The sequence below is a fragment of the Lithobates pipiens genome, unplaced genomic scaffold, assembly GCF_037356315.1.
Source record: "Lithobates pipiens isolate NorthernLeopardFrog02 unplaced genomic scaffold, aLitPip1_a1.2 Scaffold_27, whole genome shotgun sequence".
NCBI lineage: Eukaryota > Metazoa > Chordata > Amphibia > Anura > Ranidae > Lithobates > Lithobates pipiens.
Window position 1 is genome coordinate 20,832,827 of NW_027507788.1, and position 69,368 is coordinate 20,902,194.

At 45.0% G+C, this 69,368-nt stretch overlaps 1 protein-coding gene across 1 annotated transcript; it reads left to right on the forward strand.

Moving 5' to 3' along the window:
* Window positions 1-5,384: 5,384 nt before the first annotated feature.
* LOC143933635 (B-cell receptor CD22-like) lies at window positions 5,385-58,609 on the forward strand. Its single transcript, XM_077456587.1, has 8 exons — window positions 5,385-5,441; window positions 7,740-8,075; window positions 38,178-38,480; window positions 43,949-44,221; window positions 52,030-52,302; window positions 53,309-53,402; window positions 54,263-54,446; window positions 55,690-58,609. Exons 1-8 carry the CDS (start codon window positions 5,414-5,416, stop codon window positions 55,837-55,839), a joined length of 1,641 nt encoding a protein of 546 aa, XP_077312713.1. The 5' UTR covers window positions 5,385-5,413; the 3' UTR covers window positions 55,840-58,609.
* The last annotated feature ends 10,759 nt before the right edge of the window (window positions 58,610-69,368 follow it).

The following is a 69,368-nucleotide window of genomic DNA, read 5'->3' on the forward strand; positions in this document are numbered from 1 at the left end:
ATTAGTACAGTGACAGCGCATATTATTTAGCACTGGTCACTGTATTGATGTCACTGGTCCCCCAAAAAAATGTCAAAAGTCTCCCCTAGTGTCCGATTTGTCTGCCACAATGTCGCAGTCCTGCTATAAGTCGCTGATTGCTGCCATTACTAGTAAAAAACAAAAGAAAATTCCATAAAAATATCCCATAGTTTGTAGACGCAATAACTTTTGCGCAAGCCTAGCAATATACGCATATTGTTTTTTTTTTTTTTTACCAAAAATATGTAGCAGAATACATCTTGGCCTAAATTGATGAATAAATTAGATTTTTTACATGTTTTTATTGGATATGTTTTCCCCCAAAGAATTTCAAAAGCGCCACTTAGTGTCTGATTTGTCCGCCGCAATGTCACGGTCCCTCTATAAGTTGCTGATTGCCTCCATTACTAGTAAAAATAAATCAATAAAAATTCTATAAAAAAAATATCCTATAGTTTGCTGACACTATTAATATACGCTTATTGGAATTTTTTTTTTTTACCAAAAATATGTAGCAGAATACATCTTGGCCTAAATGATGATGAAGAAATTAGATGTTTTTAAATTTTTTGATTGGATATGTTTTACAGCAGAAACTAAAAAACATATATATATTTTTTTTTTCAAAATTTTCGGTCTTTTTTTGTTTATAGCGCAAAAAAAGAAAAAAAAATCGCAGAAGTGATTAAATACCGCCAAAAAAAAGCTCTATTTGCGGAAAAAAAAAGGACATTGATTTTATTTGTGTAGAGCGTCCAATTGTCGGACGTATCGCAAAAAATGGCCTGATCGTGAAGGGGGGGGGGGGTAAACCTTCCGGGGCTGAAGCAGTTAAACACTCTGTGTTTAGTATCACTTTACGTCTTTATATCTATTCAACAATTGGTCATAAATTCTGAAACAGAAAGCTAAAATTTTTATTTTCCATCTATGGAGTTAACCAGTAAATGGTACAATTACCCCCCTGAACATTCTGCCTTGAAATATAAAAAAGCAACAAATAGAGAACTTCTCTGCAATTGTCAGATTTTTCTTTTAGGAACCTTAGAAAAACAACGTGTGTGATACAAATATGTATGAAAGGTCATTTTATGTTCTTCAGAAAATGTAAGCCGTTAAACTGAGTTTTAATGACCTTATTAACTGTCACGTAGAAAGTTCATATGTGGTTTTCAATGTATCTGCCTACCGTATATATGACACGGCTCCTGCTCTTGAATTGGCACTATGTCTCTGGTTGGATTGTGACATCATACTTCCTTTGAAAACCGCGCTCACCCTTTGCTTTCAGAAACTTTATTGTAGCTTAACCACTTCAGCCCCGGAAAGGATTTACCCCCTTCCTGACCAGAGCACTTTTTGCGATACGGCACTGCGTCGCGTTAACCCTTTAAAGTCCACATTTTTCGATGACTTAGCGTGACTCAAAATGTGCTCTACCAAACGGTGGAGCAGAAAGTCAAAGGGTTAACTGACAATTGCGTGGTCCTGCGACGTGGCACCCAAACAAAATTGACGTCCTTTTTTCCCCACAAATAGAGATTTCTTTTGGTGGTATTTGATCACCTCTGCGTTTTTAATTTTTTTTGCGCTATAAACAAAAAAAGAACGACAATTTTGAAAAAAAAACACAATATTTTTTACTTTTTGCTATAATAAATATCCCCCAAAAATAATAAAAAAACATTTTTTTTCTCAGTTTAGGCCGATATGTAATCTTCTACATATGTTTGGTAAAAAAAAAATCGCAATAAGCGTATTTTGATTGGTTTGCGCAGAAATTATAGCGTCTACAATTAGGGGATAGTTTTATAGCATTTTTATTAATATATATATTTTTTTTACTAGTAATGGCGGCGATCAGCAATTTTTATTGTGACTGTGACATTATGGCGGAAACATCGGACATTTTAGACACATTTTTGGGACCATTGTCATTTATACAGCAATCAGTGCTATTTAAATGCACTGATTCCTGTGTAAATGACACTGGCAGTGAAGGGGTTAACCACTAGGGGGCGAGGAGGGGTTATGTGTGACGTGATGTGTTTTTTTTTATTGTAGGGGGCGTGGCCTGGCATGTGATGTCACTGATCGTCTTTCCCTATAACAGGGGACAGACGATTGGTGACAGCCACAGTAGGAAGCACGGGGAGCAGTAGCTCTCTGTCGTGTCACTAGGCAGAACGGGGAAATGCCTTGTTTACAAAGCCATCTCCGAGTTCTTCCACTCCGTGACACGATTGCGGGCCCCCGACGGATATCAAAGCCGCGGAACCCGCGGGCACGGAGCATGGGACGGGCGCGCGTGCGCCACCACAATGCAACGATTTAAAGGGGATGTACCTGTATGCCCATTTGCCCAGCCATGCCATTGTGCCAACGTATATCGTCATGCGCTGGTCGGCTAGTGGTTAAAGCAGGAGTTTCCAAACTGCGACCCGAGGGCCAGATGTGGCCCTTTGCTAGCCTTTATTAGGCCCTTGGGGCACTATTCCTCCCACTGACACCAACAATGGAGCACTATTTCTTCCATCAATACCAATGATGGGATACCATTCCTCCTACTTATAAATTACACTTCTCCTCCTCCGATTGACCACCAACCCTGAGGCCATATTTGTTCTCACTGATGTCGGGCACCGGGACATTTTCTGCCCCCCGCTGGGCACAATCTGGCCCTCCTTAAGTCTGGAGGGCAATAAACTGGCCCTTTGTTTGAAAAGTTGGAGACCCCTGGCTTCCAGCATTAGGTGTGAAAACCAATTATTCCATGCTTCTGCACTGAAAGAACATTTGTATTCATTGGTATAAACAAATATTTCAACATTTTGAAGATTTTTGATAAAAATTTGCATATTTATTATATGTTAGCAAAAGTGTGCCTGAATATGAGCGGAGGGGTGGATATTCTATTAGTATTCACAATTTAGGACCTCTTTCAAACACTTATTAATTATTATATTTGTGTTTTGAGAACAGATCTTATTAGGGCTGTGGTAATCTATCTCAATGTTAAAGAGTAACTCCACTTTTGTTGAGAAAAAAAAAAAAAACATTCCCCTCCGGGTGATCTCTGTACATTGCAGGGATTTTAACAGACTTTGTTGCAGATTCCTACTTTTTGTTATTCTAAAGAAATCCCTGCTCGTTCCTCTGTGCTAAGTGAGTCTAATGGGAGTGGTTTCATAATTATCAACTAGCTGCTGCACCTGCAAGGCTCTAATGTGAAAATAAAAGAAAAAAAGTGCAGCGCTTAACCAATAGATGTTACTAAAACTATTGAACAATTAAAGTGCAAAAGTGCCAAAAAAAAAAAAACATGTGAAAATCAATGCACAAATACTATTAGGAATAAATCGAGTGTTTAGAAAAATATGAAAAATTATATATTCAAGTGTCCGTATATATTGCAAAAACAAAAGAGTATATTTCCAATGTGTGTGTAAAAATAGCTGAAGCTTGATTGCTTAATCAAATTGTGTTTGACCGCGTGGACCCGTCACCTCTAAACACCACTTAAAGGTGGAGGTTTACCAGATCCCTAGTGACCCCCCTGCTAGGGGAGGTCAAACTGCGTGAATTGGATCTCAGATCCCACCATAGACGTCCAGACGTCCAGATGTCCAGAGATTGTCCCGATCTTTCGGATGTTTCACAATCTTCGGATTCACACGGCTACTCACAGCAAGCTTCCAAATGATGTATCACCATGAAAAAATAAAAGTGCGCCAAATCGTGTGATATGGTTTCAACAAAGGATTTATTAGAGCCTGATGCTCAAGCACAAATAAGACGACTCCAACGAGTCACAAAAAAAATACAGGTGCTGTTTAAAAAACGAACGAATTTGCTAGCAAATAAAAAACTCCTCAACGTGACTTTGTATTAGGATCGCATATGCGCAATAGGTGTGAGCGCGGCTACCCGACGATCGTTTCGTCAAAGCTCTGACGTCATCAGGGGTAACTAATATCTAATGTGGAAAACTGCTGGGCCTGGGTGTGATTTCCTATTGGGAGTATCTCATCAAAAAATGACATTTTTGTTGCAGGGGATGCCCAAAATCTGACTTGTATTTAGTACAGACTTCTGGGAAAATCAGTGAGTCAATCAAAACAAGCAGGAAATGATGTTTCTGGGGGGGGGGGGGGGGGGTGGTCAGTACACATTCTGTGTACAGAACACCTCCAGGTAGCCATATTGCATTGCATTTACAGAAAATTACAGCGGCTGCAGATTGAAAGGGAAAGGTCGTTTTTAATAACATTGAATTACTATATGACTTGTGTCGCAATTGTATATGCTCTATTATTTCTTTTTATTTGCTATTTTTTTCCAATGAAAGTGGAGTTACCCTTTAAAGCCTAATTGAACGTTTAATGTAAATCAGGTTTAGGTGTAATAATTCAAAAGACGTGCACAAAACACCCCCAATCCTCTTCTTCTCTGGTCCACCACTGGCACTCCTGGCCCCTCCCTCCTGCCAAGTGCCCCTACAGCAAGCAGCTTGCAATGGGTGGCACCTGAGCCGGCTCGCTCCCGAGCTGCAGCTATGCGTGTCTATTAACACACAGAGCCTAAGCCCCCCCCCCCCTCATTGGCTCACTTGCTGTGATTGCCATTGGCTCCCGCTGCTGTCTCGGCCAATGAAGAGGGAGAGTCTCTGGCTCTAATGCACATCTTCTTAAGATCTGGCTGAGGTAAGTATTAGGGGGGTTTGGGGGGATACTGCACACAGAAGATGTATTACCTTTATGCACAGAGCCTCTTCCCTGCCAGTATGCTGTAAAAGATGTCCCCCTGCTTTCTGTGTGGAAGCAGAGGCCTCTCTGCAGGGGTCCGGCATTACTCCTGCTGTATGCTGAGTCAAAGTAGTAAAATATATATATATATATATATATATATATATATATATATATATATATATATATATATATATATATATATATATATATATATAATATGTAGTAGGTGAGATGCACACAGGGTGATATATACAGTATATATATATATATATATATATATATATATATATATATATATATATTGTAAAGCTCTGCGTAAATTGCTGGCCCTATATAAATCCTGAATAATAAAATATACACATATATATATATATATTTATATATACAGTATATATATATATATATATATATATATATATATATATATATATATATATATATATATATATTTATATATATATATATATATATATATATATTTATATATATATATATATATATATATATGTATATATATATTTATATATATATTTATATTTATATATACAGTATATATTATAGTTCCCAGTTTTGCTATTATTTATGTTCTAATATTTTCTTCTCTCACAGTGTTTTGCTTTGCTGCTCCTTCAGGGGTCCCCAAGATGATGAGACGTTTATTTTTCCTACAAGGTAACATATAGTATAAAATACACAAAATATAAAGTTTTCAATAATATGAGTTATTAGGACTTGACCCCTCAGGACAATTCTGCATTTGTTCTCATACATGTAAAAATCTGCAAAATTACTCAGAATCACCATCTTTTTTTTAAAGCAGAGGCCCCAGAGATTAAATGGTGGGTGTTGTAATTCTTTTATTTCACATGATATTTGCGCAGCAGTTTTTTTTAAACACAAGTTTTCTGGAAAAAAAAAATACACTTTAATTAGTGAATGCAAAAACAATACAATACCCAATTTTTTTTGTAAAAAAAAAGGTGATGTTATGCCGAGTAAATCGATACCAAACATGTCACTCTTTAAAAATGCGCACGCCCAGGGAATGGTAACAAACTACAGTATGTTTAATTATCTATAGGTGATGCTTTAAAAGCCTCTACAGGTTACCAGTTTAGCGTTACACGGGTCTGGCACTAAAAATATTGCTCTTATGCCCCGTACACATGATTGGACGTTCCGACAACAAAACCGTGGATTTGTGTTCGAAGGTTGTTGGCTCCAACTTATCTTGCATACACACGGTCACACAAATGTTGGTCAACAATTACGAACGTGGGAACGCGGTGACATACAAGACGTACGACGAGCCAAGAAAAAGAAAGTTCAATAGCCAGTGCGGTTCCTTCTGCTTGATTCCAAGCATGTGTGAACTTTAGTGCGACGGACTTGTGTACACACGATCGGAAATTCAAAGTTTTGCTGGGGCAAAATGTGAGAACCTGCTAGTCAACATTTGTTGACAGAAAGTCCGACAAGAAATGTTCGATGGAGCATACACACACACGGTCGGACTTTCCGCCAACAAGCTCACATCCAACATTTGTTGTTGGAAAATCCGATCGTGTGCACGGGGCATTACTCTGAGGTTCATGGTGATGCTTCACGTGTGTGGTTCGATCACCATTTACATAAGATAGTGGGACTTACATGCTTGTTCACATTTTTACACTGTACCCACACATTTTTTTTGGATCAACTTTATTTCTATTGCAAAGAATGACTTGTGACAGGTCATCTTTTTGGAAAAAAATCTGGGGTCTTTTAGACCCCATATCTCTCCTCTGGCCTCCAAAACATCTTACCTGTCTTCTAACCCTAGCTTTATTTTTTTCCCATTTATGCCTCTCTCTTTTCCTTCAACCCCCCCCCCCCCCCCCCCATACACACACACACACTTTTCCTTTCCTTTTAATTCTATCAAATCCCATCCCATCCCATTCCATATTCTCTCCTCTCCTCTCCTTTCATCTCCTCTCTCCTCTTCTCCTCTCCCCTCGCCTCTTTTCCTCTCCTTACCTCTCATCCACTCTCCTTCCCTTCCACTTTCTCCTCTCCTCACTCTGTCCCTTCCATTTCTTTCCTTCCCAATCCCTCCCCTTCATTTCCTCCCCAGCCTTCTCCTCTTTTCTCCTCTCATATTTTACATTCTCCTCTCCTTTCTTCCCCCCTCCCTCCCTTCTAATCCCATTACATCTTTATTTTGCCTTTTACCACATTCTTCCTTTATACATCTTTTTACATCTTTTTATCTTCCCTTCCCTCTCCACTCCTTCCCTTCCCTTCCCTCCCATTCCCTCCCCTTCCCTTCCCTTCCTCCCATCCTCTTCACTTTCTGCCCCTCCCCTTCCCTTCACCCTTCTCCTCTTTTCTCCTCTCCACTCCCTTCTAATCCCATTACATCTTTATTTTGCCTTTTACCACATTCTTCCTTACATCTTTTTACATCTTTTTACATCTTTTTATCTTCCCTCCCCTCTCCTCTCCTTCCCTTCCCTTCCATCCCCTCCCCTTCCCTTCCTTCCCCTCCCCTTCCCTTCCTTCCCCTTTCCTTGCTTTTCTGCCCCTCCCTTTCCCTTCATCCTCCAGCCTTCTTCTCTACTATCCTCATCTCTCCTCATCTCTTCTCTCCTCATCTCTTCTCTCCTCATCTCTTCTCTCCTCATCTCTCCTCTCCTCTTCTCTTCTCTCCACTCTACCCCTCTTCTCTTCTCTTCTCTTCTCTTCTCTTCTCTTCTCTTCTCTTCTCTTCTCTTCTCTTCTCTTCTCTTCTCTCCACTCCACCCCTGTCCTCTCCTCTCCTCTCCTCCTATGCTACCCTCTCCTCTTTTCTTCCTTTTTACCTCCCTTCTAATCCCATTACGTCTTTCTTTTGCCTTTTACCCCATTCTTCCTACAGTAATTACCCTCCTTTACTAGTACTTCTACTAATCCTCTTGAATAATCTCTATATTGTGTTTTATTTGTCAGTTGTTCTGCCTTATGTCATGAGCACAGGCTGGTCAGTGACCATCCCTAGGCAGATAAGAGCTTTATCCGGTGACTGTGTGGTGATTCCATGCTGGTACACACTACCAGAATCAAATAGATATGAAAAGAAGAAAATCTTTTGGTATCAGGAGGAAACCCAAGAGATACTTCATCCAAGCAAGCACACATCCTTGGTGGATAACCTTCAAGTTGGTAACTGCTCCCTGTGGATAAGGGACATCACCAGAGAACATTCCAAGGTGTATCGATTCCTCATAGAGGTCGATGGTGTTCGAAATTATAGTTCCCCCTCCTCTGTTGACCTACGTGTATCAAGTAAGTCTCTTCTAACTTTATATTCACCTAATCTTATTTATAGAGAATGTTTTGTTTTATATGCATATGTATATATATATATATATATATATATATATATATATATATATATATATATATATATATATATATATATATATATATATATATAAATAAGATCATCAAACAGATAAATAAACAACAAACAAGTAAATACATAAATTGACTTAAAGTGGTTGAAAAACCTTTAAAAACATAAAAACATAAAAAATAAAATAAAATAAAACCTGCAAGACAAAGGTGTAATGAGCTAGTATGCATAGCATACTAGCTCATTATGAATTACTTACCTGAGATCGAAGCCCCCGCAGCAGTCTTCGTTCACCGCACCAGTGACCAGCATCACTCTGGGGGGTTAATTCTGGGTATCGTGGCTCTGGCGCCGTGATTGGCAGGAGCCATGATGACATCACTCCCGGGCATGCACCGGGAGCCACCGGTAACGGCACAGTACAACTGTAGGACTGTAGAACTGAAGCAAAGGTATGTACGTGGCGTTTCTTCAGTGCGCATGTGGCGATGACGTCGGCACATGCAAATACAGTGATATCTCCTAAAAAGCCTTCTGTGTACAGCAGCCCCCCCCCCCCCCTCAGTCCCCCTAATACTTACCTGGGCACCATCTCTATCCAGTGATGTCCACGAGTGCTTTGGCCATTCCGGGACTCTCCCTCCTGGCTGTGACACAGCAGCTGCACCATTGGCTTCTGCTGCTGTCAATCAAGCTTAGTTAGCCAAGCGGGAGAGAGAGAGGGCGGGGCCGAACCGTGGCTCTCTGTCTGAATAGATACATGGAGCTGCAGCTCAGCTCGGGTGCCCCCATAGCAAGCTGCTTGCTGTGGGGGCACTCAACAGGGGCCAGGAGCTCCAGCCAGGGACCCGAGACGAGGAGAATCAGGGCTGCTTTGTGCAAAACCACTACACAGAGTAGGTAAGTATAACATCTTTGTTATTTTAACAGAAAAAAAAAAAAACAAGACTTTACAATCACTTTAAGCCATCCATAGATGGATAAAATCTTTGACGGATCAGCAGGGACTGGCCGAGATTCATTCCATCTATTTGCAGGCTGGTTGTACTCAGGGGTCAAGTCCTGGGGAAAAAAGTGTGGGAACTCCCACCCAAGATCCACTCCCCCCACCAAAAAAAAATAAAAAAATGATACGCTCATATTCATGAACACTTCAAAAGTGGTATTTTTATCCAATTTTTGTATTGTGTGTGTGAAGCTTAACTGTTAGTACATAAAAAAAAAACAATCCTCAATAAACATAAACGGTAATTCTCTGAATAATCAGCTTTCATTCAATTGTGCTTCCATGCAAATGTGAACATCATGTTCTGATCTTTATTGGGGAATGTTATTTTGTATATAGAGTGTTTATGTGGTGAGTTTACACTTTTCATTGAACAGAGTTTGGATAACACAGGGTTAAAAGGAAAGGTCATAAATTAACTGCACATTATCTGGACAGAATGCTTAGGGAGATAGTAATGTGTTCCTGCTTAGGAGATGTATGTTAGCTTGGGGGGCTGCAAACTCTGCAGGGCTCCAACACACACTCACTGCTACTCCAACCCTTCACATATTTCCACATAAACTTCCCTCCTGGCATTAAACTTTGCCAGGTATTGTGCCCAGCTTACCACCCCAAACTGATGTTCTTCCCTCAGCGACGGGGAGGAGCGCATCATGAGAGGTCTGACTAAATACAATCTCTTAGCAGCAGGGACCTGATATACCCATCAACTAGCTATGATTGACAGGTAGATCGAAGAGGAAGGTGTCATGGGGCCCCCTACTGGCAATGCCTGAATGGTCAGTCCACCCCTGCTACTATTGTGAGCTGTGTAGGCAGCTGCTGATTTAGCACCTGCCACACAGCTTGCATACTTCAAAGTCTTGCAGGACACGGCTGCTAATGGGAACTGAGTTCCTGATGTGGGAAAAGTACAGGAACTCCGTTCCCATGCGTTCCCGCAGGACTTGAGCCCTGTGCTTATCTCTGTACCCTGCCCTACCGACTCCTGTCCTCCGTCCTACTGATCTCTGTACCCTGCCCTACTGATTCCTGTCCTCTGTCCCGCTGACCCCTGTATCCTGCCCTACTTACGCCTGTCCTCCGTCCTGCTGATCTCTGTACACTGCCTACTGACTCCTGTTCAACGTCCTGCTGATCCCTGTCATCTGCCCTTGTGACCCTTGTTACTGCTGACCACTGTATGGGTATAAGGAAGCACAGGTTTTTTTTAAGCCCCTCCCACTGTTAAGAGTTTGGCCACACACATTTTGCTGTAGCATGCTTCGTGTGCTATAGATCCCTTCCATCTGGTGTCCCTCATACTGAAGTTCAAAAGTTGGGAGGTATGTACAATGAATGGCATGAAAGGAAACTATCGATTGTGTACAACTGTCATGTGACCTGCTGTAATTTTTCGACGGTGGTCACATGGTACTACAGTGAACCGGTACTCTGATTAGTCATCAGCTGTGTGCCATGGACATGGGCAGTGACAGATTGTGCCGCTGCGTAGCCCCCGCAGCAGGGGACCCGCGCTTCCTGACAGAATGTCATATGACGTCCAGTCAGGATGGGAAAGCCATCACCCAGCCGTCATTTGTCTATAGGCTGGGCATGAAGTGGTTAAAATAAAAAACAGATAATACGTACCTACTCTGTGCAATGGTATTTCACAGAAAGGTCCCTTACCACCTCTTCTGGCAGTCCTCCGCCAATGATGTCTGCGCCTCCCATCTCTGGGCTCCTCCTTAGCAAGCCAGTGGTTAAGAGGGCATGTGCGTGCACGTGACCAGGGCTGTGTGTGTCCATAGACACACATAGCACCGGTAAGCCATGTCCCTGCTCCCTCCTCACAGGAGTTTAACTGACCACAACAGAAGCCCATGGCTTTGCTGCCCTCAGTTTCTCCTGTGAAAACAAAAAGTGAGGGAAGCGATGTTGGAACTGAGACAATACTGGAGCAGTGACGGTAGTAAGGTAAGTGTTTAGGGATAGGGGTAGGTTGGACAGATGATGGGATGTTTTTTACCTTCATGCAGAGAATGCATTAAGATAAGCAAATAATTTTTTTGCAAATCTGTTGCAAAGTTTTTTTTTCTTGGATATCCTGCCAGTGAAAATAGGATTTTATAACAGCTTACTTGTAAAATCATTTTCTTGGATTACATCACAGGACACAGAGCCATGGTAATAACTACATGGGTATATAGGCCACCTTTAGGTGATGGACACTGGCAAACCCTAAGACAGGAAGTTCACTCCCTATATAATCTCTTCCATTACTGAGAGAACCTCAATTTTGTACCCAAGCAATACACGTGTGACCAAAGAGGGGAGGGACCTCAGTGTCCTGTGATGTACTCCAAGAAAAGGATTTTACAGGTAAGCTGTTATAAAAATCCTATTTTCTTTATCGTACATCACGGGACACAGAGCCATAGTAATAACTATATAGGATGTCCCAGAGCAATGCTGTCTGAGGGGAGGCAGACACAAACAAAAAATACAGGGCGCCATCAGACTTGAGGACCTATACTGCAGCCTGCAGCACACTGCGCATAAAGGTGATATCCTCATGTAATTTTTACATCCACCTGATAGAATCTAGTGAACGTATGGACCAAAGACCAAGTTGCGGCCTTGCAGATTTGAGCCATGGAGGCCTGGTGATGCACTGCCCACGAAGCACTAACAGCCCTAGTAGAGTGCGCTTTGATTTGAAAAGGTGGAATCTTCGTTTTCAAACCATAAGCTTGAATAATTACTTGCCGAATCCACTTAGAAATAGTAGACTGCTGCTGCCTGTCCTTTCCTAGGACCTTCAGGCAGTACAAACAAAACATTTGATTTTTTAATCTGAGCAGTCGCTTTCAAGTAGACTTTGACTGCTCTCACTACATCCAGCAAATGCAGCGACTTTTCCTCCATAGAACAGGGTTCTGGAAAAAATTAAGGAAGAACAATATCCTGGTTTAGATGAAAACCTGTCACTACCTTTGGTAGAAAGTTAGGATGAGGACGCAATACTACCCTATCCTTGTGAATAATTAAATATGGCTCTTTGCAAAAAAGAGTAGCCAACCCTTATACCCTTGTTGCCCCTTGTTGCAGAAGATATGGCTACCAGAAAAACTAGCTTCCTTGTCAAAAGGACCAAGGGAATATGTCATATTGGCTCAAAGGGCTGTTTCTGTAATACCAGAACTAAATTCAAGTCCTAAGGGCGGCTAAAGCTACAGACCAAAGAATGAGAAGCAAGTGGTCATTGAAACAATACCGATAAGGCCAAGACCTGGTCTTTGACAGTACTCAAGGCCAGTTTCATCTCTAACCCTACTTGCAGAAAGGCCAGGATTCTACAGTGCCTTGCAAAAGTATTCACCCCCTTAGCTTTTTACCTATTTTGTTACATTACAGCCTTTAGTTCAATGTTTTTTTAACCACTTCAATACAGGGCACTTAAACACCTTCCTGCCCAGACCAATTTTGATCTTTCTGTTGCACTTTGAATGACAATTGCGCGGTCATGCTACACTGTACCCAAATGAAATTTTTATCATTTTTTCCCACAAATAGTTTTCTTTTGGTGGTATTTAATCACCTCTACGGTTTTTATTTTTTGCTAAAAAAATAAGAAAATTTTGAAAAAAAAATGTTTATTTTTTTTGTTTCAGTTTCAAAACTTTGTTAATAAGTAAGTTTTCTCCTTCACTGATGGGACTGCACTGATGGGCACTGATAAGGCAGCACTGATGGGCACCGATGAGGTGGCACCAATGAAGTGGCACTGATGAGGTGGCATTGATGGACACTGATATGTGGCACTGATGGGTGGCACTGATGGGCGACACAGATGGGCACTGATAGCTGGCACGGATTGGCACGGATAGGCGGCATGGATTGGCATGGATAGGCGGCATGGATGGGCATGGATAGGCCGCACAGATGGGCATGGTTAGGCGGCACAGATGGGCATGGATGGGCACTGATAGGTGGCACGGATGGGAACTGATAGGCAGCATTGTATTGTATTATACTGTACTGATGGATGCCAATCAGTGCCAAACAATAATGCATGCCAATCAGTGATGTCCATTGTGGGCACTGATTGACATCCCTTGTGGGCACTGATTGGCATCCATTGTGGGCACTGGCATCCCTAGAGGTCTAGGGTGGCATATCTGGTGCTGGGCATCCCTGGTGGTCCAGTGTGGGCATCCTCGGGGGGGGGGGGCTGTGCTGATAATCGATCAGCACAGACCCCCCCCCTGTCAGAGGAGCAGCCGATCGGCTCTCCTCCACTCGTGTCTGACAGATGATACTTTGAGCGTTTCCTTCACGCACCCCCAGGGCCGCTGATAAGCCAGTACAGCCAGCACTGTTGTACCGGGCTCGGCCAGCAGGGGGGGCCTGTGCAACTTTAAAGACAGTTCAGTGGAGAAAACACAAAAAACGCTTTCTAATTTACAAGTGGCTCCCTGCGCTCATTGTACACTACACACTGGATCTTTCCATTACAAAATCCTGGACACAGAATCCAGGAATCTGTGTCTCCCAGGACCTCAGCTGAGCTCTGTAATCCAGTCCAGAGCTTCTAGATTGCCTTCTCCACAGACCCAAGACCACACCCCTCCGCTGCTCTCACTGGTTGGAGGAGAGAAGTTGAAGGATTAGCAGCCCAGGACAGGAGCTTCTTAGGTAAGAGACACACTGCTATGCAGGAGAGTTCTCTCATGTGGGCACAGATTAAAACAGGCCCACTGACACTGCATCTGGCCTGCCAGCACAGACACAACATAAACAGTCAGAAATGTTTTGTAATGTAAACGATCCTAACACCTCCTGAGAGGCCCCCTCCCCCACCAACCTGAAATGGGGACTGATGTTGAGAGGTGCTCTGCTGTGATGGAGGGGGCTCTGCTGTGATATAAGGGGCTCTGCTGTGATGGAGGGGGCTCTGCTGTGATATAAGGGGCTCTGCTGTGATGGAGGGGGCTCTGATGTGATATAAGGGACTCTGCTGTGATGGAGGGGACTCTGCTGGAGGAGACTCTGCTGTGACGAAGGGGGCTCTGCTGTGATGGAGGGGGCTCTGCTCTGCTGGAGGGGGCTCTGCTGTGATGGAGGGGGCTCTGCTGTGATGGAGGGGGCTCTGCTGTGACGGAGGGGGCTCTGATGTGATGGAGGGGGCTCTGCTGGAGGGGGCTCTGCTGTGATGGAGGGGGCTCTGATGAGAAATGGGGGACTCTGTCCGTTGTTCTACTGACCTACCCCCCGCATCTTCTGCCAGTTATACTGACTTTGCTGCATATTTTAATATAATGCACATAAATAAAAAAAGATTGTAAGTTTACAAAGTAAGACATGAGCACCTCTTGGCATCATTAACCCCTTCCCACCTATATTAGCCCTTTTTCTGGATGGATAGGTGGGGTTGAGGTTGGGGCAGAAGGGGGCCCCATCAGGTAGGCTGTACGGGGCCCCATGGTTTCTATCAGCAGCCCTGCGCACCCCCAACCTTATATGTCCAGCAGCCATGTCAGGACGGGACAAGTGATTGTAAACGATCACCTTGTAAAACAACCCATTCAGTTTAAAATAGAAAGGAATCCCCCCCCCCCCCCCATCATAGTACTCTTTTATAAATGATAAGTAGAGGCTGTCTCCTCCCCCGGGCTCTGTATGTAATCAGAGATAAGCTGTTCCAGCTCCTCCCCCACCGCCCATCACTGTGTATAAGATGCTTTGGTAACCATGGCAACAAAAGCCTGGTCCCCCTTTTTAAAAATGGCGCTTGGCACCACCTTGCTTCGTGCCATTTGCAATTTTGAAATAAGGCGATGCTACGGCCCTGCGATGCCTATTCTCTCCTGGGATTGGTGACACACATCTCCCAGGAGGCATTGCAAACCCGGAAATGAAGAGCTCGGCCGCCGCCCCCGAGGAGGAAATGAGGACATCAGTCTTCAATATAACAGTCAGTTTAAAAATAAAAAGATCTGCCAAATCATTTTCAGCGCACACAGTGACTTCAAAAAGTGGGTGGAACTCCACTTTAACACATGGGGGGAACCTACTGGCTTGGCAATGAAAGGGTTAAAAAAAAGAAAATAATTTGGTTTGGCGATAAAAAGTGTTTCAAAAAACAAAAACAAAAAAAAAAAATCTTTTTTCCTAGAAAGGTTAAAAAATTAAAAAAAATATGGTTTGGCAGTGAAATGGTTCATGAATAAAAAAGGAAAAACATTTTATTTGGCATTTAAAGGGTTAAAAATGGTGGTGAAATCTGATTTGGCTGTATAATTTAACATATGGGGGAGAAATGGGGGAAAAAAATGATTTGGCGGTGAAAGGGTTAATATAGGGGGAGGGGGGGTTTACTTGGTTTGGCAGTTAAAGGCTTGAACCAAATGAACAAATATAGTTTGGTAGTGAAAGTGTTAAATTTCATTCACCATTACATGTTTTCTTCCAGGAGCCGTATCCCTATGAGATCCGTATATACTCAATCCTACAGGCTGCAATTCACAAAGTTGACAAATAAGGACGTGGCCCCTTTAAGAAAAATCGTCAGTTATTTTGCAATTCAGTTGACAAATAAGGACGTGGCCCCTTTAAGAAAAATCGTCAGTTATTTAAAAAAAAAAAAAAACTGCCGATGATGTCATCGGCTGGGCCACTATATATGCAGACGCACGGACGGCAGAATCAGAATCTCAGAGGACACTGTCCAGAGAGGACGTGCCTTCTGATCTCTCCTGAGATATTTATTGCGATTTGATTGGATTTGATTTAATTCAATTCAATTTCTTTACGATTTCTATAGTACATTTAAAGCGTGTTTCTTTATTCTTAATAATGAACCGATTTAAATGTAATCAGCTTCTTTCTCTGAAAAACACCAAAGAGAAACCCAGCGAAGGAAGGTCAGCTATTGTAGGAGGTATCGGTGACCAGCCTGCAGATACTCCAATCACAATGAAGAGGACCCGGGCGTTTGTACGCCGCTGTCTCAGAGCCCTTGTTGGATGTTTCGGATTCGGCTGCAAAGCCAATGGACATCACCAGGACACAGACACAGAGACTGGTGAGTAATATTGATAGTGATAGATACAAAAAGTACACTGGAGAAGTCACCTACACTCATGGGGCAGAGCAGTGCTGCCAACCTACCAGACTGAAATTTACTGACACAACACCCAAAATTTACTGGCACAGACAAGTTTTTACTGACATTTCCAAAAGTTACAAAATGACAAAATGACAGTTTTAAGTGCAAACTAGAAAATGCATTTCCTGGAGGAAATGGGTGGGAATGCTGAATAGCATGAAAACTGCCCATCTTATTCCTCTATTATAAATCAGTACATGGTGTGTCTGTGCCCTCCCCCACTGCCCATCACTGTGTATAAGACGTGTTGGTAACCATGGAAACAAAACAGACAACAAAAGCCTGGCTGCCCTAAATGTAACCACTAGGCGTCCGCTCTATAGCCGAAAGACGGCTGCGGCGCGGATGCCAATTGCTGAAGCATTCCCACTAATGAGAGTATTTATGCTACAAATACAATATGCAATTAGCAATGTGATGTCATTATTAACCACTTCCATGAAGGGCATTTTGCCCCCCGCCCCCCCCCCCCCGCCCAGGCCAATTTTCAGCTTTCAGCGCTGTCACACTTTGAACGAGAATTGCACGGTCGTGCGACGTTATACCCAAACTAATTTTGATCATTTCCCCCCCCCCCCACAAATAGAGCTTTCTTTTGGTGGTATTTGATCACCTCTGCGGCTTTTATTTTTTTCTCTATAAACCAAAAAAGCGACAATTTTGAAAAAAAATATTTATTCGTTTTTGCTATAATAAATATCCCAATTATTATTTTTTTTTTCCTCAGTTTAGGCTGATATGTATTCTTATACATATTTTTGATAAAAAAAAAAAAAAATCGCAATAAGCATATATATTGGTTGAATTGCGCAAAATTTATAGCGTCTACAAAATAGGGGATAGAATTATGGCATTTTTTTTTTTTTTTACTAGTAATTGCAGTGATTTGCGATTTTTATCATGACTGCGATATTGCGGCGGACAGATCAGACACTTTTGACACTATTTTGGGACCAGTGATATTTATACAGCAATCCATGCTATAAAATGCACTGATTACTGTATAAAATGTCACTGGCAGGGAATGGGGTTAACCACTAGGGGGTGATCAAAGGGTTAAAGCGAGAGTTTCGGCCAAAGAATTATTGCTCTCGCTCTAACGATCACGGCGATACCTCCCATGTGTGTGAACACCGGTTTCATATGCGGGCGCTGCTCACGTATGCGGTCGCTTCTGCACGTGAGCTCGGCTGGATGGGCGCATTTTTTTTTTTCTTATTTATTTTAGCTTTTATTTTTAATTTTCACACTGTGCTCTAAAAAAAAAAAAAAAAAAAATTGTGTCGCTTTTATCCCTATTACAAGGAATGTTAACATCCCCTGTAATAGAAAAAAAAAAAAAAGCATGACAGGGCCTCTTAAATATGAGATCCGGGCTCACATCTCATATTTACACAAAATGCAATAAAAAAAAAAGTCGTTTGAAAAAAAAAAAAAATGTTTCTTCAAGAGCTATGGGGGGGGGGAAGAGACGCTTTGATGTCACTTCTGCCCTCCAGTGGTATGGAGACGGGTGGGGGCAATCTTCCCCTCACTCAGCTCCATACCACACACGGTAATGGAAGCTGCCGGCGGCTCCGGTAAGCGGCGCAGGGCATCGGAGCATGGCAGGAGGGGGGGGGGGCCTCTCCCGCCGCCAATAAAAGGGATCTCATTGCAAATCCACCGCAGAGACCACTTTTATCTGACCGCCCGCTAAAGAAAAAAAAATAGCGGGGTTATGGTAGCTAGCTCTGCCATAACAACGATATTCCTCTTCAAAGTACGGGCGTATAACGACGGCCGGCGGTCCGTAATTGGTTAAAGACAGAGATAACAGCAGAAATAACCCCTTGCCAATAGTGATGGAGTTCAGGACATCTCCATAACATATGTATTAAATTAGCCAGCCCAATATTACATCTACGACAAAGAGGGGTATCTTTACGCTGCCATTTAAACAAATATCTTAGAGGTATTAGAAGTCCTGTGTGAAATGAATAGTTGGTTTACTTTCTGTGTGGAAGATAAAGAGACGATGGGCAGTGTGGGCAATGCCGCCTCCCAATCACCATCCGATATGGACCCAGATCTCTTTTACATGGAGGAAGTGGCTGCGACTGTGCAGCTGTACTTTCTAATCATTTTCAATGGACTGCATGTAGCACCTGAAAGTTACAGATGCTGCAAAAACGCTCCGTTCATGCTATATGGGCGTCATCACCCTTATATTCACGGCCAGACAGACAGACAAAACGAATGCAAATAAAACAGTGCTAATTAATTATCCATGAGCGTTTTATTATGCACTATCCCTTTCACCTAAGTGTCTGTGCTCCTAAAGCCGGCGATACACAGTTAGAATTTTGGCCAGTTCAGCAGGGACCAGCCGAGATTCTAAACATGTGCAGGCTGATTACATCAGATGTTTCATGCGATTATTGCCAGCCAGTGGGTCGGGATGAGTGGCAGGCAACCAGCATCTTTATAGGAAGGCCAACAATAGTCATCCTTGTGTCCCTGTCATGTCAAGTTTATTCATTGTCCCTGGCACAAGAGTTTTGAACTGTTCTCTCTATAATTTGAAGTTAAAAAAAATATATGAAATGTAGGTGAAGGTGCTAAATCTAATTCTTCTCTTTTTTTTTATTGAAGATGTACGCGGTATTAACTGCAGACAAGGCTCACACAGCATGTCTGTCGTCTATTACATTCAGACTCCACCAGAGTGCGACTCAGGTGAGGCCGCTCCACCAGAGTGCGCCCCAAGCGAGGCCGCTCCACCAGAGTGTGCCTCAGAAGAGGCCGCTCCCCCAGAGTGCGCCCCAGACGAGGCCGCTCCACCAGAGTGCACCTCAGACGAGGCCACTCCACCAGAGTGCGCCTCAGACGAGGCCGCTCCACCAGAGTGCGCCCCAGACGAGGCCGCTCCATCAGAGTGCGCCCCAAGCGAGGCCGCTCCCCCAGAGTGTGCCTCAGACGAGGCCGCTCCACCAGAGTGCGCCCCAGATGAGGCCACTCACCCAGAGTGTGCCCCAGACGAGGCCACTCCACCAGAGTGTGCCCCAAGCGAGGCCACTCCACCAGAGTGTGCCCCAGACGAGGCCACTCCACCAGAGTGTGCCCCAAGCGAGGCCACTCCACCAGAGTGTGCCCCAAGCGAGGCCGCTCCACCAGAGTGTGCCCCAAACGAGGCCGCTCCACCAGAGTGTGCCCCAGACGAGGCCGCTCCACCAGAGTGTGCCCCAGACGAGGCCGCTCCACCAGAGTGTGCCCCAGACGAGGCCACTCCACCAGAGTGTGCCCCAGATGAGGCCACTCCACCAGAGTGTGCCCCAAGCGAGGCCACTCCACCAGAGTGTGCCCCAAGCGAGGCCGCTCCACCAGAGTGTGCCCCAGACGAGGCCGCTCCACCAGAGTGTGCCCCAGACGAGGCCGCTCCACCAGAGTGTGCCCCAGACGAGGCCGCTCCACCAGAGTGTGCCTCAGACGAGGCCGCTTCACCAGAGTGCGCCCCAGATGAGGCCGCTCCACCAGAGTGTGCCCCAGACGAGGCCACTCCACCAGAGTGTGCCCCAAGCGAGGCCACTCCACCAGAGTGTGCCCCAGACGAGGCCACTCCACCAGAGTGTGCCCCAAGCGAGGCCACTCCACCAGAGTGTGCCCCAAGCGAGGCCGCTCCACCAGAGTGTGCCCCAGACGAGGCCGCTCCACCAGAGTGTGCCCCAGACGAGGCCGCTCCACCAGAGTGTGCCCCAGACGAGGCCGCTCCACCAGAGTGTGCCCCAGACAAGGCCGCTCCACCAGAGTGTGCCCCAGACGAGGCCGCTCCACCAGAGTGTGCCCCAGACGAGGCCGCTCCACCAGAGTGTGCCCCAGACGAGGCCGCTCCACCAGAGTGTGCCTCAGACGAGGCCGCTTCACCAGAGTGCGCCCCAGATGAGTCCGCTCCACCAGAGTGTGCCCCAGACGAGGCCACTCCACCAGAGTGTGCCCCAAGCGAGGCCACTCCACCAGAGTGTGCCCCAGACGAGGCCACTCCACCAGAGTGTGCCCCAAGCGAGGCCACTCCACCAGAGTGTGCCCCAAGCGAGGCCGCTCCACCAGAGTGTGCCCCAGACGAGGCCGCTCCACCAGAGTGTGCCCCAGACGAGGCCGCTCCACCAGAGTGTGCCCCAGACGAGGCCGCTCCACCAGAGTGTGCCCCAGACAAGGCCGCTCCACCAGAGTGTGCCCCAGACGAGGCCGCTCCACCAGAGTGTGCCCCAGACGAGGCCGCTCCACCAGAGTGCGCCCCAGACGAGGCCGCTCCATCAGAGTGCGCCCCAAGCGAGGCCGCTCCACCAGAGTGCGCCTCAGACGAGGCCGCTCCACCAGAGTGTGCCCCAGACGAGGCCGCTCCACCAGAGTGTGCCCCAAGCGAGGCCACTCCACCAGAGTGTGCCCCAGACGAGGCCACTCCACCAGAGTGTGCCCCAGACGAGGCCACTCCACCAGAGTGTGCCCCAAGCGAGGCCGCTCCACCAGAGTGTGCCCCAAGCGAGGCCGCTCCACCAGAGTGTGCCCCAGACGAGGCCGCTCCACCAGAGTGTGCCCCAGACGAGGCCGCTCCACCAGAGTGTGCCCCAGACGAGGCCACTCCACCAGAGTGTGCCCCAGTCGAGGCCGCTCCACCAGACTGTGCCCCAGGCGAGGCCGCTCCACCAGAGTGTGCCCCAGGCGAGGCCGCTCCACCAGAGTGTGCCCCAGGCGAGGCCGCTCCACCAGAGTGTGCCCCAGGCGAGGCCGCTCCACCAGAGTGTGCCCCAGGCGAGGCCGCTCCACCAGAGTGTGCCCCAGGCGAGGCCGCTCCACCAGAGTGTGCCCCAGGCGAGGCCGCTCCACCAGAGTGTGCCCCAGGCGAGGCCGCTCCACCAGAGTGTGCCCCAGGCGTGGCCGCTCCACCAGAGTGTGCCCCAAGCGAGGCCGCTCCACCAGAGTGCGCCCCAGACGGGACCGCTCCACCAGAATGCACCGCAGAGGAGGCCACTCCACCAGAGTGCGCCCCAGACATAGAGAAACCAAAACGTCGTGTTCGCTTTACGCTTCCTCCAGGTCATGAAGATGATAATAGACCAAGGCGAAAGCACTTCTATATAAAAAAAGTAAAACGTCATGTTCACTTTTTGCTTCCCCCAGAGCCACGAAAAAGCCAGAAAGACATACAGAAAAAAATGGAAAGACCACGAAAGCCATCACCCCCCCCCTCCCTGCAGGACTACCCTCGATGATTATGAACCAAAGAAAAAGAACCAAAACAACAAAAATAGAAAAAAAAATAAAAGACAGTACGACTTGGAGTAGCTGTGAAGGGAGGATGGAAGCCAGTACATTTTTTCTTTCCTGCAGTCGTGTGTTGGACCAGCTTTGAGGGGAGGTTGGAGACAAGAAGACTTATTATTTTCTACAGGTGTGTGTTGGATCGGCTAAGGGGAGGTTGGAGGCCGATAGACCTTTTCTTCACGAGAGTGTGCCCCAGGCGAGGCCGCTCCACCAGAGTGTGCCCCAGGCGAGGCCGCTCCACCAGAGTGTGCCCCAGGCGAGGCCGCTCCACCAGAGTGTGCCCCAGGCGAGGCCGCTCCACCAGAGTGTGCCCCAGGCGAGGCCGCTCCACCAGAGTGTGCCCCAGACGAGGCCACTCCACCAGAATGCGCCGCAGACGAGGCCACTCCACCAGAGTGCGCCCCAGACATAGACAAACCAGGCGTGTGTTGGATCGGCTAAGGGGAGGTTGGAGGCCGATAGACTTTTTCTTCACGAGAGTGTGCCCCAGGCGAGGCCGCTCCACCAGAGTGTGCCCCAGGCGAGGCCGCTCCACCAGAGTGTGCCCCAGGCGAGGCCGCTCCACCAGAGTGTGCCCCAGGCGAGGCCGCTCCACCAGAGTGTGCCCCAGACGAGGCCGCTCCACCAGAGTGTGCCCCAGGCGAGGCCGCTCCACCAGAGTGTGCCCCAGGCGAGGCCGCTCCACCAGAGTGTGCCCCAGGCGAGGCCGCTCCACCAGAGTGTGCCCCAGACGAGGCCGCTCCACCAGAGTGTGCCCCAGGCGAGGCCGCTCCACCAGAGTGTGCCCCAGACGAGGCCGCTCCACCAGAGTGTGCCCCAGGCGAGGCCGCTCCACCAGAGTGTGCCCCAGGCGAGGCCGCTCCACCAGAGTGTGCCCCAGGCGAGGCCGCTCCACCAGAGTGTGCCCCAGACGAGGCCACTCCACCAGAATGCGCCGCAGACGAGGCCACTCCACCAGAGTGCGCCCCAGACATAGAGAAACCAGGCGTGTGTTGGATCGGCTAAGGGGAGGTTGGAGGCCGATAGACTTTTTCTTCACGAGAGTGTGCCCCAGGCGAGGCCGCTCCACCAGAGTGTGCCCCAGGCGAGGCCGCTCCACCAGAGTGTGCCCCAGGCGAGGCCGCTCCACCAGAGTGTGCCCCAGGCGAGGCCGCTCCACCAGAGTGTGCCCCAGGCGAGGCCGCTCCACCAGAGTGTGCCCCAGGCGAGGCCGCTCCACCAGAGTGTGCCCCAGGCGAGGCCGCTCCACCAGAGTGTGCCCAGGCGAGGCTGCTCCACCAGAGTGTGCCCCAGGCAAGGCCGCTCCACCAGAGTTGGAGGCTGGAAGACTTTTCTTTTTCTGCAGGCGTGTGTTGGATCGGCTGTGAGGGGAGGTTGGAGGCCGATAGACTTTTTCTTCACCAGAGTGTGCCCCAGGCGAGGCCACTACACCAGAGTGCGCCCCAGGCGAGGCCACTACACCAGAGTGCGCCCCAGGCGAGGCCACTACACCAGAGTGCGCCCCAGGCGAGGCCACTACACCAGAGTGCGCCCCAGGCGAGGCCACTACACCAGAGTGCGCCCCAGGCGAGGCCACTACACCAGAGTGCGCCCCAGGCGAGGCCACTACACCAGAGTGCGCCCCAGGCGAGAACACTACACCAGAGTGCGCCCCAGGCGAGGCCACTACACCAGAGGGCACCCCAGACGAGGCCACTCCACCAGAGTGCGCCCCACACGGGGCCACTCCATCAGAGTGTGACCTAGACATGGCCACTCCACCAGAGTGTGACTTCTACATAGAGAAACCAAAATGTCATTTTGGCTTTACACTTCCTCCAGGGCATGAAGATGATAATCAACCAAGACGAAGCCACTTCTACATAAAAAAATAAAACGTTGTGTTCGCTTTATGCTTCCTCCAGAGCATGAAACTGATATGACGAAAAAGTGGCGCTCGCTGACAGAAAGATAAAAAGAAAGAAATTCAAAGACCACGAAGATCACCCCCTCCCCCGCAGGGAGAAGATCCCCTGCTTGCTGTCACAAGGAGGGGGGTGGATTGGGGGGGAAAGAGGGGGCAGATTTTGAACATGTTACATGTTATACCGTAAATATGGATGTTCAGAAAGGTGAACTTATCCCTTTAAAGTTCTGCTTTTTCAGAATATCTAATATACTTTAGTGTGCATGAACTGGGTATTGGCTCACTTAAACTGTATTAAACCCCAAAACAAAAAATGTAATATATTGCAGCTTACCAATCATTAGATGTTGTAGCTGCAATCATTTTTGGATAGGCTTTCCTCCCTTTGTTTTAACCTAGTGATCTGGCCAGTAACACACTTCCTGTATTAGAGCACCCCTACTCTGGATGAAGGAGCACAGGGGGGCACATTTGGACAGCTGCATTGTCAATCCTGGGAAGGAGAGTGTTAGATGGACTAGGAGATTTAGATACACTAACCATTTGAAGCCAAACTCCTGCTAATACATTAGAAGAAGATTAGCCCAGTTTAAGGTGATGCAGGCCACAGGAGGTTCGAGGATGGGATTTTTGTTGTTTTTCTGGAATAATAAAGCTTCACTTGCATTGGATTTTATGCTGTGCCACCGGCTTATTTGTTTTGATTATACAAAGAGGTGTTTTGGATCCTTGTAGATTTTTAAAAGCTGTGCTCCACTTTAACCAATTGCTGACCACCCACCATACATACACTATCTCACAAAAGTGAGTACACCCCTCACATTTTTGTAAATATTTTATTATAACTTTTCATGTGACAAACTTGAAAAAATCACACTTTGCTACAGTGTAAAGTAGCGAGTGTACAGCTGATATTACAGTGTAAATTTATGGTCCCCTCAAAATAACTCAGCACACAGCCATTAATGTCTAAACCGCTGGCAACAAAAGTGAGTACACCCCTAAGTGAAAATGTCCAAATTGGGCCCAATTAGCCATTTTCTATCCCCGATGTCTTGTGACTCGTTAATGTTACAAGGTCTCAGGTGTGAATGGGGAGCAGGTGTGTTAAATTTGGTGTTATCGGTTTCACCCTCTCATAGTATTGAATAGGAATAGTCAGAGCACATTGAGATAACCTCCATTCCCTTTGAAAAATTCCTAAAACTATTTTTTTCAGTTAACCCTTGACAACTCTTTAAACAAATGTCAGTGGAGACCAAATGCATACAGTACATTTTAATACTTTAAGGCTGGTTGCACACGGGAGTAAAAAAAAATTTTTTTACTGATCTGCAATGAGATGCATTGTGGTCTATGGGACAATGCACACTGTAAAGATCAGCAATACAGCGTTGAGTACAGAGCAGTAAAACAAAAATAAAATTTTACATTTGAGTGCAGTAATATACTCGTGTGTTTTATTTTTTTATTTGAGTATAAATTGTTTTCAATCAAAATGTATTATTAAGGTTTTCGGATGTAGAAAAGACAGGGCTTAAAGTGATTGTAAATGATCTTGTAAAACAACTCATTTACTTGAAAATAGAAATGAAAGGCAAAACATTTGTGTGTAGATATAAAAAATACATTATACAGCGCCTTGAAAAAGTATTCACACCCCTTGACATTTTCCACATTTTGTTATGTTACAACCAAAAACGTAAATGTATTTTATTGGGATTTTATGTGATCGACCAACACAAAGTGGCACATGATTGGGAAGTGGAAGGAAAACGATAAATGGTTTTCAACATTTTTTTACAAATAAATATGTGAAAAGTGTGGTGTACATTTGTATGGCGCCCCCCGGAGTCAATACTTTGTATAACCCCCTTTCACTGCAATTACAGCTACAAGTCTTTTTGGGGGTGACTCTACCAGCTTTGCACATCTAAAGAGTGACATTTTTGCCCATTCTTCTTTACAAAATAGCTCAAGCTCTGTCAGATTGGATGTTGAACATCCGTGAACAGCAATTTTCAAGTCTTTTACAGATTCTCAAGTGGATTTAGGTCTGGACTTTGACTAGGCCATTCTAACCTATGAATAATCTAAACCATTCCATTGTAGCTCTGTCTGTATGTTTTGGGTCGTTGTCCTGCTGGAAGGTGAACCTCCACCCCAGTCTTAAAGAGGAAGTAAACCCTGATGAGTTTACTTCCTCTTTCATTCCCTGCAAAGGCAAAGCATAATGGACCACTATGCATCGCATAGTAGTCCATTATGTGTCACTTACCTGACACAGGAGCCAGCGAAGTCGCCGCTGTTCCCTGTAGTCCTCCGCATTCATCTTCTTGGTGGGGTCTTGCAGCTCCGCTGCTGTCATTCGCCGAAGCCGCGATGACGTCACTCCTGCGCATGCGCACGGGAGCCGACACGCGCAGCAGCTCCGTCGTTGAGAATGCCGCGCTCAGTGCGCCTGCGCGCCGCTGTCTACGGCGCATGCGCCGTAGACAGCGGTGCCTGTTTTCGGAGCAAATATCTCCTAAACCATATAGGTTTAGGAGATATTTCCTGGACCTACAGGTAAGCCTTAATCTAGGCTTACCTGTAGGTCAAAGTGGTTTGTAAGGGTTTACAACCACTTTAAGTCTTTTGCAGACTCTAATGCCGCGTACACACGAGCGGAATGTCCGTCAGAAAAAGTTAGACGGAAGCTTTTCATCGTATATTCCGATCGTGTGTATGCCTCATCTGACTTTTTTTTCCGAAAATTCTGATGGACCTATAAATGGAACATGTTTTAAATATTTCTGACGGAACCAATTCCTATTGGGAAAACCGCTCGTCTGTATGCTGTTCCGACGGACCAAAAACGACACATGCTCTGAAGCAAGTACGAGACGGAGGCTATTGGCTACTGGCTATTGAACTTCCTTTTTATAGTGCCATTGTACACATTCTTGACGATCGGACTTTAGTGTGATCTTGTGTAGACAGAGTTTATTCCGACGGGGAAAACCGGTCATGTGTATGCAGTATAACAGGTTTTCTTCTAAGATTGCCCTGTATTTGGCTCCATCCATCTTCCTATCAACTCTGACCAGCTTTCCTGTCCCTGCTGAAGATAAGCATCCCCACATGATGCTGCCACCACCATGTTCCACGGTGGGGGTGATGTATTCAAGGCCCTCTGAGGGCTTCACAGAACAGCTGTATTTATACTGAGATGAAATTACACACAGGTGGACTCTATTTACTAATGTAGCACTGACCCCTGAAGGAGCTGCTGAGTTTGTTTGGGCCTGTACTCTGCTATTAAACACCCACTGAATTGGCTCAATCCCCTTGACACAGCTATGGTGCGATGTTGATGTGAAGCTAATAGTAAAGGATAACCCCACAATGTGCAGTTATTACCTGGATATCCGATGTTCCACCTGCTGGAAACGGAACAACACTCCACACCAATGGCACTTAAACAAGAACGTATGTTTACTGAAACCAGTGTATAAAGTAGTAGTATTTACAGTCTTTGTACTATCACACCAACATAGAGTAACAGCACAATATACATGTACAACAGTTTGTACATTTACAGTTGTCTATGATGGTCTCTGAGAATGTGTCTCCAATTGGGACTAATGCTCAGGGTGAATATACATTACTCTGGGCACCTTCCCACTTCCAGCACACGCTGGTAACTACAGGAATGTAGGGTTGATAATGAAATACAACACAATTACTAGGGAGCTCCCCCCACTTTAAATGGATGCAAGGCCTTGCAATGAGAAGTGCAGTCGTTGATCTTCCTTCTTCTGCTAGCTATTTGTGTTGTAATAATTGTAATCCAACAGTGGAACAACAAGGGTTAACGTAAGGAGAATATTAGAACTGTTCCTGTAGTGTGATATACCTGCAACTGTCTCCGGTGTAATTGGCTTTGTATAACACAGTATTGGTAGTAAAGTGAAGGGTAGGCTTGAGGCCTGCTTAAACTCAGTCTTTTATCAGGTTCTCCTCCGTGGGACTCCAGGTCCGAGCAACACTGTGTTAAATGTCTAGGTGTATAAAGGTGTGTCAGAAAAACTGTGGGCCGCAGCCCTCTCACCAAACTGGATCTGAAGAATGGAACAGCTCCACTCCGGTGCACTCAGTCTTGCCTCTAGCCAGTCGGGTAGATGAATCTGATGGCTCCGACAGGTGTTTCTGGATCCTTCCCGATCTGGTCACAAAGTCCTTCCAGTGATCAGGTAACAGACAGAGTCTTTAGTTGTTCCACTCCGCAGTGACTGTAGGCCGAGCTTTCTGGAGACCTCCTACACTAATTAGGTGACTTCTGAAGGCATTTGATTCCACTAGATTTTAGTTAGGAGTATCGTAATAAAGGGGCTAAATACAAATGCACGCCACACTTTTCAGATATGTATTTGTAAAAAAAAAATTGGAAAACTATTTATCATTTTCATTCCACCTCACAATTATGTGCAACACTGTGTTGGTTTATTACATAAAATCATAATAAAAGACATTTATGTTTTTGGTTGCCATGTGACAAAATGTGGAAAATGTCAAGGGGTATGAATACTTTTTCAAGGCACTGTAAATGCCAAGTTTTTCCTTTTTATAAGTGATCACATTCTCTCTGAATTCCAGCAGGCTGAATTCCCAGCATAGCTAGAGCACTGACCACAGTGGGGGTTTATTTACTAAAGGAAAATCCACTTTGCACTGCAAGTGCACTTGGAAGTAAAGTCACTGTATATCCGAGGAGGAAATGCAAGGAAAAATAAAAAACAGCATTTTATCTTGCACATGATTGGATGTTAAAATCAGCAGAGCTTCCACTCATTTCAGATCTACCCCTCAGATTTACAGCGACTGCACTTCTAAGTGCACTTGCAGTGCGAAGTGGATTTGCCTTTTGTAAATAACCCCCCAGTGTGTTCTCCTGCTTAGTGTGGTCAGTTTTTAATAAGAAAACAGAAGGACTGGCAGGAACACCAGGGATTTTACATAAAGAAAACAATCCAAACAGGATACTTTCTTATACAAATACATGGTACAGCAGGCACAAATCAGGAATATGAAGTGTTGGGGTAAAAAACCCTTTAAGTTTACAATAAACAAAGAAGTTCCATTTTAAAAAGCAGTTCCAGATACGGTGTATATCTAATGATTATTAAGGCTATACCTTACCAAACTAGTGTATAAAAAGAAAAAAAGGTCCGGTAATCTAGTGAAAAGTTAGGTAGTCATATATTTCACAATTGTGGTGGGGGACACATCTATGTGTGTAGGGAAAATATGGAGGAAGGGAGAAGTAGCATGGGGGGAAAGGGGAAAGGTCTAGGGAGGGCAATAGAGGGTAGCAAGGACACAAAAATAACAGAGACACTCCATCATGGCTGAGAGAGAGCAGTGTCAGGGTCCGTTTTAGCCCAAGTCAGACAATCAGGGGAAATTTGAAACTTCAACCAGGCAGTCCAATTGTAGAAGAACTGTTCCTCTTTTTCCAATTCCCGTGCCAGGTGCCATTCCAATTCTCTAATGGAGTCTAATTTAATTGTCTATTCCCCAAAAGAGGGTCCAGAGAATAATTTCCAGCAACGTGGAATAACTGCTCTGGCTGCAGTAAGAAAGAGAGGCCCGGGGTATTACCAAAGGCAATCAACAAAGCCGGCATGACAGGGGTTAATGGGGGCTTGGTTACAGGGAGTTAACAACAAAGGCCTGGGGAATGACCAGGAAAAATCCAAAGCCTACTTACCACCAGCTCCCAGACAACCGAATGAACCTGTCAAAGCCCTTGTACACACAGTCGGAGAATCCGTCGGAATGTGTCCTATCGGACCGCGTTGTCGGATAATCCGACTGTGTGTGGTATGCATCGGACTGTTTCCGTCGGAATATCCGTCGGACCAAATTTTCAAACTTGCTGGAAATATTTCCCAACAAACTGGTCCGATCGGACATACTCCGATCATGTGTAGAGAATTTCGATCGGACAAAGTGCCACGCATGGTCCGATCGGACATACTCCGATCATGTGTAGAGAATTTCGATCGGACAAAGTGCCACGCATGCTCAGATCAAATTCTTACATCAAAGCTATTGGCTGCTAGCCTGAACGTAGTCCCGTCGTAACGAAATTAAGTCATCACGTTCTGAAAGATCGGATTTTTCGCCAACTTTGTCCGACCGTGTGTATGCAACAGTTTCGGACAAGATCCGACGGACAAAATCCGATGGACAAAATCCGACGGATTTGGTTGTAGAAATGTCCAACCGTGTGTACAAGTACTAACAGTATGCGTTAAAAACAGGGGTTTAATCCGCACGCACTTGCAAACGCATGCGTGAGCCACAGAGCCACGTCACGGCACCCTGGTATCTGTGGTCCTAACACTAAAATATGAGTGTCCCCACAGTGGCCGAGACCGGAAGTATTCGTTCTGATTGCTGAGTTTCGTGTTTTTTAAATGTAAGTTACTACATGTGCTGGATTAAATAAATGTATTGAAAATACTACACAATTGGAGCCACCTTTCTCTTTTACTACACATACCCTCACTACAACCGCTGAGTCTGGAGATCAGAGATTGAAGCTGTCCGCTGGATACCGTGTGTTCCGTAGACAGGGGCGTAACTATAGGGGGTGCAGCAGTTGTGACCGCAACCGGGCCCTGTAATGCAGGGGGCCCATGCAGCCCCCTCTACATATGGCTGCTCTTTAGTTGTGCATTACCCGCATGACCTGTGTCCTCGGCCGGCTCATCAGAGTACCCCTCTCCTGCTCCATGCATTGCCGCTCAGTCCGATGTCTGTTCTCCCCAGCCAGAGTCCCGCCCACCCCGAGTCCGGCCCACACTGCACTGCATACTTCTCCCTGGTAAACAAACTTTAAGCACACAGATGAACTGCAGCCCTATTAGAGCCGGCTCCCCGGAGGACACTGCAGGCTTGTCTGCCAGCCCCCCTCCTCCCCCGTCATACACAGATGATGAAAGGTCTTTCTGGGAGATATGCTGATCCCCCATCCAGCACACTGGATGGAGCCCAGGCCAACATGGATGAGTGCGCGGCCTACAGCTTGGTCATGGTGATTGAGAGGACCCCATCCCCCACACACCATTACATACCCCCTCCATCTCCCCCTGGGGACAGGGGCCCCTTCTCACGTGGGGACAGGGACCCCCACCTCCCCTGGGGGCAGTAACTTCATCTGCCCTGGAGAAAAAGACATCATCTCTTCTGGGGACGGGGACCCCTTCCTGCCTAGGGACAGTCCCCCAATGGGACACCTAAAAATGAAAAAAAAAAAAAGAATAAAAAAAAAAACTACTGATACCAGTGGTGGAACTACAGGGCTCACAAAGGTCATACCTGTGACCACGCCCTGGAGTTCCACCACCGGACTCGGAGGGAAGGGCCCTGGCTGGGGTTCAGGGGGGCCCTTCATGGTTTCTTGCATCGGGGCCCTGAAGGTTCTAGTTACGCCACTGTCCGTAGAGGTGACCATTGGAGGTCGATCATTTGAGGAAGTCTGCACTGTTTGCCGATCCAAGCTCAACTTGGCCCGTGGGGGGCGCTGCTAGAGGTGAGAGGCTGGGGGAAACAGGGGGGGGGGCACTTCGGATTGTGATTGGATGGAATAGACATTGTCCTCTTTTTTCATATCGATCGTTTGTTGCACTTGCCCTTTTTTTCACATATGGACTGCAGTAAGGAGTTCTGATCCCTGCTGTTTGGGATTTCTACTACCGTATATACTCGAGTATAGGCCGACCCGAGTATAAGCCGAGGCCCCCAATTTACCCCCAAAAAACTGGGAAACCTATTGACTCGTGTATAAGCCGAGGGTGAGATATGCCTGTCCATCCCTGTGTGTGTCCGTCCATCCCTCTGTGTCCGTCCATCCCTGTGTGTCCGTCCATCCCTGTGTGTGTGTCCATCCATCCATCCCTGTGTGTGTGTCCATCCATCCATCCCTGTGTGTGTGTCCATCCATCCATCCCTGTGTGTGTGTGTGTGCGTCCATCCATCCATCCATCCCTGTGTGTGTGTGTGTGTGTGTGTGTGTGTCCATCCATCCATCCATCCCTGTGTGTGTGTGTGTGTGTCCATCCATCCATCCATCCCTGTGTGTGTGTGTGTGTCCATCCATCCATCCGTGTGTGTGTGTGTGTGTGTGTGTGTGTGTGTGTGTGTGTCCGTGCAGCCTTGTGTGTCCAGCCTACCTGTGTCCCGAGCCTCCGTCCGGTCCCGTCCCGAGCCTCCGTGTCGTCCCGTCCCGAGCCTCCGTGTCGTCCCGTCCCGAGCCTCCGTGTCGTCCCGTCCCGAGCCTCCGTGTCGTCCCATGCCAGGATCGCCGCTCTTCGTCGGCGCCCTGGCGGCCATTCCCCTGTTCAAAAGCCGCGCCTCCGCCTCCGCCTGTGATAGGCGGAACACTCAATTTCCCAGCAGTCAGTGTTCCGCCTATCACGGACGATGTCCGTGATAGGCGGAACACTGACTGCTGGGAAATTGAGTGTTCCGCCTATCACAGGCGGAGGCGGAGGCGGAGGCGGAGGCGCGGCTTTTGAAAGGTAGAATGGCCGCTGTCTGTCTGCTCGACACGCTGTTCGGGCAGTCAGACAGCGGTGACTCGAGTATAAGCCGAGGGGGGCACTTTCAGCCTCAAAAAAGAGGCTGAAAATCTCGGCTTATACTCGAGTATATACGGTATATGGTTCAGTGGATGTTTTGTTCAATTTTAAGTGCGCTGTATTGGAATTTTTTGGACATTCACTGGATATATTTTTTAGCTATGTCATCACTAATGCACTTATATTGCACTTTTGGTGAATGTTTCAATGAAGCAGGGTTATTTATTATTGCACTTTTGAAGATTTGTTTATTTCTTGACACTTTACCATTCAGCTGCTATTTTTATTATTTATTACTCACTAATTGTGTTTATTCATCGATTGTTTTTGATATATATATTTTATATTATCATATTGTTTCACAGGTTAGTTAGCATCGAATATTAATTATTTTTTTCTGTTTTGCGTTGTGTGAGATCACTTATTTATATTGGCAGCTTCTTTCCATTTATATTCACATTGTGGTTTTGTGCATTAATTACCCCCCCATTTAATACGTTTTTTTTTTACCATCTTAAATCGATATTAAAGCGGAGGTCCACCCTAAAGTGGACCTTCCACTCATTGGAATCCTCCCCCCCTCCGACGCCACAATTGGCACCTTTCAGGGGGGAGGGGGGTGCAGGTACCTGTACAGTACAGGTATCTGCACCCACTTCCGACATAGCTAACTGCGGAAAAGGGCGTAGATTCTGCAGAATCTACGCCCCTTTCCGAAAGTCCCCCGCTGCCTGCTGGGAAACACACAGATCCTAGAGGCAGCGGGACCATCCTTATTGCGCAGCGAGACTCGCGCATGCGCAGTAGGGAACCGGGAAATGAAGCCGAAAGGCTCCACTTCCTGATTCCCATACCCAAGATGGCGGCAGCAGCACCCGAGAGACGATCGAGAGATCGGCTTCGGGTGCCTACATCGCGGGCGTGCTGGGTGGGTAAGTGTCCTTATTTTAAAAGTCAGCAGCTGCAGTATTTGTAGCTGCTGGCTTTAAAAAAAAAAAAAAAACGGCGGAACTCCCGGCGGACTCCCGCTTTAAGAACGTTATACTTACCTGCTCTGTGCAGTGGTCTTGCACAGAGTAGCCCAGATCCTCCTCTTCTTGCATCCCTTGCTGGAGCTCCTGGCTCCTCCCTTCTGCCAGGTGCCCCCACAGCAAGCAGATTGTTGTGGGGGCACTCAATAAGGCACGCTCCCGATCCATTCCGTTCAAACACAGAGCTGAAGCTCGGCCCTGACCTCTCCATCTCCTGATTGGATCACTTGCTGTGATTGACAGCAGCATAATACAATGACTCCTGCGGTTGTCAAAAGCCAATCAGAAGTGCGAGTCCCCGGAGAGGCAAGGCTTTCCTGGATATCGCTGATTCGAGAGGGGGCTCAGGTATGTATCAGGGGGGCTGCTGCCCACAGGTTTTTTATCTTCATGCACAGAATGCATGAAGATAAAAAAAAAGCTTGTGCCTTTACAACCACTTTAAGGGGTCTAGGAATCATGGATAGGAGGGCTACCGCAGGTGATGCATGGATAGAAATATCCAAAAGTTTGCAATATAAATCAAAATTGTGTTTCCAGAATATCTGCACAGAGATGTTTACATGATTCTAAGGCCTCTTGCACGCGGTACGGATGTTTGAACATCTGCTTTTATGGACGTAATTTCAGGCGTTTGTTTTGTATGCATTCATGTGTATTTATGCGTGTGTCCACATGTATATGCACGGCCAATGCATTCCGAAGTAGAACAAATTCATATTGTTGCCCCACCCTTTGCAGCTATAACAGCTTCAACTCTTCTGGGAAGGCCGTCCACAAGGTTTAGTAATGTGTCTATGGGAATGTTTGACCATTCTTCTAGAAGCGCATTTGTGAGGTCAGGCACTGATGTTGGACGAGAAGGCCTTGCTCGCAGTCTCCATTCTAATTCATCTCAAAGGTGTTCTATCTGGTTGGGGGTCAGGATTCTGTGTAGGCCAGTCAACTTCCTCCACCCCAAACTCGCTCATCCATGTCTTTATGGACTTTGGTTTATGCACTGGTGTTTGCAGTCATGTTGGAACAGGAAGGCGCCATCCCCAAACTGTTCCCACAAAGTTGGGAGCATGAAATTGTCCAAAATGTCTTGGTATGCTGACGCCTTAAGAATTCCCTTCACTGGAACTAAGGGGCCAAGCCCAACCCCTGAAAAACAACCCCACACCATAACCGACGATTCAGGGCTTTGTCCCAGAGTGGTGCCAAGTGCTGGAACAAGTTTCAGCACTTGGCTCCAGTGGCTTGCCCGCAAGCACACACTAGAGTGGGCATCAACACCTAACCTGTGGCTTGTGTCTCGGGTCCCCCAGTCCTGTGTATATGTGACAGGCAGCTGGCAGTGAGACATGCCGGCTGCCACATACATACACACGTGGTTTGCAGCTCCTCCTCCTCGGCTGTCATACAGACAGGATGCGGTAGGTGGGGAGGAGTCATGTCATGCTTGAATCTGTAGTGGTAGAGTGGGCAGCCTGGGTGGACTGCCCCCCAGTGGGCTGCCTCCCATGCCTTCCCTCCAGATTTTACCTGTGCCCCTCCAGGCCAACCCCCCACTGAAAGCATACCGGGCTGCTGAGAGAAGTGACAGCGGCTGTGCTCTCCCACTTCTGTCATTCCAGTGATCCTCCATATGGCAGGTGGCTCCAGATCCATAGATTGCACTGTACACATTATGATTATTGCCTCCCTGTGTCCTCCAAAAGCTGCTCATCTTCCAGCGGCAGGAAATGTGAATATTGGGGTGGTAATCATACATTGTACAATCTGATCTATGGATCCAGCCCATGTCATGTGCTGTATGGAGGAGCACTGGTCTAAGGAGGGGAAGAAGTTTGTGGAGGAGGGGCTATTTGCAGAGGGAAGATTAATTTGGGGAGGATATTCTTGCTAGGAGGAGGAATAGGGGGGTGGTAATTTGTGCTAGGAGAGGGTGGAAGGATTTGGATTAAGAGGAAGATGGTTTGGGGGTGGAATTTGACAACCTGTACCCTGCTCTACTGACTCCTGTCCTCTGTCCCGCTGACCCCTGTATCCGGCCCTACTGACTCCTGTCCTCCATCCTACTGATCTCTGTACCCTGCTCTACTGACTCCTGTCCTCTGTCCCGCTGACCCCTGTATCCGGCCCTACTGACTCCTGTCCTCCGTCCTACTGATCTCTGTACCCTGCTCTACTGACTCCTGTCCTCCGTCCTACTGATCTCTGTACCCTGCTCTACTGACTCATGTCCTCTGTCCCGCTGACCCCTGTATCCTGCCCTACTGACTCCTGTCCTCTGTCCTACTGATCTCTGTACCCTGCTCTACTGACTCATGTCCTCTGTCCCGCTGACCCCTGTATCCTGCCCTACTGACTCCTGTCCTCTGTCCTGCTTATCCAGGGGTCAAGTCCTAGGGAAAAAAGTGTGGGAACTCCCACCCAAGATCCACTCCCCCACCAAAAAATAAATAAAAAAATGATACGCTCATATGCATGAACACTTCAAAAGTGGTATTTTTCATCCAATTTTCGTATTGTGTGTGTAAAGCTTATCTGTTAGTACATAAAAAAACAAAAACAAAAAAAACAATGCTCAATAAACATAAACGGTAATTCTCTGAATAATCAGCATTCATTCAATTGTGCTTCCATGCAAATGTGAACATCATGTTCTGATCTTTATTGGGGAATGTTATTTTGTATATAGAGTGTTTATGTGGCGAGTTTACACTTTTCATTGAACAGAGTTTGGATAACACAGGGTTAAAAGGAAAGGTCATAAATGAACTGCACATTATCTGGACAGAATGCTTGGGGAGATAGTGATGTGTTCCTGCTTAGGAGATGTATGTTAGCTTGGCAGGCTACAAACTCTGCAGGGCTCCAACACACACTCACTGCTATTCCAACCCTTCACATATTTCCACATAAACTTCCCTCCTGGCATTAAACTTTGCCAGGTATTGTGCCCAACTTACCACCCCAAACTGATGTTCTTCCCTCAGCGACGGGGAGGAGCGCATCATGAGAGGTCTGACTAAATACAATCTCTTAGCAGCAGGGACCTGATATACCCATCAATTAGCTATGATTGACAGGTAGATCGAAGAGGAAGGTGTCATGGGGCCCCCTACTGGCAATGCCTGAATGGTCAGTCCACCCCTGCTACTATTGTGAGCTGTGTAGGCAGCTGCTGATTTAGCACCTGCCACACAGCTTGCATACTTCAAAGTCTTGCAGGACACGGCTGCTAACGGGAACTGAGTTCCTGATGTGGGAAAAGTACAGGAACTCCGTTCCCATGCGTTCCCGCAGGACTTGAGCCCTGGTTGTACTGAAGTCAATCCAATTGATCAACTTCAATACAACCAGCATGTCAGATGTATAGCATATAGCTGCTAGCGGTGATTATTGTGTTCTGCCATCGGGGAAGACTCCCCACCAGCAGATCACAATAGCACAGTGGGAGGGATTCCCTCATTTGTGTGTTGATAAGAGAACCAAGCAATTTTCTTTCCTTCCACTCCTGTTGGAAGGAAAGAAAATTGTATCATTAATGACTTGCCTTTTTAAAAACATAAAGGGGCTACTGCTCCAGGTCTGAAGCGAAGGGTTGGCTGAGCTAGAGCTACTTAGGAGGCTGGGGGCCAAAGGCGACAGAAACTGTGTGGAAACTTTTCTTGTGTGCTCCATTTTGGTCAGTTAAACATGTGATTGAAAATACTTTGTTATATCTGTTTGATAAGTGTATAAAATATACCCGTTGATCCTGCCAAAAATTCAGTGAGTCTTCTGTGCTCTCTGTCTCTACTGACTTTTAATAGTTAACATTGCTCTCAGTTTTCTCTGTGAACTACATAACACATCACCCTGTGTTAAAGTGGTTGTAAACCCTTACAAACCACTTTGACCCACAGGTAAGCCTAGATTAAGACTTACCAGTAGGTCCAAAAAATAACTCCTAAACCTACACGGTTTAGGAGATATTTACAAAAAGACAGGCAGCGCTGTCTACGGCGCATGCACCGTAGACGCAGGCACACTGGGCATGCCACTGCTAGCAGCGATATGCCATTAGTGGCAGCTCCCGTGCGCATGCACGAGAGTGACATCATCGCTGCTCCGGTGCTGTGAGTGGCCGGGAACAGCAATACCCGGAAGAAGATGGACGCTCCGTGCTACGGGGGACATCGGTGACTTCGCTGGCTCCTGTGTCAGGTAAGTTGCACATAATGGGCTACTATGCGATGCATAGTAGCCCATTATGCTTTACCTTTGCAGGAAGACAAAGAGGAAGTAAACCCATCAGGGTTTACTTACTCTTTAAAGCGGGGTTCCACCCTAAAGTGGAACTTCCGCTGATCGGAACCCTCCCCCCCTCCGGTGTCACAATTGGCACCTTACAGGGGGGAGGGGGGTGGAGATACCTGTCAAAGACAGGTATTTACACCCACTTCCGGGCATAGACTCCCGTGGGAGTCTATGTCATTTCCTGCCCTGCCGCGCTGTCTGCTGTGACACACAAGGGTCCCAATGACAGCGCGGAGAATTCCTATTGCACTGCGCGACTCGCGCATGCGCAGTAGGGAACCGGGAAGTGAAGCCGATTCGCTTCACTTCCTGATTCCCTCACCTAGAATGGTGACTGCAGCAGCCGAGAGCCGAGAGATCGATCGGCCTCGGCTGCCGGCATCGCTGGAACCCGGGACAGGTGAGTGTCCATTTATTAAAAGTCAGCAGCTGTAGTATTTATAGCTGCTGGCTTTTAATATTTTTTTTTTAGGTGGAATCCCTCTTTAAGGAGAGTAGAAGAAAAACGTTCAATTCTAGGGTGACAAGACAGCTATACACTAGATACATGAAGTGTGCCACTGGCAGAATAATAAGATGAAAATAAAGGAAAGCAAACACGTAAAATTAAAAAACAAATGCAGTCACCACATATAAAATCAGAAATACAATATTTTTTTTTTCTTAATTTTTCTTTAAATGTACTTTAATTATATAATTTTTCTGCTCACAGATATGGCAGGAGCCCCTGAGCTACAAGTCAATTCTGAGAATATCATGGAAGGAGACACATTGATAATGACCTGTATGACAAACTATACATGTAATATGAGACCACCATCCTTAGTTTGGAATAAAGTACTGGGAGAGATCTCACCAAAGGCAGTGGACCTTGAAAATGGCATCTGGCAGTTTGTATCTACCCAAATAATCAGGGCATCCGTCAGTCACCATGGGCTCACTGTACACTGTCAGACAAAGTATATGAAGGTCAAAACAAGCCCTGTGAGCAGGAAATATACGATGAATGTCTTGTGTGAGTTTTGTTTTTATTATTTAACTGCTTTAAAAACAAATGAGATACATATAAAAAAAAACATCTAAATTGTGTAAAAATTATGAAAATAAAAAACTATTGCAGGGGCAATGTTTTTCATATTTCTGCACTATATATATTACTCATGTAAGTATAAATTACCAGATTGTTCATAAGCAAAATAAAAGTGAAATAAAACATACAAATTAAAAAACTCAGTTCAGATCTAATTGCAAATTTGCTTCTCATACAAGAAAAACATCAATGGTGAGCCAACAATCTCCATGCCTACGATGACGTCATATGTGACGAAATGCGTTGGAGCTGGAGATTGGGATGTCACCGAGCATGCACGTTTAGATGCTTGGAATTCCGGGAGTTGTAGTTTTTATATAGGATGCTGTATACAGTCCATATACAGTATGTAAATGTTTCTAACCTTTTTAATAAAGCTGATACATCCGGATTTTATACTATGTTGAGTTTGTTTGCCCTTTTTTTATACTTCCATCTATGTTGCCTCGGATCTGGAGGAGAGATGGTGATGTGAGTTTATTATTCCAATTAAGTATTGCCAGATTTTTCAACCAGAGTCACATACCCTCTTGTAAGCCTCATGCCACGTACACACAATTGGACTTTTCGGCGGACTAGGTCCAGCGGTCTTCCTGATGGACTTTCGACGGAGTTCCGACAGACTTCCCGAATGAATGGACTTGGCCACACACAAGCACACCAAATTCCGATGGATTTGAAAGTGATGACGTACGACCGGACCAGAACAAGGAAGTTCATAGCCAGTAGCCAATAGCTGCCCTAGCGTTGGTTTTCATCCGTCGGACTAGCATACAGACAAACTAATTTTTCGACCGGACTCGAGTGCGGCAGAAAGATTTGAAACATGTTCTAAATCTAAAGTCCATCTGATTTTTAGACAGCAAAGATCCAATGAAGCCCACACACGATCGATTTTTTGCTGTTGAAAAGTTCAGTCGTGTGTACACAGCATCAGAGTGTTAATAAGTGAAGGACACAAAGTTTTATATCGGTGAAAAGCCATGTGAGATCATGCTACATTATTTTATCATGGAGATCTAAGATTGCTGGTTCACCGAGGATATTTGTCTTTTAGGAGAAGCACTTTTTTTTATCTAATCAGCACTGACATTTTTTTTTATTCTTATGCTTGTTTTCACTACATTTTCATTACATTTTCACTACATTTTCACCACATTTTGGTTATGAATGGTCTGGTGATATATGCTTCCTGAAATAGTGCAACATTATGTTATAGTATAATATAGTATCCTATACTTCAGGGGTCTCCAAACTTTCCATAGAAAGGGCCAGTTTAATATCCTTCAGACTTTAGGGGTGTTGGACTGTGTCCATTGGGAGTAGGCAAGGTCCTGACATCAGTAGGAAAAAAAAACAATGCCCCATCTTTATTGTCAGTGGGATGAATTCTGCCCCATTTTTTGGTGTCATTGGGAGGAATTGTGCTCCTTCATTGGTGTCAGTGGGGAGCAACTATGCCCCATACAAAGGGTCTGATCTGCCCTCTGGGCCATAGTTTGAAGACCACTGCAATATTGGGGGTGCTATTAGCTTTTCCATAAGCACGTTTTTTGCATATAGATCCTTAGCTCAGTGTCGTTTTGATTGATTCCTGGGCTTATCGATTACCTCCTCCAGCTCATAACTCGTCATTCTTGTCTAGAGGTTCCCAGGGTTGATGGCCCAGTAACTGCAGAGACCACACTTGAATTCCTTTTTTGGGTTTTTATTTGCATAAAACGGTTAAACAGAACTCAGTCTCTTAGTTGGGAATGGAGGGTATAAGGATTAAGTATAGCTCAGGTACTTTGGAGCTGCTGACTTCAATAAAAGTCTCTCTGTACATAATCCAGGGAATAGCCACTCGCAACTGGGTTCTTTAACTGTCGGATAGATCCTTGTTTATGGATACTAGCAGCCAACAAGTAATTTTAGCTTAGCAAAGTCTCTGCCACAGATTTGGTTGAAAATTTAGTTGCAAACGGAAGGATAGAGATAGGAACTTTCTTACTGTACCAGAATCTTGCAGCCGGTCCGGCGATACTGTAAGAAATGCGAATTCCATTATTGTCCTTAACAGTTCAGCTTCCAGGCTCTTAACGAGCAGCCAGCCTCGTGCGTGGCCCTCTTACTGAAGGGTCCTCCCCTGGTTGCTTGTCGAGTTGCTGGGCCTCTCCAAACCCGAGAAGGCACCGGGACACCTTAGAATCCTCCTTCCAGTTACTGTGCCTCAGACTAGCCAGTTCCAAGGCTCGGAAATTAATGGATCCGCACCCCAGGCCATGAGGGCCTCTGGGAGCTGGTCAGGAGGACCAGGACCATGGAGTCAGCAACAACTTCTGGACCGGAACCCAGAACCACATGACTTCATCACCTTAAGTACCCTTTTCCAGAATACACAGCGGAACCAACGCGCCCACTGTTTGGCTCCGAGAGAGATTGGTACCCAATGCATCCAACCAGACTGTGTTCTAATGCCACTCACAGGTGCGAACCTCACCTATGACCAGGCAGAACCTTGATACAGCCCAGCCAAACTGATGCCAAAGCATAATTTCACACAATTAACCCCAAAACTCAACTACAGTTTGGGCAAAGACTAAATTTACATACATATCGGGTACTCATCAGGAGTATCGGTGCTACATAATTATTACACATTTTAAACATATCTATGATATCTTTTCAATGTGTTATTTTAGCAAATTTGCATATATATATATATATATATATATATATATATATATATATATATATATATATTTTTTGTATCTCTAAAGCCCTGAAGAAGGGGGACATTTTTTCCTCCCGAATGTGTTAGCTCTGTGACAAAGTATTTTATTTGATCTCCTACTGTAATAAATGTATGTTTGTATAGAAAACCCTTGGTGTGGAACTGCAATCTCAAATTCATTCCATTTACCAGTTCCACACCAAGGAAGCAGTGGAAATTCTTTGGCTTACAGAAGCTGCCAACCCAGATTGCAAATAGCCTGTCAAATTTCTTCTATGACTGCTATCCTTAGGGTTCAAGTGCTACCTTTCCATTTTTCCAGCCTATGACTGGAAAGTGAAAGAAGGAAACATAAACTGATGAGCTCCTATCTCTTTTACTCTATAGTATAACACCATCAGCATATTCCTTGTTAGCACATGAGAACTGCAGTTGAACTGATTGGCTTCTTGCACTTCTCCCTCTCTCAATTTGAGCTCTGATTTCATGGACTATGAAGGCTCATACAAAGTCAAATCAGTGTGACAGACTCCATACTCTTGAGAAGTATTTCCGCCATATAAGATTCCCTTGCCTGGTACCAGCATGATCCAAGATCCCTCTAAAGTCAGCTGGGTTCCATGGGCCCCCCCTGCCCCAAGTGACTCTCGTCACATATCTCCCCTTTTGGTTTGATAGGAGACTAACACAGAAGGACACCCCAGACGGGTTGACTTTGAAGTTAGTCCGTAGTTCGAGTCCCCCAATGCCTGTACCCACACAGTACCCCATTCAAATTGTCCTGAACAGAGCATTACTCATCCAGTCAACCTCTGCCTGAATCGTAGAACATACTAGCCGCTGGGGAGAAGTATGGACTTTCCCTTCTCCCTGGAATCCTTTCAACTGCTGGAGAGAAGACAGGGTGACTGGGTTCACTCCATCATGCTATTGGGGATCTGGGCCGACTGCACAGCATCCCTGTGGTATACAGGTGGAGACCATAGTCCCATCCACTTTTGGTAGATGAAAATCTAGATGTGTTGAGAGCAAGGCTGATATCCTCCTTTCCCAATACCAGACCCTTTTCTGAGGTTGTGTCAGTGGACACTGCAGTCCCATCCACTACCACAGGAAATCCATGCTTTGTTAGTTGAGGGCAGAGGCCTGCAGAACTCTGCCCTGTCGCAAGCTCTTCTGCAGGGTTGTTGTCAGTGGAGACTGCAGTCCCATCAATTGATATTAATTCAAGCTGCAGTTGTGAGATGCTGGTTGCATTCTCTCCTTGGAGCTGCTGCGGAGTTGATTGTTGTGTGCAGAGGTCAACAGCGCCATGCTCTGAAGCCAGCTCTTCTGCTGGAGGCTCACTGAGTTGTTACCACTTAGCAGAAAAGTCTATTAAAACCCCAGTCTCTAACTGGTGTCTGGGGATAGAGGTTCACCATCTCCTGTCCGTGGAACCCAGATGTTATTGGTGATGGGCAGAGGCTAGCAGAGCTCTGACCTGTTGTCAGCAATTCAGCTTTTGGGATGGCAATCTCTGGAGTTTCCACTGCTAATTCTTGAGCATGCTGCTGAGCGTATTCTAGCAGTTCCCTGTATGCCCTTTCCAGGTGCTGTTCTTTCCTTAGCAAGTATTCCAGATCAGGTTTAAGCTCTGAGACCCCTGCAAAACCGAGCATAGCATTTCTGTATTCTCCCAAATCCTCAAGGGTAGGTTCCCCTTCATCGCCAGACAAAAAAAACACCTGTAAGGCTCTCCCACAGCAATCCAGAGCTGTCAAAGTCATATCCCTCCAGAGGATATTCTGTTGTCTCCCATAAGTATTCCTGCTCTGCATGGTATTGCAGAGCCCAATATTGGTTGTCCAGCTCTATCTCCTGCGGGATCAGCCTGTCCAACTCGGACACCCATTTCTCCCAGGAATGGCATCCGCAACTCCCGTTGGTCACTGGCCCATTCCCCTGGGGTTGGAAAGCACTTGCCCTGATGTATACCAGCAACCTGGAGGGCTCAAGTCCAGATCTCCAGGTATTGATCCACAGACACAGTTCAGGGGTATACTGAAAGGGCAATCCGCAGGACCCCCTTGAACTCTGATGCCAGCTCCATATCTTTGCTGGGGTGACTGAAGTCTGCTATCCCAATCTTGGATCCAGATGGTGGTTTGGATGTGTCCACAGCAAGGAAGAACAATCCCACCACTGCCACCAATGTGACAGAACCCGTACTCTTGAGGAGTATGTCTGCTGTATAAGCTTCCCTTGCCCGGTACCAGTATGATTCCCTTGGCACTGACTGCCTCCCGGCCGTTTAAGAGTTCTAAGGAGCCAGGCCATTGGGTCATTTGATGCTGGGATTGGCTGTCACAACAGTCACATGATTGGAAAGCTCCTGACTGCAAGTATGCATCGGGAACTTACCGTTGCCCACCGGCTACCATGCTGGAAGCGTACAGGGAGCATGATCTCAGCACAGCAAGTAGTTTCAACAGGGCTGCATATATGCAGCCACTCAGCGTTAAGGCCCATCTGCCGAGAAGCCACATATATGTGTACTGCCAGTATCAAGGAGTTAATAAAGGCAGACCTGCACTAATGTATCCATTATAAAGTGTCTGGCTTTATCATTGAGTACAGGTCTATTTGTATATATCTACTGATCTGTCACCTGTATTATATTTTATTTATTTACTAGATTCACCCAAAAATACCACAGTGACAATTATTAATGTGGGTGAAATTAGAGAAGGGGAAAATGTTTCTGTACGGTGTTCCAGTCGAAGCAATCCAGAAGTCTCCCAATACATTTGGAATGGGTTAACGAATGACGGCACACTAATATCTCTAACAGGAAATCAAACTACAATTCTAATATCAAATATCACGTCGAACATGAGATCAGTGTACTGTACAGCTCAGAACAACATTGGAATTCAGATCTCTCCAGCAGCCGAACTCAATATTACATGTAAGTTTTAATTTTGTTTGTAATAATACATCAGACTATAAAAGACTGAATAATAAATGATCCATTATACTTATCTACAGGAGCCACTTTCCCTGTCTACTATGAACACCAGAACTGACTGTAGTTTATAACATTCATTGCCTGCAAATACTCTGTTTTGGAGTGTCACTTTAGTCCATTTAACATTCTACCATTTCACCCAGCCCTGACGAAGGGGGGATTGTGAAACACGTTGGTCTTTTGTCTGCTTGTTATAACCAGTTGAATGATAAAGACTTTGGATTCCCAAGGATTTTTCATTTGATGCTCTCTTGACCTACAGTATTACACTTAGCAATAAATACCTGTCAGTCACTATAAACCTTCTCCACCCAACCGAAGACTGAATTGGGACTTTAACGTAGACCTAGCATCAGATATATATATATTTTTTTTTTATGTTGTCTATCAATGCTAATTAATGGGCATATGTAATATTGAGAGGTATATATTACATTCTCCCTGAGATTACCAAACGTTTTTTCTTTAGAATGGCAGACTCACCTTTGTGTAGGCATCATCTAGGTCAGTGCTTCTCAACTCCAGTCCTTAAGGCGCCCCAAAAGGTCATGTTTTCAGGATTTCCCTCAGATGAAATGGCTGTGGCAATTACTAAAGCAGTGAAACTGATCAAATCGCCTGTGTAAAATAATGGGAATCCTGAAAACATGACCCGTTGGGGTGCCTTGAGGACTGGAGTTGAGAAACACTGATCTAGGTTCATCATCAACTCAGATATGACACTATCATATTAAGAATAATGTTGCAAATATCTTACACAAATCAGCCCATATTGCGGCCTTTCATGGTTCACTACAAAAGTATAATTTTGGAGTCTGATCACTGGGCGGGAGAAGACAGAGAAAAAGCTTCCCTCTGCCCTCAGCAGCAGACTGTCACACCACCCTAGGCAAAGTCCCTGACATGGATGGCTTTTTAATTATATAATATGCAGCTTTTCTAAAAAAATATATAATGTTGCTGTATATTGCGCATAACCTCAGTGATCAGTCTGCTTAACTAAATATAAAGGTAACAAAATAAATATTACTATAACCATATGTGAATCAAAAACATTCCGTTTCAATTCGTACGAAATACGATTTGCCGTTAGGTTTGTTAACTTGTACGAACGTTTGTTATGATGAATTTAAAGGCAAAAATTTACCTCAATATGACAGTCGATGCTGATGGAAGTTTGGTTTTTCTCCGAAATACGAAATTCCGTTGAAGAATTTCCTATCCGAAATAGGAATTTTCGTTAGATGAGGGGCTCCCACCATCCCTGTGCTGTACTGACTTCCTCCTGGGGATTCGTAAACAGAAGTTCGTATTTCGGACAAAATTCGGACACATGGCAATTCGTATTTCGGATCTTCCCGAACGTAAGAATTTAGGGAAATTCGGACGAATTTGAGATTCGGACGAATTTGAGATTCGGACGAAACGAATCGCACATGTCTAGCTAATAGCAATACTAAAGTGCATCCAATATAGTCCAGTGATGAAGTGAATTCATATAATGCACTCCGCTAATAGCAGTACTAAAGTGCCAAACAAACAGTTATGTGCAAAATACAAAACTAATTAAAGTGAAAACAAGTTCAGTGCCAAATTAAAGATCCAAGATTTGTGTCCTTTCACACCCAATTCCAGTAGTGAGGGGTGCGCTGTGAATCCAGTAAAGTGTTCTCAGTGCCCTTACCTCATAGGTGTGGGAAAAGTGCTCTAATAAATTACACCGATCTTATCCCCACTTCCATATATATAGGTCAGTCAATTCGGCAATAACAGTTAGGTATGGGAGATGAATATCAGCTTACACTCCATAATTGGATCCACATGTAAAAATAAACAGGTCTCCAATAGTACATTACCCAAATAACAATAATTGTATTAATAAAAATGGCTGCTTACATGTAAGTAGCTGAAAACTAGGCCAGACCCAAAGTACAACGGCGTTCCACGCCACTTCCTACGTTATTTGCGGTCTGCGGCATCCACTTCCAGTCCGTCCTAACGACTTCTGGCTCGCGGTGTTTACTTTAGGTTTTGTATCCTACGCGTTATGTCACGCTGCACACCTCGTGACTTCATCAGGGAACCGGATTGGATGATGCACACATCCATTTATACCCACTATACAGGAAGTGGTAAAAACGCCATTTTGTTGAAGACCAAAGAACGCAATTACCAGTAATCAATGATTGGTAAAAAATATATACGATGTAAACAGAAAACTATGTACTGGGTATTGTACCTTCCCTTCTAATTAAAAGACATTATTAAAAAAAAATGATAAAAATTATGAAAAATCATTACAAAAAACTCTGAGTTGCGCACACCTCACATGCTTAGATCCTCGAGCATAATAAATGAAGTGGTGGCATCTTATGGTGTAATAATGGTACTACATCCATCTCATAGACTACCAATACACAAATCTGAATTTAATTAATATAAAATGTAAAAAAATTATAATAAACGCTGATGCCGGTACCCATACATTGTAATATATATCTATAAACATTAGATAAATAGAGGAGAAAAATTTAAAATAGGAAATAACATGCCATAAAATAGTTTTTTTTTTTTTTTTAAATCCAAGTGGATCTATAACGCACACCGGAAATAAAATATGAAGTTTACATAAATAATAATTAAAAAATCAATAATCACTAATAAAACAATTTAAGTCAAAATCACTGTTTAACCCATGAGGTGCAAGTGTTTTCATTTTATATATCCATTGTGATTCTTTTTGACTTATTGTTCTCACTTTGTGGTCTCCCCCCTCCACGATTTCTTATATCTTTCTATCCCCCAAAAGGTTAAATCTGACGGATCATTTGTACAGTATGGACTGCGGCAAAATTCCTCAAAACATTATGTTTAGGAAATCCCTTGATTATGTTCTGTACATGTTCTTTCACTCTAACTCTTAAATCTCGTTTAGTTCTACCTACATATTGTAATTTGCATGCACTCTGTAGAACATATACAACCCCCTCTGTTTGGCAACTAATAAAATCTCTAATTGGATAAGAGTTTCCTGTACTAGTTTCTTGGAATTCTTTCCTTTTTCCTTGGAATTTTTTTAGAGTGTTGATAGGCAAAGCAATATTTACAGGGATAAGACCATTTACCATTAAAAAATGTATATTGGTTTCTTGTAGGTGGGTCCACCACATTTTTCACAATTAAGTCCCTTAATGTGGTGGCCCGTTTATAAATAATTACTGGTTTGTGTGGTAAAATGCTTTGTAAATGTTTATCTCCTTTCAGGATGTGCCAATGTTTCTTAAATATTTTCTCCATGTCCTTGTATTGCACATTATAATCTAATATTAGGGCTGGTGCTTCTGGGTACTGTTGTACTTTCTTCTTCCCATGTATCATAAATTTTTTGTCCGTGGCTTGCACTTCATCAGTTTGTTTCTCCATAAATTGTTGGTTATAACCTTATACCTGATAATATCTGACCAATGAAATTAGCTTGTGCTTCAAAGTACAGTTCCTCCTAATTCTTACCAGCTGTCCTTTCGGGATATTGAACAGCCAAGGCTTAAAGTGGTTGTAAACCCTTACAACACACTTTGACCTACATGTAAGCCTAGATTAAGGCTTACCTGTAGGTCCAAGAAATATCTCCTAAACCTACATGGTTTAGGAGATATTTACCGAAAGACAGGCACCGCTGTCTACGGCGCATGCGCCGTAGACAGCGGCGCACAGGCGCACTGAGCGCGGCACCCTTCAACGGCGATATGCGGCTCGCAGCGGCTCCCGTGCGCATGCGTGGGCGTGATGTCATTGCGGCTTCGCTGAATGACAGCGGCAGAGCAGCGAGACCCACCGAGAAGATGGATGCACCGGACTACAGGGGACAGCGGTGACATCGCCGGCTCCTGTGTCAGGTAAGTGACACATAATGGGCTACTATGCGATGCATAGTAGTCCATTATGCTTTACCTTTGCAGGGAATGAAAGAGGAAGTAAACTCATCAGGGTTTACTTCCTCTTTAAGGTGACAGCTTGTAATTGGTAGGTAGCTGTTCCTTGCCACATCTTTTGAAATAAGTTTTCAGATTGAATTTATCTCCCTCGACGGAGCGGAAGTGGATGCAGCGGACCGGAAATAACGTACGAAGTGGCGTGGAACGCCGTTGTACTTTGAGTCTGGCCTAGTTTTTCGCTACTTACATGTAAGCAGCCATTTTTATTAATACAATTATTGTTATTTGGGTCATGCACTATTGGAGACCCATTTATTTTTACATGTGGATCCAATTATGGAGTGTAAGCTGATATTCATCTCCCATACCTATCTGTTATTGCCGAACTGACTGACCTATATATATTTGGAAGTGGGGACAAGATCGGTGTAATTTATTAGAACGTTTTTCCCACACCTATGAGGTAAGGGCACTGAGAACACTTTACTGGATTCACAGCGCACCCCTCACTACTGGAATTGGGTGTGAAAGGACACAAATCTTGGATCTTTCATTTGGCACTGAACTTGTTTGCACTTTAATTAGTTTTGCATTTTGCACATAACTGCTTGATTGGCACTTTAGTACTGCTATTAGCGGAGTGCATTATATGAATTCACTTCATCACTGGACTATATTGGATGCACTTTAGTATTGCTATTAGTAGGAGTGCACTTTATATACTGGACTATTGGATGCACTTTATTTATTTATTTGATGCACTTTATTTACTGGACATGTTTGAAGCAATGTTTTTGATTCACATATGGTTATAGTAATATTTGTTTATTTTATTATTATTATTCAGGATTTATATAGCGCCAACAGTTTGTGCAGCGCTTTACAATATGAGGGCAGACAGTACACTTACAATACAAATCAATACAGGAGGGATCAGAGGGCCCTGCTCGTTAGAGCTTACAATCTAGAAGGGAGGGTATGGGTATTTTATTACCTTTATATTTCGTGAAGGAGACTGATCACTGAGGTTATGCGCTGAGTCACGTACATTTATGTATATTATTTTTTTATGTTCTATGTGATTTGTGATCACCATTGGATTTGGCAGCATTTCCAAATTTTTTTAGTTATTTCGTTATTATAGTAACTCAGAAGTCCTCTTTTATATATTGCTGTATATTGTGATACATGAGGAATTTATTAATGCAGACTTGTAAAGTTGCTTCTGAGTACCACGTTAACCTAGTTGAAGGTCCTTTTGGGCTGAAGCATGTAAGTTTTTCCTGCAAGGCTGTGTTTTTAGCTTTATGTAGATGACAAATTGAGCACCTGATGCAATGTAGCAGCTACCAAAGCCTGCAGAATATTAGCGTGCATAAACAAAGAGACTCCAGAGATAAAACGATAATCCTACCACTATATAAAACTGTGGTTAGACCACATGTGGAGTATTCTGTCCACTTCTGGTCACCAATCCTCAGAAGGGATGTGCTGGAACTGGAGAGAGTCCAAAGAAGGGAAACAAAACTAATAAGGGGACTGGAGGACCTCAGTTACGTGGAACGACTGCAAACACTAAATGTATTCTCGCTGTAAAAGCAAGGAGATATGATAGTGATTTAAAAATACCTCAATGGTGATCCCAGCATAGGAAAAAAAACTATTCAGTCTCAAGGAGTGTAGGAGGATACGGGGCCACACAATGAGGTTGGAGGAGAAGCAGTTTAACCTTAAACTGGCAAGGGAACAAAAAACGAAGTGCCGCCTAAGTGCAATAAGTAAGATTTTAATGACACAGCAATAAATGCACTTACAGGAAGGTGAATAACATCAGGCTCATCTGTGCTGTGGGCACAAGGTGCAGTCCAGTCGCTGGTCCATCCTAATTCACAGGGAGGTGATTTTGGGGAAGGGGGGGGGTGCAAGATGTGCATTCTTTTCCTGTGTTTTTATTCAACCTTACCTACTATGTAACTATGTACCAATAAAACAAATGTTTTTATACTGAAATTTTCTGCAATGTGGACTATTACTAATATCCTATTGGAAGTGAGCTTTATTGAATAAACCGGAATATTATGCACCATGGTGTCATTCTAATTGGGGATTATTTTCCTGTGGCCACCAGGAAGACAGCCAGGTCCGACGTGGAACACAGGTGGAACACAGGCGTTGATGTCACAGGAAGCAGAACCAGGGGAAGCAACAAGGGATGACGTTCTGGAGAGAACAAACAGGCTACGCACTCGGAGTCTACTGTTCCTTCTACAGGCCGTGGCCAGGCAGTGGCCTGCAGAAGGAGCAGTAGACTCCAAGCGCGTAGCCTTTTCTCTCCAGAACTTCATCCCTTGTTGCTTCCCCTGGTTCTGCTTCCTGTGACGTCATCGCCTGTGTTCCACGTCGGACCTGGCTGTCTTCCTGGTGGCCACAGGGAAAGACTGCAAATATTGTCTCCCACAACCACCTCCCTGCGGATAAGGATGGACTAGCGACTGGACTGCACTTTGTGTCCACAGCACACATGAGCCTGATTTTTATTCACCTTCCTGTAAGTGCATTTATTGCTGTGTCATTAAAATCTTACTTAACTTATTGCACTTAGCACTTCCTTTTAGTTCCCTTGTCTTCCTATTATAGAGCTGGCTTCTCTCTAAGGATAGCTGCCGCCCACCATCATCTCCTTTTAGGATCTGCCATTGTTTAGCTTATCATATGGACTAATGAACTGTGACTGTGAAAGTTTTCCTTTTTGTATAACCTTAAACTGAGCGGGGGGTTTTTCAGTGTCAGGGCAATAAGGATGTGGAAATCTGTCAGCAGGGAGTATTGCTATTTTTAAGAGAATCTTGAATATGCATCTTAAAGAGGGATTTCACTGTAAAAAAAATAAATAAAAATAAAAGCCAGCAGCTACAAATACTGCAGCTGCTGACTTTTGATAAATGGACACTCACCTGTCCCAGGATCCAGCGATGTCGGCAGCCGAGGCCGATCGATCGCTTGGCTCTCAGCTGCTGCCATCGCCATTCTAGGTGAGGGAATCAGGAAGTGAATCGTTGCGGCTTCACTTCCCGGTTCCCTACTGTGCATGCGCGAGACACACAGCGCAATAGGAATGGTCCGCGCTGTCTCTGGGACCCGTGTGTGTCCCAGCAGACAGCGTGCCGGGACAGGAAGAGGCATAGACTCCAGTGGGAGTTTATGCCTGGAAGTGGGTGCAAATACTTGTCTTACAAATACTTGTGGGTGCAAATACTTGTGTCACAGTTGGCACCTTTCAGGGGGGAGGGTTCCGATGAGTGGAAGTTGCACTTTAGGGTGGAACCCCGCTTTAAAGAACACAACATACAGGAATATGGGAAATAATTATAGACACTGACGCACGTGCACCTACACAGATTCAACTGGATGGACTATTGTCTTTGTTCAACCTTACCTACTATGTACCAATGAAACAAATGTTTTTATACTGAAATTTTCTGCAATGTGGACTATTACTAATATCCTATTGGAAGTGAGCTTTATTGAATAAACCTGAATATTATGCACCATGGTGTCATTCTAATTGGGGATTCTAATTGATCCTTTTAGATCAGACTAATGACTGGTGGATATCCAAGTATATAAGAACAGCACCCAATCTATTAAACCTATTTACTTTTTCGTTCCGTTTTTTTTCAGGGAATACATACTTTCCTATCAGTATTATCCTGTGTGCCCCTCAGAAAAAAAAAATCCAAAAACTCTAGCAGGAGCTCTATAACATTTAAAGGATGTCTTACGTCATAATCACTCTACTATTCTTATTTTTAGATAAGCCACAAATCAGTCCACAGTCATACTGTCGACCAACGTTTATGATTATGGAATGCATGTGTATAGTGAATGCCAATCCGCCACCTTTTGTTATCTGGCGCTTGATGAACTCCAGCATAACCAAGTCAGAAGAAGGTTATGAGGTCAGAACCTCTTTTTCTGATCACGTGACAACGAGTCTGCTAAAAGGACCGGCATACCCTTTGACTGCCGTGACATGCTACTCTGAAAACAAAGTGGGTGCTGAAGAGCTTCTTCTTCCGATTTATTGTAAGTACAACTCTATAGAAAGACCCTATGCAAAAAAAAAAACTATTTGCTAATATCACTTTGCATTGTATGAGGACAGGTACCCACGAAAGGAATAAAACATATGAAATACTTTTACTGCCCAATAAAATTAGGGTTTATTCAACCTGAAGGTTCAGGACAAAACTGTGTAGGTTATAGGATAAACAGGATAAACTGTTGAGGTTACAATAAAATAAGGAGATTAGGTTACTTTAAATTATTTTATCAGTATGTGTTACTGTTCTAATAACCTCGTTACTGTGTATAATTTGTAAATTTATGTTTAAGTGGGATAGCCAAATATTTAGAGGGAAGAATGAAGGCCATGACCGTATCCTCCAAGACTGATATTTCAGTTTTGGATGGGAACTAGTAGTTATTTAAATCATCAACCAAACTCCAAAGTACATGTCTCCGAATCCCCCATAATAGCAGGGATGAAAGTAGCATTCTGTCATAGATGAACTCACCAGTTACTTGAACATTCTAATTATGGAGACTTCATCGAGGATATATGACACCGTTATTTTGGGGGTAGTTGTGGCACCTGGAAGGTGCTATGATAAAAGTTACATTTCAACATTGGATAGAGAAAGATATGGCAAGAAAACCTTTATTTGATACTTTAAAAAAGCATGTGGCTTGCCCATGGGGAGCTCATAAGTATTTAAAACTTCGGATTACTTTAGATTTTGAGTCAATAACAGATTGGAATTCTTCTTGAGAAGTTATGAGACCAAATTATTATTGTGCATTGGGACTCAACCCTGGGAGTAGGCTAAATTAGTTGGGATCTCTTGGAGTGATACTTTTATTGCAACATCATTGTCTGCCAAAGACCTCCCTCAACACATTAGGGTAGTGTACAATCTTTTGTTTAATTACTTCTGCTTTAATGACTAGCATTTTGTATTTAGGATTCAGTAGAATACACAGTGAAGAATTCCATTTAATTAAATAGCAGCATATGTATCTTTTACTGCAGCGGATATTAAAAAGTATCTTGTGATTGCTGGTGGAGTCGGAATTGCTGTCCTCTTATTGGTTGGCCTTACACTTAAACTTCTATTGTGTAGCAGGTAAGCCAATATTATAGCTGAAACATTGACCTTTACTTTGCAAAAGAAACTATGATAACCAATCAGAAGCTACCTCAAAGAAACATTTGTGTTAAAGTAATGGGGTTACGTTACATGTTATGCCGCGTACACACAACCGTATTATAACCGACGGAGTTCCGCTGAAACGGACTTCCCTACACACCAAAGTCCGTTCGTTTAGAACGCGATGACTTACAACAGGACTAGAAAAAGGAAGTTCAATAGCTAGTAGCCAATAGCTGCCATTGCGTTGTTTTTGGTCCGTCGGAATAGCATACAGACTGTTTTCCCGATAGGAATTGGTTCCGTCTGAAAGATTTAAAACATGTTCTATTTCTAGGTCCATCAGAATTTTTGAAAAAAAAAAAGTCAGATGAAGCTCACACTCGATCGGAATATCCGATAAAATGATTCCGTCTGACCTTTTCTGCCCTAAAGTGCAGTCCTGTGTACGCGGCATTATTTTACAAAGTACGCAGGGATGAACTAAAGCTGGCAAACAGTAATCATGTCTTCTCTTTTTATTTATTTGCTTGGTTCAGTCAAAGAATAAAGATTGTGATAGAAATAAACTTAAATAATGTTGCACATCTTACCTATTTAATGCCTTTAAAGTTATGGGGATAAAAAAATATGATTTTTCTAGAAATACTTGCTTTCAATAAAAGGTTAGTAGGCATGTGTACAAAAATAAAATGATAGGCAGTGTGGACCAGAAGGCTGAAAACAAGAATGACAAATTGTTCCTAATGTTTAATTCATTATACTGTATTTAAATAAATATGATGTTTCTACAAGTTACACATACCATTCCTTTGTATATTTTTAAACCTCTATAGGAAGAGCACTAAGGCAAAAAATAAAACTGAGGATCGCGTTATTACAAAAATACAATACGACTGCCAACCGCAGGAAAATACTGAATCATACTCTGTGTATGGAAACACTGAATCGCATTGTTTGTACGGAAACACTGAATCGCACTTGTATGGAAACATTGAATGTGCCATGAAGGCTAATGAGGTGAAGTTAATGTTATTAATATAAAAAAAACTTGCACTCGGAAACATTTATAAATGTATTCTAGGCATATTGTTGTGGATCTTAATTTTTAGGAAGCATAGTTAATTTACTTCAGTGCAAAACAATCTAAAACAACATGAAATACAAATAATAAATACCATATTTATCGGCGTATAACACACACTTTTTTCCCCCTGAAAATCGTGGGGGCAAATCAGGGGTGCGTGTTATACGCCAACAGCATACCTTGGAGGGGGACAAGCGCCACCGGAATTCCCAGAGTCGCCATCTCCTCTCCACTCGGCTCTCACATCACACACAGTCCTGCCTCCGCCACCGGCATTGGACCAGTGTATTGCCTATCACAAGAGCTGGTCCAATGCCGATGGTGGAGGTGGGACTGTGTGTGTGTGATATGATAGCTGAGTGGAGAGGAGAAGATGGCTCGGTGGTTTCCTGATTCAGGCTGCTGTTATGAGAGATGGTGAGGCTGCAAATTACGGTACTTTAAAAAAAAACTGCATTAATCAGGTTGCATTGAGGACTTTATTTAGGGTGCATTGAGGACATTAATCAGGCTGCAGATGGGCTTTAATCAGGCTGCAGATGGACATTGATGGGCACTGACCCTTAATTTGCTTCAAAGTTGTTTATTTTAAAACTATATTTTTTTCCTGAAACTTCCCTCTTAAAATTAGGGTGCGTGTTATACGCCTGTGAGTGTTATACGCCGATAAATACAATACATAAGAATTCAATATTTGTTAAAATTTTATGTACAAAACTTCAAAATGAAATACGTGCAAATGTTTATTAAGTACAAATTCGTATATTGTGTGGTTCCTCCCATGGGGCAGTCCAATCTACAAGTGATTCACTCCCAGAAGCATAACGTTAAAAAAAAATTGTCCATGGATATAATCCCAATGGTAATAGACTCACCAAATGGAGATGACAAATTAACCAAATAAGCTGGTCATAAAAATGTTATTAAATCCACTACTGGTATCCCTCCTCCAAAGGCTTTAGCTTTTACTACCTTCATAAATATTCAATGAAGACAAGGAAGATCATAGTGTAACACAAATTGAGTACAATCACTCACAAACACAGTCCTTCACCCATTTTTAAGGATAAAAGGTTCAGTGTTGTACAGGAGGAGTGCAGCACTCTCTCCAACCTTGATTTTGTTGAATTTGTGAAGGATATATTTATATGTATTTCTTTCTTTTTTTTTTGTTAGGAAGCACATTATACGATTGAACCCAGCAACCTTTATTCAACGTATGACTGCCCAACATATGAAGAGCCTGTTTATTTTAAAGAGGATGCTGTCTCTTTTGAGGAGGAGCTTAATTCTTTTGAAGAAGAGTCTGTTTATGCAAACACATGAGTTTTCCTGAAGATATCTCTGTGACCTTCATACATAGGGTTCGATAATTAGTATCCATCAAATATACTATCTGCATGTAGTTGGTGGGTTATCTCTAGTTCTCATTGCATTCATCCGCGCTTCCCCTGCCTGTCCTCCACGACCCCAAAAAATAATGGTTAAAGGGACCTTGAATACTATGGGTGCTTGAATGGCTGAATGTAGGACCTAAAAGACTGTAAGGTCCAGATGTAACATTTTTATTTTGCTTTGAAGGATGGGATGCCTCAGAAGTTTGAGAAATTGGTGATGGGTAAGTATACCTTAATTGGGGGTGGGGGTGCTATGAAAAGGCTACCTCTCTTTCAGAAGGCATTGTCAATGCATATTTAATTTTACCATCTGTAACTAATGACAATCATCAGGCAAAGCACCATCTTTTCTAAAGTCTGATTTACTACTATGCCTTAAAGAGGAAGTAAACTCTCCCACTCTGATGTTTCTTTTCATTTAGTCCATTATAATAAGTCATTATCAGACTATAGCCACTGTAATCCAGCCCAAATCGCATATTACTTACTGTTTAAAAAAAAACTTTAAAAAACTTGTTTCCAGGGGTTAGGCAGTTCCATCTTAAGTACTGTTTTCTGAGTCCACAGTGGAGTGTATTTCCGCCCTTACATTGAGCACTTCCTGTACTGTTAACCAAGCCTCCTTCTCAATCCAACGTTTCTATGGCAACCCTGCTTCTCTGTTCATAGCTTACTTGTTTATTTCATAGTATTTACTGTGCCGATGTCTAATATTTCCCTTTGTCAGACTTATCAGCTTCAGCTGATAAGACTGCAGTAATGGCCAAATTTAGACTGTATGTGAGGCCATATGGTCACATGGGGTGTAGGAGGAAGCTCTGAGTGATTAGCAGAGTTCAGTGGTGTGCCGTAGGAAGTCCTGATAAAAGATACAGTAGATAAGACATAGAGAGTGTGCCTTAAACCAGGGGAGATCTGGGCATGCTCAGTGACTTCATTCTACAGAACAACAAGTATTACAACAATACTAAGAAAGAAAGGAGATATCTACAAGCAGTGTTCATTCGGGTTTGTTATTCTGATTTACATGGGATAAAGTTGTGGGGGAGGGTTTACAACAACTTTAAATAGCCTGAATAGTCTGTGTTGTGAATAGGAATAAGACACACACATAATTGAATGACTCAGAGCAGGGACACTTCCCCAATTTCTCCTAGCAGAAAAAGTACCTTTTCCAGGGGTTTTTTCAGTTCATGTTGTATACACCAAAAACAATGTACGCACTTTTTTACATCTAATAATTCTTTACAAGTTTAATATGGATTTTGATGTTATAGTATACAATATATTTTGATATGTTAAAGTAAATACAAAGCAAGTGTCTAAATATTATTTTTTATTTATTATAGTAAGAGCTAAAAAAACATTTTTAAATGTAATTAATAAACTATTTAGCATATCAATATTATGTTTTCTATAATTCAGACAACTGGTGGAGCCCTGTGTGCCGTTTATTTGCAATTTTACCTTACCTCCTATTGGATGTAATGTTTATAAAGCTCAGTAGCTTAAGCTGAATTTGTACACATAAATAACCGTGTCAGGGCAGTGACTCCACCCCCTAGCTACAAAGGACTCTTGTCTAGACCAGGTTTCAATCAGAAACAGACTGTCAGAAAAAAATAACTTCTGCCCTGCTTACATATATACTATTTATACATTATCTTAAAGATGGAGGTGGCCAGAAGAAATATGCTGAAGAAGGTAAATTTAGGGATCCCAAGCAAGAATGTAATCCAGTATGCTTGAAATTTTCTGTTCCTAACCTCAACATATGTGTCCTATGAATGTTAGGGTGGCTACCTTTTTCCATTTTTGTTAATGCTTCTTTCAATGTATACTGTATAGATATATATAAAAATATCGTTATTTTTCATAGCGCCCCTTGCCATTGTGTTAGGGTTGGGTGGTCTTTTGCCCTGTCGAGCTCCGGCTTTTTGGCTGTGCTTCTTCCTGTTTGCGCTCCATGCTGGAGCACAGACGGGCAGGCCGTTCGCGCGCCAGTGGCGTTGTGACGCGCCCCGCTAAAACCGCCCCTCGGGGCGTGGCCACGCCCCGCGACGCTCTGCCAGGGTTCTCCAAGATGGACTGGTTTCAGCCAGTGGCGCAACAGCCTGTCTGATCGGCCACAGCTGAGGCAGGCGCTGATGGTGCCTGTCCTCAGCTGCTTCCAATTAGCCTTACCAGCTATTTAAACTCCGCACCAGTGGTAGGACACACACTGCTGGTGCATCTTGTCTGGATACTACATGCAACTTTCATCTAGGTGAGCTCTTTACTTTGTCAAATGGCGCTGTTGTTTTTCATGTTCAATGTTTATCATACATTGACATGTTACCTTATATTTTATATACCCCTTCTGATACAGACATGAACATTTTGCGTACCCCAGCCGATTATTTACTGAATTGAGTGGATACTCAATCAGTGGGAGCTCTTGCAGTATTCAGTGGCCCCACTAATTTGTCTATTCCGCGTTATCTTTTGGCTCCTTAAATCAGCCACACATCCTTATCTTGCACCGCAGCGCTACGTATATCCAGGCCTCCATTACAGTGATAGCCTCCCTCTGTTTGGCATGGTGGGAAGCCGGGGCAAGTGAGTATCACTAATATTCACATTAACAAATCTCTTCTGTTTTGGATTAGTATTGTTTTATACCCACTGGCTATTTAATGATTCTCATTGCAACTATACTATTGCACTAATATTGATATGTTTACATTGTAGAACATATATATATATATATATATATATATATATATATATATATATATATATATATATATAGTGATGGACGAACTTCCGACGGGACGTTTCGCGAACGCGAAACGCGAACGGACACAAACGTTCGCGAAAACGACCGTTCGCCGCGGGCTCCATTGACTTCAATGGGAGGCGAATTTCGCAAACCTTTAGGTCGAATTTGCGGCCACGGGGTAATTATTAGGGGGTAGCACGTAGTCCCACCACCTGGACAATAGCATAATACATGTATGAGGTGAATTTGGGATCGATAACTACAAGCATTTTTTTTTTATTTGGGAAATTGTTCTGACAATTCAGGACTATGGAGCTAATGAAGGCAATGGAGGAGAGGGAAGGTCAGGGACCAGGGTAGGCAAACAAGAGGGTGCAGGAGATACAGAGCACTGACAGCAGCACCGTAATACAGAGCACTGACATCAGCACCGTGACATACAGCGCTGACAGCAGCTCCGTGACATACAGCGCTGACAGCAGCTCCGTGACATACAGCGCTGACAGCAGCTCCGTGACATACAGCGCTGACAGCAGCACCGTGACATACAGCGCTGACAGCAGCTCCGTGACATACAGCGCTGACAGCAGCTCCGTGACATACAGCGCTGACAGCAGCTCCGTGACATACAGCACTGACAGCAGCTCCGTGACATACAGCGCTGACAGCAGCTCCGTGACATACAGCGCTGACAGCAGCACCGTGACATACAGCGCTGACAGCAGCTCCGTGACATACAGCGCTGACAGCAGCTCCGTGACATACAGCGCTGACAGCAGCTCCGTGACATACAGCGCTGACAGCAGCTCCGTGACATACAGCGCTGACAGCAGCTCCGTGACATACAGCGCTGACAGCAGCTCCGTGACATACAGCGCTGACAGCAGCTCCGTGACATACAGCGCTGACAGCAGCTCCGTGACATACAGCGCTGACAGCAGCACCGTAAGCAGCCCCAGGAGGAAGTCAGCACAGCACAGGGATGGTGTGATCCCCTCATAATAAGAACCCCCAGGAGGAAGTCAGCACAGCACAGGGATGGTGGGAGCCCCTCATAATAAGAACACCCAGGAGGAAGTCAGCACAGCACAGGGATGGTGGGAACCCCTCATAATAAGCAGCCCCAGTAGAAATATGACACCGCTCAACCTCTTCAAAGAGGAGGGTAGGGGCATATAGTACGGTGTGCTTTTTTGGGTCAGGGAAGTGAGCCAAATGAATTAAGAAGGTCTGTGTGCTTGATTCCAAAAATTGTTTATAGACATATACATGGTCTACTGATCACATGTGTTGAATTCCTCCGAGATCCATGCCTCATTCATTTTTAGAAATGTGAGGTAGTTAACACTGTGGTGAGCTAGGCGAGTACGCTTATCGGTCACAATCCCCCCTGCTGCGCTGAACGTCCTTTCGGACAGGACACTGGATGAGGGGCAAGCCAACAGTTCGATTGCAAATTGGGCAAGCTCTGGCCAGAGGTCAAGCCTGCCCACCCAGTAGTCTAGGGGTTCATCACTCCTCAGAGCGTCCACATCGGCCGTTAACCCAATGTAGTCGGACACCTGACGGTCTAGGCGTTCCCTGATGCTGGATCCGGATGACACCTGTCGATGGGTCGGCTGAAAGAATGACCTCATATCCGAAGTCACCAACACATCTTCAAACCGGCCTCTTCTTGCAGGCGCTGTTGGATTGGTACCCGCAAATCCTTCTCTGGGAGTGGGAATTGCTCCTCTGCCAGCGCACGCAAAAGCAGAATGCAGCATTTCTCGAAGCAAGGCCTGGAAGTGCTGCATTCTGACAGCCCTCTGCGACGGCGGTAACATTTCCGCCATTTTGTGTTTGTACCGGGGGTCTAAGTACGTTGCCACCCAGTACTGGTCCTTGACCCTCATGCTTTTTATACGGGGGTCCCTATTAAAACACTGGAGCATGAAGGCCCCCATTTGCACTAAAGTGGAAGCGGTGTGGTGGCCTGGCTCCTGCTCATCATCCAGGATAATGTCGTCCTCTTCATTCTCCTCTCCCCATCCTCGCACAACAGGGATCCCAGAAAGGTTTAAAGCATGCTCTTCTTGCTCCTGCTCATCCGCCCCGGCACCATCCTCCTCTGACTCCTCATCAGACTCCTGTTGTTGACTTGTCTCAGATAGAGTAGCCCCCCCTGGGAATTCATCCAGCATTGCGACTTCCTCATCTTCCCGCTCCTGCTCCTCCACAGCCTGATCAATGACACGACGCAATGCACGCTCCAGAAAGAAGGCATAAGGTACCATGTCACTGATGGCGCCATGGCTGCGACTGACCAGTTTGGTGATCTCCTCAAATGGCCGCAGAAGTCTGCATGTGTCGCGCATGAGCAGCCACTGGCGCGGTGAAAAAAAACCCAGCTCCCCAGAACCGTTTCTTTCGCAGAGTTCATACAGGTAGACGTTAACTGCACGTTTCTGCTGGAGCAGCCTATCAAGCATATAGAAGGTTGAGTTCCATCGCGTCGGGCAATCGCAAATAAGACGTCTGACCGGCAGATGGTGTCGCCGCTGAATGTCAGCAAGGCGAGCCATGGCCGTGTAAGATCTTCTGAAATGGGCCGAGATTTTCCTTGCCTGCCGCAAGATGTCCTGGACCCCAGGGTATTTGACAAGGAATCGCTGCACGACCAAGTTTAAGACGTGTGCCATGCACGGCACGTGCGTGATTTTGCCCTGTTTCAATGCGCTAAGCAGATTGGCACCGTTGTCACACACCACTTTACCAACTGTCAAATTGAGCGGTGTTAGCCACTCATCTGCCTGTGAACGCAAAGCTGAAAGGAGTGCCGGGCCAGTGTGGCTCTTTGCTTCCAGGCACAACAGACGCAGCACGGCATGGCAACGTCTCACCTGGCATGTGGAATAGGTTCTGGGGAGCTTGGGCGGTGCAGTGGAAGAGACGCTAGCAGCGGAAAAGGAGGAGGCAGCTGAGGAGGAGAGGGAGGAGGATGGAGTAGGAGGAGGAGAAGAAGAGTCAGGCCTGCATGCAATCCGTGGCGGTAAAACCAAATCTACACGGGTGCCACGGGTTACATGCTTGACGGCCGTCAGAAGGTTCACCCAGTGGGCAGTAAAACTGATATACCTTCCCTGCCCGTGTTTGCTAGACCACGTGTCTGTGGTCAGATGTATCTTGGCACCGACACTGTGTGCCAGAGATACATTCACTTGCCGCTGAACATGGCCATATAGCTCTGGGATGCCCTTCTCTGAGAAATACTTCCTTCCTGGGACCTTCCATTGTGGTGTTCCAATGGCCACAAATTTGCGAAAGGCCTCCGAGTCCACCAGTTTATATGGCAGTAGTTGGCGGGCTATGAGTTCTGACAAGCCAGCCGCCAACCGTTGGGCAAGAGGGTTATCCGGCGTCATCATTTTTTTACGCTCAAACATTAGGCCCACGGAAGCCTGCCTTTTTGCAGAAAAATGTGAGCTTGGCGTGATGGAAGGTGGAGTGGAGGACAATTGTGAGGAGAGAGGAGAAGGAGAAGTAGAAGACGAGGCTGGACGGTGAGAGCCTGCAGTGTGGCTTTGTGTGTTCCGTTGCTCCCACTGGGCTCGGTGATGGCTGCTCATGTGCCTTCTTAAGGCGGTCGTCCCTAGGTGAGTATTGGGCTTACCGCGACTAACGCGTTGACTGCAAAGATTGCAGATGGCAACGCTATTGTCAGCAGCGGACACGTTAAAAAAAGCCCACACTGCGGAGCCATGTGCCGGTGTCCTGGGAGCGCCAGATGTGACCGTACATGGTCGATGACTCGCTCCTGATACATTTGCAGTCTGCTTTGTCCCTGCTGTGCAATGTAAGTCATTGCTGCTTCTCCTCCCTATCTGCTGGTCCATATCTCCCTCTGAACTCCCCTCCTCTTCCTCTCTTGTGGGCACCCACGTGACATCACTAGACACGTCATCATCAACGTCACCTTCCCCACCGCTATAAGTAGAGTAGGCAGCAACACCGGGGACCAACCTCCTCCTTGGGCTGATCTGGGTACTGGCGTCAGACTGCTGAGTAGCGCTTGTTGCTACCTCCTCTTCCTGATCCAATACCAAGAGTGGCTGCGCATCAGAAATGTCCTCTTGATATGGATCGGAAAATAATTCCAGTGACTCAAGCGGAAGGTATGTGGTGGTGGTGGTGGTGGTCGTGTTGTTGGTGGTAGTGTCTTTGGGGGTGCACATAGCAGAGAGTGAAGAAGAGGGTGCAGATCGAGAGGATGAGGAGGGTGCAGAAGAGTAAGGCTGAGCGAGCCACTCAACCAAGTCTGGTGCATCCTTTAAAGTAATTGAACGCACCTTCTGCAACTTCCCACTTTGGCTCAAGCCTGTTGCTCCTGCCCTACCCCTACCACCCCTGCGGAAGGGCCTGCCTCTTCCTCTGCATGTCATTTTTTAAATGACCCTGTGACAAAACTCTTAGTCCCTATACCGCTGAAGGACTGCTGCAGTATAGGTGAGCGGTCAGCAGTGGTGCACGTCAACCCTATCTATTGTGGACCTATAGCGGTCCTTACAGAACAGCAGACTGTACCGCACTCAAGCCTATGTACCGTAGCACCCTATACCAAGTTACCAGTCCTTATAAGAACTTTTGTGGAACAAGCAGGTTGTGTGTTAGTGATTAGCAGACTGTACGTCAGTCCCTATACCGCTGAAGGACTGCTGCAGTATAGGTGAGCGGTCAGCAGTGGTGCACGTCAACCCTATCTATTGTGGACCGATAGCGGTCCTTACAGAACAGCAGACTGTACCGCACTCAAGCCTATGTACCGTAGCACCCTATACCAAGTTACCAGTCCTTATAAGAACTTTTGTGGACCAAGCAGGTTGTGTATTAGTGTTTAGCAGACTGTACGTCAGTCCCTATACCGCTGAAGGACTGCTGCAGTATAGGGCAGCGGTCAGCAGTGGTGCACGTCAACCCTATCTATTGTGGACCGATAGCGGTCCTTACAGAACAGCAGACTGTACCGCACTCAAGCCTATGTACCGTAGCACCCTATACCAAGTTACCAGTCCTTATAAGAACTTTTGTGGACCAAGCAGGTTGTGTATTAGTGTTTAGCAGACTGTACGTCAGTCCCTATACCGCTGAAGGACTGCTGCAGTATAGGGCAGCGGTCAGCAGTGGTGCACGTCAACCCTATCTATTGTGGACCGATAGCGGTCCTTACAGAACAGCAGACTGTACCGCACTCAAGCCTATGTACCGTAGCACCCTATACCAAGTTACCAGTCCTTATAAGAACTTTTGTGGAACAAGCAGGTTGTGTGTTAGTGATTAGCAGACTGTACGTCAGTCCCTATACCGCTGAAGGACTGCTGCAGTATAGGGCAGCGGTCAGCAGTGGTGCACGTCAACCCTATCTATTGTGGACCGATAGCGGTCCTTACAGAACAGCAGACTGTACCGCACTCAAGCCTATGTACCGTAGCACCCTATACCAAGTTACCAGTCCTTATAAGAACTTTTGTGGAACAAGCAGGTTGTGTGTTAGTGTTTAGCAGACTGTACGTCAGTCCCTATACCGCTGAAGGACTGCTGCAGTATAGGTGAGCGGTCAGCAGTGGTGCACGTCAACCCTATCTATTGTGGACCGATAGCGGTCCTTACAGAACAGCAGACTGTACCGCACTCAAGCCTATGTACCGTAGCACCCTATACCAAGTTACCAGTCCTTATAAGAACTTTTGTGGACCAAGCAGGTTGTGTATTAGTGTTTAGCAGACTGTACGTCAGTCCCTATACCGCTGAAGGACTGCTGCAGTATAGGGCAGCGGTCAGCAGTGGTGCACGTCAACCCTATCTATTGTGGACCGATAGCGGTCCTTACAGAACAGCAGACTGTACCGCACTCAAGCCTATGTACCGTAGCACCCTATACCAAGTTACCAGTCCTTATAAGAACTTTTGTGGAACAAGCAGGTTGTGTGTTAGTGATTAGCAGACTGTACGTCAGTCCCTATACCGCTGAAGGACTGCTGCAGTATAGGGCAGCGGTCAGCAGTGGTGCACGTCAACCCTATCTATTGTGGACCGATAGCGGTCCTTACAGAACAGCAGACTGTACCGCACTCAAGCCTATGTACCGTAGCACCCTATACCAAGTTACCAGTCCTTATAAGAACTTTTGTGGAACAAGCAGGTTGTGTGTTAGTGTTTAGCAGACTGTACGTCAGTCCCTATACCGCTGAAGGACTGCTGCAGTATAGGTGAGCGGTCAGCAGTGGTGCACGTCAACCCTATCTATTGTGGACCGATAGCGGTCCTTACAGAACAGCAGACTGTACCACACTCAAGCCTATGTACCGTAGCACCCTATACCAAGTTACCAGTCCTTATAAGAACTTTTGTGGACCAAGCAGGTTGTGTATTAGTGTTTAGCAGACTGTACGTCAGTCCCTATACCGCTGAAGGACTGCTGCAGTATAGGGCAGCGGTCAGCAGTGGTGCACGTCAACCCTATCTATTGTGGACCGATAGCGGTCCTTACAGAACAGCAGACTGTACCGCACTCAAGCCTATGTACCGTAGCACCCTATACCAAGTTACCAGTCCTTATAAGAACTTTTGTGGACCAAGCAGGTTGTGTATTAGTGTTTAGCAGACTGTACGTCAGTCCCTATACCGCTGAAGGACTGCTGCAGTATAGGGCAGCGGTCAGCAGTGGTGCACGTCAACCCTATCTATTGTGGACCGATAGCGGTCCTTACAGAACAGCAGACTGTACCGCACTCAAGCCTATGTACCGTAGCACCCTATACCAAGTTACCAGTCCTTATAAGAACTTTTGTGGACCAAGCAGGTTGTGTATTAGTGTTTAGCAGACTGTACGTCAGTCCCTATACCGCTGAAGGACTGCTGCAGTATAGGGCAGCGGTCAGCAGTGGTGCACGTCAACCCTATCTATTGTGGACCGATAGCGGTCCTTACAGAACAGCAGACTGTACCGCACTCAAGCCTATGTACCGTAGCACCCTATACCAAGTTACCAGTCCTTATAAGAACTTTTGTGGAACAAGCAGGTTGTGTGTTAGTGATTAGCAGACTGTACGTCAGTCCCTATACCGCTGAAGGACTGCTGCAGTATAGGGCAGCGGTCAGCAGTGGTGCACGTCAACCCTATCTATTGTGGACCGATAGCGGTCCTTACAGAACAGCAGACTGTACCGCACTCAAGCCTATGTACCGTAGCACCCTATACCAAGTTACCAGTCCTTATAAGAACTTTTGTGGAACAAGCAGGTTGTGTGTTAGTGATTAGCAGACTGTACGTCAGTCCCTATACCGCTGAAGGACTGCTGCAGTATAGGTGAGCGGTCAGCAGTGGTGCACGTCAACCCTATCTATTGTGGACCGATAGCGGTCCTTACAGAACAGCAGACTGTACCGCACTCAAGCCTATGTACCGTAGCACCCTATACCAAGTTACCAGTCCTTATAAGAACTTTTGTGGACCAAGCAGGTTGTGTATTAGTGTTTAGCAGACTGTACGTCAGTCCCTATACCGCTGAAGGACTGCTGCAGTATAGGGCAGCGGTCAGCAGTGGTGCACGTCAACCCTATCTATTGTGGACCGATAGCGGTCCTTACAGAACAGCAGACTGTACCGCACTCAAGCCTATGTACCGTAGCACCCTATACCAAGTTACCAGTCCTTATAAGAACTTTTGTGGACCAAGCAGGTTGTGTATTAGTGTTTAGCAGACTGTACGTCAGTCCCTATACCGCTGAAGGACTGCTGCAGTATAGGGCAGCGGTCAGCAGTGGTGCACGTCAACCCTATCTATTGTGGACCGATAGCGGTCCTTACAGAACAGCAGACTGTACCGCACTCAAGCCTATGTACCGTAGCACCCTATACCAAGTTACCAGTCCTTATAAGAACTTTTGTGGAACAAGCAGGTTGTGTGTTAGTGATTAGCAGACTGTACGTCAGTCCCTATACCGCTGAAGGACTGCTGCAGTATAGGGCAGCGGTCAGCAGTGGTGCACGTCAACCCTATCTATTGTGGACCGATAGCGGTCCTTACAGAACAGCAGACTGTACCGCACTCAAGCCTATGTACCGTAGCACCCTATACCAAGTTACCAGTCCTTATAAGAACTTTTGTGGAACAAGTGAGTTGTGAATGTTTAGCAGACTGCAGCAGAAGGGCAGCAGTCAAGTATAATATCCTTTCTATATTTGGAAGAAAGAATATTATACATGTACAAGCCTATTACTGTACCACTGATACCAGTCCTGAAAAGAACCTTTGTGGAACTAATAATAACAGCAAGTCTTTAAAATTACCCTCACTGCCTGACAACACTGCTTCCTTCCTGTCCCTATACAAATTGGCAAAAAAAGAGAACGATTAGTGGTTACTGGAACAGCTCTTTTGTGGACCTTGATAGTAACAGCTAATGATGATGATGATGATGATGATGATGAAAGACTAATCTGGCTGTCCCTGTAGCATACACCGTCCTTTCCCTTTCTCTAAACTAACAAAAGACACTCAGGCTGCTGCAAGAATCAGCAGCACAGCAAACCTATCAACACCTAACACCTATGCCAGTCCTGAAAAGAACTTTTGTGTACCAAATAGCTAGTGGTTTATCTCTCCCTACTCCACACAGGAACCTGTCCCTATCGTAACAGAAGAAAGAATGTAAAATGGCCACCGGATCGGGTGTATTTATAGGTTAGGGGGAATGTACAAGTGTCCATGTGCTGTCATGTCTCAATTGGCTGTCCTGTATCACATGATAAACGTGTCACCAAAGGTTAAAGTTCTTGTATACATTAAACACGTAAGTCCGCCGCGGCGAACGACGGAAAAAGGCGTTCGAACGTGCGGACCGCGAATGTCGGAAATTCGCCGCGAAACGACCGCCGGGCGAACCGTTCGGCCATCACTATATATATATATATATATATATATATATACACGAGATGACTTTAATGCCTGTGAAAAGGGATGTATAGTCTGAAACATATCAGCATCAACCTCAGCGAATAACTGTTCTATGCCCTTGGCAAGGCTACCACTGTGATCTACACACTGATAAGCTTGTGCAATTCGTTTCATAACGAATCTAAATTCGGCCAAATTTTGCATCCGAATGTCCGAATAAAAAAATAACAAATTACAACGAATACGAAAGAAATATAACGAATGAATTCGACATGATTCGAAATGATTTCAACCACATTTGAAATTATTTCAACATGATTCGACATTATTTCAACCGCATTCGAAAATATTTTGTGACCTGAGTTTAGGGCCATGTATCTCGGGGTCACTTGGTGCTAGACACTTCAAATTTGGATATGTTGTAGTGTATTATTGTGTTTGCATACCAAATTTGGGGTTTCTAGCTATAAGTGACCCCGAGATATGTGGCCCCAAAATCGGGTCGCAAAATGTTATTAGTTATTAGAGCAGAGAATGACATTTTGCGACCTGATTTTGGGGCCACATATCTCGGGGTCACTTATAGCTAGAAACCCCAAATTTGGTATGCAAACACAATAGTACTAGCACTATAACATATCCAAATTTAGAGTTTCTAGCACCAAGTGACCCCGAGATACATGGCCCTAAAGTCGGGTCACAAAATATTTTCGAATGTGGTTGAAATAATGTCGAATCATGTTGAAATCATTTCGAATACGGTAGAAATATTTTCGAATTTGGTTGAAATATTTTCGAATGTGGCCGATTTTTCGAATTCGGTAGAAAACTAAATGAAATCCGAAAAAGAATTTAAGGAAATTAACGAATATAACTAAACGAAATGAATGAATTAACAAATTAAAACGAAACGAAACTAAACAAATTTTTTACTTTTGCACATGTCTACACACTGATATATTGATTGATTTATAATGTATTTTTATACACACATATATTCTATGAATTTTTTCTAATAAAGCTAATATTTTAAATACTCACTGGTCCATCTACATAGTATCCTGAAGGGTTTCGATGTGCCTTACGCACCAGGCTCATTTTGCGTTGTTTGTCTATTTGGATGAAACCGACCAGTCCATACACATACTGTCACCCTATAAAATCTTTCTATTATTTTTTAATAGTTACAAGGGGTGAGCTGCTCTGTAAGCAATATATACAGTACTTGTGAATTCTAAAATATGAACTCTTTACGATCACTTATTTGATGACTGTAAAGCAGCATATCCATAGACTAGACATTTATTATGATGCATTTGGTGGTCTAAGGCACCAAGCAGAATATCATGTGGAGATACAATGGAAATATGCCTCTACCACAAAGAGCAATATACATAAATATTAATATATTCATTCATTTTGTATGATAAACATCAAAGAACTAAATAGCAAAATATCACAAAGCTTTGATTTTCTCTTTCTCTTGCTAGTTCTACCTGTCTACTTTCTAGACTAGACTTCTGTACAGCATTAGAGAGTAACATGGGTTTGGCTTTTAAAATCGCTACATTTTTTTTTTTGTCTCTCTTTGAAAGATATCTTCGCAGGTTTCCAAATCTCATCGATTGCAAAGTTTCTTAGACAGTTATGCCGCTTACGCGCGGTCGGACTTTCCGACGATGTGCGATCGGACCTTATTGTCGGAAATTCCGATCGCGTGTAGGCTCCATCGGACAGTTTCCATCAGAATTTCCGTCGCAC

What these genes read in the sequence shown, in the direction of transcription:
- LOC143933635 (XM_077456587.1), top strand. Translation starts at nt 5,414, where the DNA reads ATGATGAGACGTTTATTTTTCCTACAAG. An exon ending in GCTTCTTCTTCCGATTTATT is followed by an intron (nt 52,303 to 53,308) that starts GTAAGTACAACT and finishes CTTTTACTGCAG; the next exon opens with CGGATATTAAAAAGTATCTT. An exon ending in AAACTTCTATTGTGTAGCAG is followed by an intron (nt 53,403 to 54,262) that starts GTAAGCCAATAT and finishes AAACCTCTATAG; the next exon opens with GAAGAGCACTAAGGCAAAAA.